The sequence below is a fragment of the Amborella trichopoda genome, chromosome 3, assembly GCF_054954075.1.
Source record: "Amborella trichopoda isolate Santa Cruz 75 chromosome 3, AtrichopodaSantaCruz75HAP2 v2.0, whole genome shotgun sequence".
Lineage (NCBI taxonomy): Eukaryota > Viridiplantae > Streptophyta > Magnoliopsida > Amborellales > Amborellaceae > Amborella > Amborella trichopoda.
In genome coordinates, this window is record NC_142338.1 from 4,251,538 (window position 1) to 4,323,626 (window position 72,089).

The window sequence follows — 72,089 nt, forward strand, 5'->3', positions numbered from 1 at the left end:
GTTCAAAATTTAGGGTTTTGATTCCTTATATTGTTGTTTATCAGAAAATGTACTCAATTGGATATAATTTATTCACTTAGAGGTGGATTTTTTAGTTAAAATGACTTATGTAAGATGGCTCTGTGAAGAACATAATTTTTTTTTTTGTAATCCATGATCGAATTATTTGTAATACATGATCGAATTTTTTGTAATCCATGATCGAATTGATTTTTTTTTTTTTTTGTAATCCATGATCGAATTTTTTGTTTTTTTTTGTAACCCATGATAGAATTTTTTGTAATCCATGATCAAATTTTTTGTAATCCATGATCGAAATGTTTGTTTTTTTTTTTTTGTAATCCATGATCGAATTTTTTGTTTTTTGTTTGTTTTGTAACCCATGATAGAGTTTTTTGTAATCCATGATCGAATTTTTTGTAATCCATGATTGAATTGTTTTTTTCTTTTTTTGTAATCCATGATCAAATTTTTTGTTTTTTTTGTTTTTGTAATACATGATCGAATTTTATGTAATCCATGATCGAATTTTTTGTAATCCATGATCGAATTTTTGTAATCCATGATCGAATTTTTTGTAATCCATGATTGAATTTTTTGAAAATTTGTGATTTTTTTTTTTTAATCCATGATCAAATTTTTTTTTTGTAATCCATGATCGAATTTTTGAAAATTTGTGATTTTTTTTTTTAAATCCATGATTGAATTTTTTGAAAATTTGTGATTTTTTTTTTTAATCCATGATCGAATTTTTTGAAAATTTGTGATTTTTTTTTTTTTAATCCATGTTCGAATTTTTTTTTGTAATCAATGATCGAATTTTTTGAAAATTTGTTAGTTTTTCTTTATAATCCATGATCGAATTTTTTGAAAATTTGCTGTTCTTTTTTTATTTTTCGAAAAGATGTGAAAATCGTGATAAGGTTTTGATTATCATGATGTATTAAACGCAATTTTTATTGTTTGTGTTTGCTGTACTTCAACCCAAAATTTTTTTATTTGACACCTGAACATCCCCATAAGATTATGGAAGGGGTCAGATACATTATTGCAATGTTGGAGAGAAGCCATCGAACCAAGTAGCAGCAATACAAGAGGTATTATTTAATGTTTGGGTAAGAACTTCATTGAGTTATTATATTTGTGAGGAATAATGCACTAAAACGTAATATATTTGTTTTAGCTTGCTATGTATAGGGATGCTATAGAATCCTTAGGAACTAGACTTGCCAAGAATTCTCGAACTATGATGGATCCAAGTTATCCCCTCGCTAATATTTTGTTCATTCATATATTTAATCTTATGAATTGTTCTTGCCCTTACAATGCTTTTTGCATTTTAATCCAGCTGAATGGTGGGAGATATATGGTACTGATGCACCTCACCTAAAAAGGATAGCAATCAAGGTGCTCTCCCAGACATGTTCTGCTACTGGCTGTGAGCGCAACTGGAGTACGTTCCAATGGTTGCACACTACTAGGAGGAATCGACTCGCTTCGGATAAGCTTCATAAATTAGTCTACGTTCATTACAACTTAAACCCCCGAAAGCGATAAATAAGAAAGAAGCTTGAAGACTATGGGCCGATAGACTTAGACACAATATTTGTCACAGACACAGCATACCAATGGGTAGTAGAAGAGGAGGAGCCAGTGTTGCACAAAAGAGCGTTCCTGAAGGCTATCGGTGAGGAAGATCTTGAAGAAGGTGATGAGCAGCATGAAAGAGGAAGCAGCCAGCCAACGTATCTACAATTCGTCGGAGATGACGGTGATATTGCTCCTAATGAGGGAGAGTGGGAAGGGGGTCTAAGAGAAAATGAGAGAGACGTTGATTCTGAGGCCACCCTATTCCAGCCATATTATTCACATATCGAGTCCCAACAGCAACAGTGTAGGGATGAGCACGACAGTGTAGGTGAGCATAAATGATGGACAAGCTTTGGGGATTTTGGATTGGGAACACAACAAAACACTAACACTCAAGGATTTTGGTATAGTCAGACGCCTGCTAATATCGATGACTCGTTTTTAGATCGAATCAATGAATTGTCAAAGGAATTCAATCAATGGCACCAGTATAACCAAGAAGAAGAATAACGTCGTCTGTCATTTTATTTTTAGATCGTATGTTACTAATTGTATGCTTTATTGTAGTTCATGTATGTTGATATAATTATTCCATGATAATTCTATGTTTATCCTTTTGTGTGAGGTAAATTAAATGCTGAATAGTAGTTCATGCAGGGAAAGAACATATCAATATTCGCATAATCATGCAAAAACATGAAAATTCTTAATGGAGTACCCTCATTTCTTATTGAATTCCCAAAAAACAATATTTATAATGAATTTTAATAATTTTTTCAGATTTTTTTGAAGCTTTACTCTGACCGATTCACTCGATTCTCGATCCGGATTGCTGATTCACCGATCCGGATCGCCGATTCGCCGATCCGAATCGATTTTTGAAGTGCCCGATCCGGGTTATCGATCTGCTTTTTAAACCATTGTAATAGTTACTATACTTAATTTCATCAATATATTTCTCGATGCATTCCAGAAAATGTCACCAAATTTTCCCCAAAAGATTCCAGGTAGTATTGAAAGTAAATGAAATCCTTAACTTAAAGAACAAATAAAAATAAAAAATGGCTTCTAGCCCCCAAAATAATTAGTAGCAGAAATTGGTAATGAGAGAAATTTAACTTTTCAGCGCGTCATAGTATGAATGAACCATATCTGATCTTAACCTTCATAGAAAAAAAGAAGAAGTGGTATTTTATATGCGAAATACTCTCAGAGCAAAAAAAACACAAGTTCATTAATAAAAGGGAAAATATACTCTAAGAGCCAGAAATGGATAGAGGGAACTTATCTCTAAACCATCCAGAGAGAGAGAGCAGAGAGAAAGAGAGAGAGATAGAGAACTGTAGAGAAAGATACCTCTGCCTTCTTCACTAAACCATGCTCATTGAAAATCTCAGAGAGCTTGGCATTGTCGACATCTCTCGGAATGTTACTAACGTTCAGTCTTTTCAGCGTCTCGGGTGACTCTGTTCAGTGGAAACAGACGCTTCTTCAGCTTGGGCCTAATCTTCACAGCATTTCTAGGGTTTCTGATGCAAATAGATTTGTAACCTCTATTAAAGCTCACAAATGAAACTCTTTCGTTCGAATTACGGGCTTCTAAGCTGAAATTGGAGAACATTGAACCAGAGGCCGTACAAATCGCTCTATTTCCGCTTAAAAAACAGCAAGTGCCCGCCATTTCCCTGATTCAGAGAGAAATTCGCATGAAAAAATAAAACGATGAGTGCTTCCTTCATGTGCGGAGAAAAGTGGAGCGAGAGAGAGGAGAGATACAATGAGAAAGGACAAAAGGATGCAGATATTATCCAGGTCCATTGTGCCTACGAGTAATACATTTGGTCAGTATCATAGTATGTTTATTGTGTTATCACCGTTTCTCTACTAGGATGGACGGCAGATTTGTGAGGTACTTTATATATTTGGTGGAGCCACTCTCCAATCATCAGAGTTAAGCTTATCGGTGATGGTCCTTATGGCCATACTGTGCTCCAATCATCACAGTTTGCATGCCCTGAATTTTTTGATGGCATGCTTCTTACAAAATGAAGAACTTAAAGTTTAGTCATAAGGAATTATCAAATAAATATGGGATCGTCTACAAAGTGATCATTTATCTTTTATACATAAGGTCACAATCATTTTTGTTCCTTTAATTTCAAAATAAATGATTCTAAAATTGTTAGTGAATAGACACAAAGTTAAAAAAATTTTAAAAAATATCTTCTTAACTCATCTCAAGCCATCCAATTTAACATCTAATAAGTGTGAATGATTGTGATATCTATGTATAAAAGATAAATGGTTTTTCTTAAACAATGTATATTGTAACAAATTATTGGAATCGTTCATTTCAACTACTTACATATCTATTAATTGTGCACTATATCAAAATCCTTCAAATTTTACAATCAAGGACCTAAATAGATTTTTAGGTCATCATAAAAAGTTTTAGTATTAGAAATTATATAGTTATAATAGAATTTTGAGGTATGACTTTACTTTTTGCCGTAAGACCTAGTTGTTACACCAATGTTTTAAATTTTAATGATTTTCGATTCGAGTCGCCGTTAGAATGCAGAATCTTTAGGACCAAACCAATTTTGGAATTATATGTGTCTTAGGTTCCACCCTAAAACACCTCTTTTTACTTTTTTTTTTTAATCTTATCTAACGCTTTTTGTGGTCCCATGAATCCCCATCCTATAAACCTTGGGGAAAGGTTTCTATACTTCCCGTACAACATAGAAGATCTATGCTTCCCTTACTATCTAGCTGTCCAATTTTGATCAAGAGAGCCACTCACCATTTGATATTAGATCCGATGTCTCAAAGTATTTTATTTTTAGTTAGTTTTTTATACAAATTGTATGAATATGAAATTTAGTATCTGTCATATTCTCACTGGGGCACACGTATAAAAAATATTAAAAATAACTTATCGATAAAATATAATGATCAAAATACCTCTTGAATTTTTTAGAGGTATTTTGGTTATTTTATTTTATTGAAAATATTTGTTTAATATTTTTTCGATAGTGTAAGTTTAATAGATGATTGAACATCCAAAATTTGGTGCCAAAATAATTTATAGAAAAACATTAAAAATAAAATAGTGTAGGGACATGACATTGTGATTGACGCAATCTTAGCCCTTCATTTAGAATGGACGGTTGGATAAGAGGAAGTATATAAGTTTTATGTTGTAGGGAAGCATAAAACGTTTGCCCTAAATCTTCATGTTAATGACATTTTGTTTTTTTTTTTTTGGTAATCGATCTAAATGATTTGAGAATGATCCAGATTGCCGATCCAAATCGGAATTGGGGGTGGACGACTGCCACTCTGATCCGGTTTTTTAAACATTGTGTCACACTAACCTCGCCTCCTCCAACAAATATGACATCTCGAAAGTGTCTTAACAAATCAAGTACAGAGGCTGTATAGAGAGATCATAAAATCAAGTCATACCTTGAGACTTTGTATATATTTTCTGCATTTGACCACTAGGGTTTGATCTTTAAAAAATCACTGTGTGTTTTGTCTACACTATTTTTACATTCTAGATTTTAGGTTTCCATCTCAACTTTTTCTCTCACTTCTGATTGATCAGCTTCTAATGGAGTCTAATGGTAGTCCAGAGCTGCAGAAGAGCTCCAAAAAGCGAAAGGGAACGAGCTCTCAAAACCCTAAAAGCTCAGTACTGAAACAGAGTGAGCCTATTATTCCTCTATTCTCTGAAAATTATAATCATGTGATTGAATTGGATCATTTGTGCGCTGGTTTTAACTCGATTCTGTACTTTTATTGTTTATTGCAGAATCTCCAGCTGAGTTCTTTGCAGAAAACAAAAACATTGCCGGATTTGACAATGTAAGCTTTATTTTACTCGAAAAGAGATGCCATAAGCTTTCTATGTGCTTTTCTCAGTTGCTTGTTACCTTGATCACGTTGGCCTGATTTTTCTCTCTACCAAGTTAGCAATAATTTTTTTAAGTTTGTGACTTTTGGCTGTTATGTTTTTTTTCCTTCTCAAATTTGGATTACTGATTAGTAGCATTAGATGGAAATTAAAGGGCCGAACTGAACTATTTTATTTGGAGCTACCCAGTAATGCCGTATATTGCTTTTAATTTGGATTGTAATCCTTTATGATGAGTTATGATGATACTTCTCCTCTACCTTATGCAAGCCATGCGTGAATATCAAAGTGCCTCATGGGAGAGTTTTTAAATGAATTAATTTCTCCTATTTTCAAATCAAAGGTTTGGAAACAAGACAAGTGAGGATTTTTTTGGCAATTCTTCTGACTGAGCTATTCTTATTGGTGAACTTGGACTGGAAATTGAATTTTATCTTAATAGTGTAGAGGCTTAGTTCTATTCTGCATTGCAGATTCTGAATATCATTGTGTATATTTTTTTGATAAGTATCCTTTTCATCTCGATAATGCGGTCAATATGTAAAAGCCATGTTTCATGAGAAGTGGAGTTTTCCAAGTTTTTATTTTAAATTGAAACAATATAATTGAGGTTCATCATAATGGGAGATTCATAATTATGAATCAACCAACCCTTCCAACAAATACTATCGGTTCATTCAAGAACTAAATTGTTTATGGCCCACAAGCATGCCCACACATATATGCATATGCGTGTGTGAATGCTTATGTACATCACGCTAGCATATTCTATTTAAAATAGAAGTGTTATCCAAATTAAGGACTTATAACTTTCTTATGGTATGGATTGCAGCCAGGGAAGTCTTTATATACAACAGTTAGAGAACTTGTAGAAAATTCTCTTGACTCAGCAGAGTCCATATCTGAGCTTCCATGGATTGAAATTACAATGTGAGTACACTGAAATTTCTATCTTTATTTGGACATAACATTTGATTTTAGATCCATAATAATTTTGTTGGGATTTTCCTATATTGTCAGAAGAATTTAGTCTTTTTAAATTTTCTCTAATTAATGTGTCATCAAGAAAATTGATTACTATCCTTTCTTGAATTCCCCTTTCCCCTCTCGTAAAATTGTATAGGGTGATTTTATCACAGGAATGGTTTTTACAGCTTATGTTGGGTGCTTTGCTTTGTTTATTATCTGAATATATTTTATGTTTTTTCTTAAAGTTTCCCTTGTCATGTTTGAATCAGTTGAAAAAGTTTATAGCTCATACTTGTACTATTACTTTCTGGATGTACAGTGTTTGGAGCATCAAGGTTAGTCTGTGATAATCTTGGGGGATGAAATGCATTGGCTGTAAATTTAAAGATATAGGTACCTCTGATATTGTTTTGTGGGGGATGAAAGGCATTGCTATAAATTTAAAGATATAGGTACCTCTTCACGGCCATGATCCACAAGAATTTTGCCAACGGGGATCATCTTTTCTATACAAAAACATTGGTGGATGCAATTTAGTTTTATCTTCTATTTGTTGATTTTTTGTTGATTTTCTTCCACAAACAAGAAAGGGTTCTTCATGTATATGACATCCTGGTATATTTTCCCCCTTTTGTGGCCAATTTGAGAGCTAATGCATGAGGGTACCTATAAAAAGAAACACTGATGCACAAGGATTTCATTATATTTCATGCTTAGTTTTTTTTGTCAAATATTACATTGTTTCATTTTATTTTACGCTCTACTCTGTTCATATGGCTAACAACTCTCAAATTATGACCTTGTTTGGCTTGATATTTCAGTGAAGAGATCAGTAAAACCAAGTTTAATGCCATGATTGGGCTTATCGACCGTGAACGTGTCGATGAAGAGCTGTATGATGATTTCGAAACTGTTAAGGCCCGAGAGGTACATTTCTGCCTCTTGTCTATATCTTAATGCTGGATGGGATGAGTTGATCATTTTTCTGTCAATATAACTGCCATAATTGAATTTAGTGCCGACTGCTGACTGAGGCACCTGATTGGACTTTTCTCATTTGGACTTGATAATTTATTTAGTTCTATACACTCTAATGTTTTGCATGCATGACCTATTGAAGGTTTGCTTTGTGCTTGTAATATTTATGCTAGAATATAGGATAAATGATTTATGCTAGAATATGGGATGCATGATTTGGTTATATAGTTTTCCTTTGCACTTATCTGATGGAACCGACTCTGGGGTTGTGGTTGAATACAGACGTCAGATACAAACCTACTCTGAATTTGTAGTTTTACTTTTCCATTTAATTAGAGGCCACTCATAAACATGTTTTAAGAGGTCATTTGTGTTTGTATGAGCATAAAACATTTTTTATCTTGGTTGTGGGATCTCTTGCAATGGCTCACATTAGGAAGCTATTCTATACCTAATTATTAATTATTTGGTTGTTTGACTTGTTTCGTCTAGATTCGTGAGAAACAAGGTTGTGTTTCCAATTTCGTCTCAGATATACTCATGACTTGCAATGGTGCAGTGAAAGCAATTTTATGCTAACTTGTGCTGTCTAGGAGGGCTTATAATGTATCTGTTTTATGGCGTTCATGTATAGAATTCAATTAATTTTCCTTATAGCAGTATGCAGTTGCCTTCTTAAAATGACATGACATGCATTTATGAAAAAACAGTGATAGCTTCGTGCTCCCTTTTTATGTTTTTTCTAGAAACGTCTTGCGAAGGAAGCTCGAGATCAGGAGATTCAAGCAAAGAATATTGCTCATGGAAAGAAGATAAAAGAAACTTCAAAGAGCACCAAAAGTCGGGGCGATGCTTCATTTTTCAGGGTGACTTGTAAAGTATGTAATACATATCTTTTTTGCTTTTGAAGCCATGGTGAGGAAAGATTCTTTTGTACTATTTTCTTGAATTTACAATCTACAGATGTGCATGCATAGTTTTATCTGTAAGGTATACGACAATCAAGTATTGGACTGTTTGTTTTGGCTACTTGTTTAGCTAAATTTTAATTTAGATGATCATGCATGGAAAGCAATGCAGTTTCTCAAAATTGTGAAATAAATATGTATGATCTTGAGTGGTCAATTTCCAGTTTTGCTGATCTCCTTCAATATATATCCTTGCCCATGAAAATTGGGGCCATCAACAATTCATTGGTCTGCAATTTTGCTGTTCTTGCCTTTTACGTGCATGCAAAATCATGCATACATGCTTAAGTGCATGTGTGTGTGTGTGTGTATATATATATATATATATATACACATATATATATATATATATATATATATGTATATAACCTAAAAAACTCCTATAGGCAAAATACAACAATGTTTTGCCACTGCCACGGACTTGTTATGTCTGTGGCGGTTTATCGAACAAACCCGCAACAGACAACGCACCCTCCGTTGCGGCTTCACATGAATTTTTGATCGCCATGGACCTTGTACCGTCACGGACATACTAGGTTCATGGCGGTCAAAAAACGCACGCCTCTCGATTTTTTCGGACGGTGATGAGCCTATGGGCAAAAATACTGTTCATTTTTTCCCATAGGCGTTGCGTAGATGCTTCCATATATATATATATACAGGGTTATGTTAGGGTGCTCACACCATAGAGTAATTTATCATTGTACTCAACAAATTTTGGACACCGTTATACCCTTGTTTAGTATATAGAGATTTTTTTTAATAGGGGTGTTTTTGGTCATTAGGAGGGGTGTGACGTCATCTACATGGGGTGTGACATCACCCGCATTGAGCATTAAATGCCACTAGTGTGCTCCCTGTGAGTGATGTCACACCTCATGTAGATGATGTCACACCCCTCTTAATGACCAAAAATATTATGAAAAAATGCTCCATGTTCAAAACAAGGGTATATAAGTGTCCAAAATTTATTTAGTACAATGATAAATTACTTTATAGTGTGAGCACCCTAACATAACCCATATATATATATATATATATATATATATATAGGAAAACTCCTATAGGCAAAAATAAACAGTGATCTTGCCTACCCTCACCACCATCCAAACATCATCGCACGGTCATAGTTGTCCGATAGTGTTTCAATTTTTATTTTGCTTCTACAAATCCAAATTACTTGAAATTTGGAGTGTGTGTACATCTTAGTAAGGCGCACCTAATAAAAATATGAAAAACAATAATTCGTAAAGTATAAATTCACCAAAATAACCCTGTAAATTTTCGGGGTATTTTGGTCAATTTATATTTTACGAATTATTTTTTTCATATTTTTATTAGGTGCGGCCCACTAAGATGTATACACACTCCATATTTCAGATCATTCCGATTAGTTAAAAAAAAAATGAAAAATGAAACACTACTCGACAATTGTGACCGTGCGATGAAGTTTGGATGGTTATGAGGGTAGGCGAAATCACTGTTTATTTTCACCTATAGGCGTTTTGTAGTATCTTCCATATATATATATATATATATATATATATACATACATATGTACAAGCATGTATATTGAGGGACACATGGACATGTGTTAAAGTTTGTTTCTCCTAATAGATGAAGTTTAAATATATGTGCCAATTTAGGTCTAGTAGGTTTTATGTATGAAAATGTTATCAGTTTATGTAGTATTTTATGCATTTATACATAAAAAGTCAGATGTCTCTACTAGTTGACATACATCCCTTTGTATGCATCTATCCACTTGCACACAACTATGGACATTTGCATTTAAGCTTTATAAATTCATTGGTAATGTGTTCTCCCTGTGAGTGATGTCACACGCCATGTAGATGATGTCACACCCCTTCTAATGACAAAAAATAACCTTATGAAAAAATACTCCATGTTCAAAACAAGGGTATATAAGTGTCCAAAATTTATTTAGTATAATGATAAATTACTCTATGGTGTGAGCACCCTAACATAACCCATATATATATATATATATATATATATATATATATATATATATATATAAAGGAGAAAGATTATGGTTTTTTGGCTTAAACTACCAGAAAAGATTTCTGATACCAAAAAATACAATCTCAGTATTTCTGATACAAAAAAATATGGTTTTTTGATAATCTTTCTGGCTTGAGATTGTATTTTTTTGGCTATAGTATCTTTTTGGCCTGAGATTGTATTTTTTTGGCTACAGTATCTTTCTGGCCTGAGATTGTATTTTTCCTGAGGTATATGGCAGCTATCTCAGTTGGATTTTTTAACTGATGATCATTTTCTATAATCATAGGAGGAATATATGCTGTCTCTAAATATATGGTTTTAGCACTAGGAGTTTGAGTGCTTATTGGTGTTTGAAGGGGAGATAAATCAATTTCTTGTATTTGCCTTCTTATTAGAGCATTTGGTGTTAATGGTGATGCCAGGGATGATCGTGGACTAGGGATTATTTCCATCATCCTCTTTTGTTGGCTCCTTCTGCCCTCCCTACAAAAACTCTCGTGTCAAAAAGTCGGGCAAATAATTGGTGCTACCATTAATATGTTAAATAGTAAATTCAAAGGCATAGAGAATACCTTGCCCTCTTGCAAAAGTTTGCTTTGAAACAAGATTTTTTACATCTTTCTGAAGGATGTCCTTGGCTGCTTTACAGTCGGTTCTTATGAGGAATGCTTGATTAAGCAGGTCACTTTGAATTTTGTGACAGCATGGACAATAGCAAGTATCTCTTTTTTCACTGTTGAATAGTTTTGTTGAGCTGGGTTCCAGGTTTTAGAGGTAAACCGGATCAGTTGCTCTTGATTATTCATTTTTTGCTTTAAAACAGCACCAAGTCCTTGTTCTAAGGCGTCTGTCTCTACTATTTTAAACGTTGTTGGACTTGATAGGGCTAAGCATAGTAATTCTTTAGCTTTTGTTTTAATTTTTTTGACTGCCTTGGTATGTTCTTGGGTTCATTCTGGAGGATTCTTTTTCAATCTCTGGAATAAAGGTTTTGCATCTACGGCCAAATCTTTATAAAAGTCCGAAATATAATTTAAACAACCAAGGAATCTCTGTAATTCAGTTTTTCCCGTAATCAGATCTGGAAATTTAGATGCGAATTCTATTGCTCTATCAATGGGAATGATTCTTCCTTGGAAAATATTGTGTCCTAAAAACCTTATTTTGTTTGGCATAGATTTATTTTTCTTGCAGAAACTACTAAGCCAACATTTTTTATTGCTTTTACAAATGTACTTAAATGTTTCCAATGTTGATTAATTGATTATGAGAAAACAAGTACATCATCAATATAAACAATCATGAATTTGGTATAAGGATTAAAAATTTCATTTATGATATTTTGAAATTCGGATGGTACATTTTTTAATCCGAAAGGCATAACGTTCCATTCAAATTATCTAAATGGAACATTAAAAGCAGTTTTATATTTATCTTTTCGGCAATCTGGATTTGCCAGTAGCCTGATTTAAGATCAAATTTTGAAAATATACAAGCGTTTGCTAGTCTATCTAAGAGATCTCTTTTGTTTGGGATTGGATATCTGATCCATCTTAAAACTTTGTTGAGTGGTTTATAATTTATAACCAATCTTGGAGCCCTCTTTCTATCTCGGTGGTCTTTTCCACATAAAAGGCTGCATAGCTCCAGGGTGATGAATTTTTTCTGATAAGCTTTTTGTCCAATAATTCTTTTATTTTTTTTTTACAGATTTCGAGTAACCTATTGTTCATTTGAATAGGTCTTGCCTTAGTCGGAATTTGTCCCTCTCGAAAATCTGGTTCATAGGGAAGTTCAACTATATCTTGCTTTATGTCCCAAAAAGCATTGGGGATATCAGCACATATATTTCTTTCCATATCTATTTTCAGAGATTTAACTTTATTTTGAATATCAGGAAGAGAATTTTTCTTCCACATTTTTGTATTTTATTTCTTCTTTCAGATAATAAAGAAATTTTTCGTTAGAAGAAATCTTATTTTTAATGTTATTGATTCCATGAATTTTAGGCTTACAATAAAGGTGAATTTAACCTTATGTCCTTCAATACTAGCTTCTATCCCTGTGTCATCAATTTTAATTGGATAGAGCATGTTTAAGAAGGGAGTCCCTAGAATAACAGCTTGACTTAAACATTTGACCATTATGAAGGGGAACATGAAACAAACATCATTATTGCATACTGCAGCATCTGATAATTTATAATTAATTAGCATTTTGCTACCATCGGCAGTATTAAGAATTTGGGTAGTCTTGCTTAAGTATTTAGTTGGTACTAATCCTTCATTAATGCAATTTAGATCAGCTCCTGAATCTATCAAGGCAGTAGTTTGGAAACTGTGTTCCTTTTGAACCACAATTTTGATTTTAGTAAACCATTTTTCAGTTATTATTTTGTCTATTAAGTTTGCATATTTACAATCCTGGTCCTTTTCTATCACATTCATACCAGCTTTGGAGGTTTCAGGTTTAGGAAGGGTATCTTCAACCTCGGGTGGTAGAGGAATATTATATTCAGTTATTAGATTATCAAATTCTCTTTCTATGTATTCTTCTTCAATTCCTTCGTTAATAGGGTTTTGGGTTAATTCCAATATTTGAACCCTTGCTTTCAGAGCTATCAACTCATTTCTAACCTCGTTGATTTCATATTTTAGCTCAGATATTGAAGGTTCTTCTTCTATCTGTGTTTTATTTTGTACCTTTTTAAGGATGTTCTGGAAACTATAATCTTCTTTTGATGGGACAAGAGAAGACTTGGTTTTTCCCAATGGGGTTTTAGACATATTGATGTATTGAACTAAGGCTTCTCTTTTAGCCTCTGAATCAGATATTTTATCGATAAGGTCTATAATCAGATCTTCTTCTTTTGTAAGGGTATTGATGTTTAATCTATGCATATCCATTATATTGGCAATTTTCTTCTTTTGGGTTATTTTCATCACCAGAGTCTGAATCAGAATTGCTGATAATGATATCCTCATCATTTATTTCTCCAATTAATATTTCATCTTCTGAATCAGAAGAATCAGAGGTTTCATCTTTTAAGAATTTTTTGGAAAATTTTTCTTTTGTTTTTAAAGAATGTTTAAATTTTTTCGTTCTAAATTTTTCATGTTTTTCTTTATGAAAGGCTTTGAAGGGGGTAGGGTATTATATCCAAACTGTTCGCATAAATCTCCTAACTCCTTTCTCCACGTTATTCTCTGTTTCTCTAACTGTCTCCGAAGTTTTAAATCTGTACATAAAGTCAAACCTTCAGCACAGATTTTGGCTGATAATTCTCCTAGTGTATACAGATTTCGGCTGAACTATTAAATAAGATTCTGAAAATCTTATTTAATAAAAGGATTTCGGCTGAATCTATTAAATGATTTCGGCTGAACTATTAAATGATTTCGGTTGAACTATTAAATGATTTAAATGATTTCGGAATAAAATGAATTCGGAAATAAATTTCGGCTGAACTATTAAATGATTTCGGTTGGTACGAATGTAAACAACATGGTACATTTAATAGTTCATTTAATTGTTGGTGACCAATCTCAGCTGATCAGGGATTTATTCAGGAACTTCCTTCCAAAAACAGTCACACATACCAATCTCAGCTGAATCATTTAATACATTCGAAATCATTTAATAGTACAGCCGAAATCATTTAATAGTTCAAAATTCGTACCATGCTCTATATATATATATATATATATATGTTGGAAAACTCTTCCCAATGCCTATAGGCAAAAATGAACAGTGATTTTGCCTACCCTCACCACCATCCTTGTCCGGTAGTGTTTCAATTTTTATTTTGTTTCTACAAATTCAAATTAGTTGAAATTTGGAGTGTGTGTATACTTAGTGCGGCTCACCTAATAAAAATATGAAAAACAATAATTTGTAAAATATAAATTTACAGGGGTATTTTGATCAATTTATATTTTGCGAATTATTTTTTTTATATTTTTATTAGGTACGCCCATCTAAGATGTACACACGCTCCAAATTTCAGATCATTCCAATTGGTAAAAAAAGAAAAAGAAAAATAAAACACTACTGGACAATTGTGACCGTGAGATGAAGTTTGGATGGTTATGAGGGTAGGCGAAATCACTGTTCATTTTCGTCTATAGGCGTTTTGTAGTATCTTCCATATATATATATATACATACATATTTACAAGCATGTATATTGAGGGACACGTGGACATGTGTTAAAGTTTGTTTCTCCTAATAGATGAAGTTTAAATATATGTGCCAATTTAGGTCTAGTAGGTATTATGTATGAAAATGTTATCAGTTTATGTAGTATTTTATGCATTTATACATAAAAAGTCAGATGCCTCTACTAGTTGACATACATCCCTTTGTATGTATCTATCCACTTGCACACAAATATGGACATTTGCATTTAAGCTTTATAAATTCATTGGTAATGATGTCAAAACTCAAAATGAATGGTAACAGGCCTTCTGTGCTCTTCTACCCAACATGGAATCAAGATCCATGCAACGCCTCCCAAGCTACTGCTCTCCCTAAACAACTAGGCCCATCACTCACTTTACTGTCTACTCTTTCACAACTTTCATTTATTTGAACTTAGGTATTATCCTAATTGTCTATCACTATCTAAGTGTTAGGCTAATAGTAGATGCTTACATTTCGAAAGGATTTGTCTTCTGTTTTTATTCTATCATTTTGTTTTGGGTTTGCTTGGTGCCTGTTATTCTATCTTTTTAATTTCCTCTTTGTTCTTTGGATAAAAATGTCAAGTCATACTTGCTCTTTTAAGTTGGGTTAATTAATAATGCAAGTTTAATCCTGTAGAAAAGAAACAAAACATGTATCTGTTGAACATAAAGGAAATATGTATCAGTGTGAAAGAAAGAATTATATCTCTGTTGAAAAGAAAGAAAAACTAATAATGCAAGTATAATCCCTATTGAAAAGATGGGAATATGTATTTGTTCAACAATTAAATATTTGGATTATATAGAATCTCGTGATTGTATGAATTATTCACATTGGTGAACTATTGTGCAGGACAATGGGAAAGGCATGCCGCATGAGGACATACCAAATATGTTTGGAAGAGGTTCGTTGTCATCATAATGTTTCCTTCAGACAATGATATACCTTCATTATGGAAAAAGAATTGCATCCCATGGTTGTTGGACTTGTTAGTCGCCACTTGCTTCAACTCGTAATAGGAATTCCTTCTGCTGGTTGACTAAAATATGGATTCTAATTGTTGTTCACCTGTACAGTACTCTCTGGGACAAAATATGGTCTAAAACAAACACGTGGAAAGTTTGGGCTTGGGGCAAAAATGGTAGGCCTGAAATTTACTTTTTATGACTTTTTCTTTTGTATTTCTAATCTTTGGTAAAAGTTTACATATTTTCCATGAAAAGATATTGTTATAAGACGCACCAGCTCTCGTGCAATCATTGTGCATCTGCTTTGGTTAATTCTATACTTGAATTATACTATTGACTTCCTAAGGAGTATATATTATTACGAGTTGGTTTTTTTTAATTGTTGCATTATTATCAAGAATATTCATGGTTACACTTGTGGGGGTATCTTCTCCCAAGGATGTAAAGAGATGGGGGCATGATGAATTAAGTCTCAGATTTACTTCACAGAAAATTGAAATTTGTATTCCAAAAGTAAAAAAATGCTGAATATCTCCAAAGAAAAACCTGGCGCCAAACTTTCCATTGTCAACCTTCGAAATGCTTAAATTATACCTTTATGGTTATTTGTAGGTGAGGGGGGTTAGGATTGGCTTTGGTACCATATGTGAATACAATGTTCTGGGTGGAAAAAAGTGATTCTTTGCATATTCCTTCGTCTCATTTGTGGTTTCTTTGTGACAATGTATCATTGAATATCTTATATTTAGGTGAGTTTTTGCAGAACTCCAGAAAAGGTCATGTCAATCTGTGACAGGTCAAATACTGTATTAGACATCTCCCTGGCTGCAGATTTGTGAGAATGATATAAAAACAAGTTTAATGTAGAGGCAATATCTATGCTAAGGTGATGTCATTTAGTTCTCATCTTTGACATTTGACTAATATGGTCTTATGCAGGCATTGATTTGGTCCAAGATGAGTACAGGGCTTCCTATTGAAATTTTGTCATCAATGAGAGGCCAGAATTATGTGTCATTCTGCAGGCTGGATATTGATATTCATAGGTGTGCCTTTGACAACACATTCAATTTTTTCCCAATTTTCTGATAAAAAACCTACTAGAAGAAACAGTAGCGTTGTCAACTCATTATTAATTTGCAAATGGGTTCTCTCTTTGAAGTCTCCTAATTCATAGAAAGCTGATCTACAGATTGTAACTTACTAACTTCTCTTAACCATTCAGGAATATTCCTCATGTTCATATACATGAGAAGCGGGAGAACAAGGAAGAATGGCATGGAGCAGAAATTCAGGTCATCATAGAAGGGAACTGGACCACATATAGAGTAAGTGGTAGTTGGACTGAAACTTAAATTTTTTCAATACTATTCAGTTCATTATAGAAGCAAACCTGACTACTTAATAAGTTATCATTTGGACTAATACTTCAATTTTCTATGACTTCTTTGGGTCTTTCCCTGACTTGTGGCATTGTGCTTTCACTTCTTTACCATGATTGAGAATTTCTAAGAAGCCTATTGTGTTGATCTATGCAATTATTGGTAACTCTTGACTATTGGTGGGGAATAAAAATGACTTCATTTTGGAATGAAATAGACCATCAAGATCCGTTATGAAGAAAAATGACAATCAAGTTTTTATATGCAAAACTCATTAGTTTGCTATTTTTGTGATTAAAAATGTTTACTTTTGAAACTTGTACGAGTACCATGTAGATCTTCATATAATCTTTTTTATTCTTTTTCCTTCGTATGTTTCAGTCAAAGATTCTACATTATATGCGTCAGATGGCTGTAATCACTCCCTATGCACAGTTTCTTTTTAAACTCATTTCAGACATGGCAGAGTGAGTTTTCTTACTTTTTTTAGATTTGCGATGGTTTTCATTCTATTCTGATTTCATAATGATTTGTCATTCTTAACCATACATGGGATCCATCCAATCCAAGGGCATTTGCTTATGGTTATAATTATACTGCAGTAAAAATGTCACTATACATTTTGCTCGAAGAACAGATGTAATGCCTCCGGTTCCTGTAGAAACAAAGCACCACCCATCTGCTGTGGATTTACTACTTATCAAACGCCTTATTGCAGAGACTTCCAAGCAAAATCTGTTGCAATTCCTCCAGCACGAATTTGTGAACATTCGTAAATCTTATGCAGAGCGTCTAATTGGTAATGATTATTACCTGGTGTTTCATTTTCATTTTACAATTTCTTGATTGTTAAATAAAGTTTCCACTGAAATGCCGTTACATAGTGCTCTTATTTCTTATGGACCAATATCTCTCTAAAATGAATATTATTAAAAAGAGTCACCCTCTTCAGAATTTCAGGCTGCTTAGAATGCTCACTTGAGAATTACTCATCATTTTGAAGCTTTCAGATTCTCTTGCTACTTTACAGGAGAAATGGGTTCAGATTTCAGCCCTAAAATGGCTGTGAAATCCCTCTCATCTCAGCAAGTAGTTCGTATTCATCAATTGTTCCGTCAGGCTAAATTTGCTGATCCCAGTGGTGATGTGAGGACTACTTGTTATGACTATTGTAACTATTTTGAATTTAATGGACTGGCATAGTACTAATAACAATCACAGTGTCTTAGTCCTGCAGGAGAGTACAATCTTCGTCTGGGGATCATCAAGGAGTTGCACCCTGACATGGTTGCAACCTATGCTGGAAGGTCGTGGTCTTTATGTTTGATCTTGATTTCCTCTAGCCTCTGAGAATCCAATTTAACATTTTAGGTATTGGAAACAGTTTGTGATAAGTTTGAAGATACTGTATTATTGTTTTCTAACTTTTGATGGTTCTTACCATTCTCTACATTTTTATAACTTGGCCCCTTTTTACAATAAGAAAACGTGGTTTATTTTGTATGGTATTTGTTTTACTAGACTGCATTATTGGCGTTTGTTGCCATGTGGTTGATTTTCATGTCCCTTCCCATGCAGCCCTCAAGTGTTTGAAGGTCATCCATTTCTTATTGAAGCAGGAGTAAGCCTGGGTGGGAAAGATGTTAAGCAAGTAGGTTCTTTGTTGCACAATATGAGTTCTTTGTTGCATAATATGATTCATTTTACTGCCCATGATTTGCATCTAAAGCACTGGTACCTTGCCTTTTGGTATTTTTATTTTTGGAAATGGTTAGCTGGGTTTGTTAGATGAAAATGTATATTATTTTTAGAGATGTCTGATGCACTCTTCTAGGTTGGCCTTCATGTTTGCAATGTTTGTTGGGTGGTTATCACATTTTCCTCACAAGTGAAAATATATATTTTTCAGTTGTCCTCACACATACATGCACACATGTATCACATTTATTCCAGCATTTCAGTCTTAGATATAGGAAATTACTTTAACTCTGCCATGGCCGATCCCAATCCTGTCATGCCGGTCCCAAGCTGGGGTAAAGGAGGAGGGTTGTATTAGGTATAGCAGCCAACGTAAAATTTTACCACATTTTTTCATGAATCCTGAACCTATGAACGGCATAACAAAATTCATATAGCCAACCCCAAATAGTTGGGATAAGGTTCGGATGATGATGATGCTGATATAGGAAATTACTTTAATATTTTCATCTATAGAGGTAAAAATATCTCTGAGAAACTTGTTATCTTGCTTTCCAAATTCACCAGACAATTTCTTTAGTCTTCTAAACAACCCTTCCTTCAGCAAGGAATGCCCACAAATCCATCCCCTGGTGAAACCAACAAGGGATTCAAGCAAAATCCAAGATATGCCAAACCAGTCAAGAGGATTCTCTGAGTATTCTAAGCGGAATATCCTGTGGATGATTAGATGATCAATTATTTCCTTATCCTTCAGATGCAACAAACATGGTGGGGAGAACAAGGCTGCGATATAAATATGGTTGATATTTCCAGGATTAAGTCCATAGTAGAACACAGGGTAGATTTGGAGCCCTTGAAACCAAAAAAGCCTAGGGAAATTTTATGATCGCTACACCACCAATAGGTGCTTGATTAAAGGACTTGATTGTCCCTTAACCTTGTGCCAAGTCTTCCTATGAGCCTCCACATTTAGGTGGAAAGTGAAAACTACGTTAGTAGATGGCACAACTCCTCTACATTGCCATCATTCAAATCCTTTCTAAACTTGAGCAATACCCTACTCCTCTGTCTCTCAAAGCAGTCCCTAACTTTATCCCCTGCCTCAACTTGTGGCACCACAATGTTTTCATACTAGAAATTTCTGCTAATACTGTATGAACAAGTTGGATGGGAACTGACGAATGATGCCTGTGGATTGAACATTTGCCATTTGCCAACCACACCAAAGCTGATAGGGTATTGATAATCTGATCTCTGTCTCTCTCTCTCTCTGCGTGCGTGCATGTGTGTGAGCACACAACATAAATACACGAGTCTTCCTCCCTCTCTTACACACACACGTACATACATGTATACATATCTGAGTTTATTTATATGTATAATATGTCAACATTTTATAGGTCAATATCCTTTTCTAAAAACTTTAAAACTTGGGTAAACTGGTGGACCACCTCATGTAGTTGTACTTGCACCCTTACTAAGGTGGACCACCTCATGTAGTTGTGAAATACAAATACTGACATATTTAAGTCTTATATGTAAATATATTAACATTTTTATAAGTCATAATCATCTTCCAAGACTATAAAACTTGGCAGTCAACATTTCTCAAAAAAAAAAAAAGACTATAAAACTTGGCTAAAACCGGTTTCTGGAGGTCTGTCCTTCGAAGCCGAGATTTCTTTCTACAATATGTGCATTTCCGTCCACGAGAAGGGACAAGGGTGAAAGTTTGGACAGGCATTTGGTGTGGCCATATGCCTCTCAGGGAACAGTATCCCAACCTCTTTCTTATTGCCCATGATGCTCTTGCCTTCGGTGGCCGACAATTTCAGTGTCTCTGAAAATATTCAATCGTGGTCACCTAATATTAGGAGATCTTTTTTCGACCATGAGCTTGAAGACTTTAGCTCTTTGGCCAGCAGAATTCAATCTGTATTCCTCTCGCCATCTGGAGCCAATAGGATTATCTGGGCCCCTAGTCCCTCAGGTTTGTTCTCGGTCTCCTCCTCCTATCACACTTTCACCACCCCCTCCAACTCCTTTGGCCATAGCTGTTATATAGCCTCAAAAGCTTGGAACCCTTTATACCTCCTAGGATCCAGGTGCTTTGTTGGAATCCACAGCACGATAGATTATTAACAGTTGATCAACTTCAAAGGAGGGGGATGCAAACCCCCAATAAATGTGTACTTTGTATGGAGGATGTCAAACAGTCATCCTCTTCTACACTCCGACTTCTCTAGAGCAGTATGGAGAGGCATCCTGAAACTGTTTGATTGGGCATGGGTCATCCTGAGATCAGTGCCCTACCTTTTTCAAGCTAACCTCCTCGCTCCTTGGCCTAAGGCGGGAAGGCTCCTGTGGAAAGCTTCGATCTCAGCCACTATCTGGGTACTGTGGATTGAAAGAAACCAAAAAATTTTTAGGGGAGTAAGATCCATGGCTGCGCAGTTGGCAGAGAAAGTCGGGAGTTTAGTGGCTTTCTGGGCCATCAATCACACACTCATCGTTCACTGATTTTCACAGTAATTGGTCGAATTTGCTGTGCCTTGGCTACCCAAGAATCTCAAGGCCCTCTATGTGGAGACCACCGGATAGGGGAGCCTTCAAGCTCAATTTTGATGGTTGCTCCCTTGGCAATCCAGGACCCTCAGGCTTCGGGGGTCTCTTCCGTGCTAGTGATGGGTGCACCTTGTTGTCCTTTTCCCGTCCTATTGGAGTTACAGACTCTACTCTTGCTGAGGCTCTTGCCCTATTGGAGCATCTTCGCACTTGTGAAATCTCTTGGAGTCACGACCTAATAGTGGAGGGAGATGTCAAGAATATTATCTCTTGGGCTTCTAATCGCTCATCTTGACCATGGCGTCTTGATGATATCTTTGAGGAAATTTTGCATTTAACCTGTGCCTTCATGATTACGTAGCGCCACATGTATAGAGAAGCCAACTCAGATACTGATCGGTTGGCTAAGGATGGGACCAGCTCCTGCTCCCCTTTGGGGACTAAGGGCCACCAATCCTTCTATGCCCCACTGAGTGCTTTTTTCCCTTTACACCTTTTGTTTATTTCGTCCCTAATTGGGATTGTATAGAGTGACCCTGCGAGGTCACCATACCTCTTGTAATTTTGGTTCTTACCTATGACATACTATACGATGAAGTTTACAAAAAAAAAAGTTCGCTAAAACTGGTGGACCACCCAAGGTTATCAAATGTGGGATTCGGCCTTGATGCGGTTGGGGTTCCGATGCTGGATATGCGATGTGGTCAAGAAATTAAAAAAATTAGAAAATTCATAAAAAATATAAGAATGCATGGAAAATACTAATTTTTTTTATTATTGCAATAGTAGAAATTCAAATATTAATTTACTATTTTTCTCTAATATGAGTCACATGATAGCCTAATAGTCTAATAAAGAGTAACAGAGTTTGTTGTGTTACATGTAACATCAAGTAATCCATTTCATCCTAAAGTAATGACAATAACAATTTAACATAACATCCAAAGACCAAAACACTTCACAATCACAAGTTCAAGACCACAACTGCACAACCACAACCTGAACATCATTTTCAAACTCCAAAGACCAAAAGTTCATAACATATAAAATGTAAAAAATAATAAATATATTGAAGTTCAATAAGTCAATTTGACAACTCTCAAGTTCTAATCAGATGAGTTTCAACTTCCAATTAACTCTCAACTCTCAAGTCCTAGCTCCAAAATTGCAAGAAATTTTGATTTCTAGGGTTTAATATCCTATGCCTTGGAATCCGGTTTAATATCCTATGCCTTGGAATCCTTCGTTTACTTGCCTTCAAAATGAGTCCCAAAACAATATCAAACAATCGACCAAACATTCAAGAGCAAGCCCCCATTATTTTTCAAAATATTTGGAAGCATAAAAATCTTTTGTTTCTTTCTTTCTTTCTTTTTTTAATTTTGATCCCCTTAAAACCATGGACATTTGGTTGTAAGGGCTTTTGAGGGGGTTATTTCCCTTTCCGGGGAGGAAATAACAATTTTTCCCCCACTTGTTGGGCAAAATTTTCGCCCACAAGCAGGGCCACATAGGCAGGCGATAGCCTTGATGCGATGTGGCTGCATTGCAAATTCCTGCATATGCTGGTGGTGGTGATGCGCCCAGGGCTGCGTTAGGCGGCCACATTTGATAACAATTAGACCGCCTAGTATAAGGTTGGGCTGAACCCTGAATGATTTAAGGCTCTATAGGATCAAATAACGAAGTAAAATATCTCCCTGTTATGAAACTTCTTGAGGTTCTATTTATCGGTATCTTTTTCTGTTTTTGTACATTGTCAAGCCAACCAATTCATTTTTGGGTTTCTATGCATATTCAAGGTTTGAAAAAAATTTCTGCATTTGTCAGGCCAGCTGATTTAGTTTGTATTTTTTTTGCAAATTCAGGGTTTGAACATATTTCGTTTTGCTAATCGTATTCCACTTCTTTTCGAGCAAGGAGCTGATGTTGTGACCAGGACTGCCGCAAAGATCAAGTGAGAAATGAGGAAAATATTAATGAAACTCTCATTTCATGAACTAATATGCAGTCACAATTCTTAATTCACTAAACCACTTTTCTTGGACAGCTGGAGTTGCTACAAGATAAACCAAAGCCAAGATAAGATCGGTGTTTTTGTTAGCATTGTTAGTACAAAAATACCCTTCAAAGGAACTGGAAAGGAATACATTGGTGCTGATATAAATGAAATTGTTTCCGCTGTAAAGGTGAAACTGCTGTGCTATAAATGGTTGCCTCTTTACATATTCCCAAAAAATTGATTGGTCATGGAATTGATTTTTCGCGACTATTGATTTTGTTGTAATCCAGACTTCCATTCAACAATGTTGTATCCAGTTGAAGACAAAGATAGTGAAAAAACTTCAAGCTCGTGAACGACTGGAAAGAAAGCGAAATTTGACCAGGTAAGTCCTCTCTCAGTATACTGCCCCATTGCAATCTCTGCTGAGAATGAGTAATCGCAATGGAGATTCCTACTGATTACTTTACGAGCTTGATGAAAGATTTTTAAATTAAGGGAAAACACAAAAGCGCACTGAAGTTTTATGGAATATCCCCATATTTTCAATCATGGCCATACAAACTTCCAGCATTTGAAACAGTTTTATGATCCTAATATTCCCTTTATTGCAATCGTGCTTCAGCCCCTCGTAGCATCTCTTTTCTCTACTTTAGCGTCATTTGACCCTTGTAGACATTTTGTGTATGTTATCATGTTTTACATTTCCTTTTCCTTCATAGGACTTTTTTGTGATCACCATGTCAATTGATCTTGTTCTTTTTGGCCCATTGATTATTTTTTATGACATTTTTGGCCTCTTTTAGATACATTCCCGATGCTTCTAGGGCAATATATGGTGTTATGAAAGAAATAGCTAAGAGTCGGGACTCAAAGCAGAGGCAATACAATGAAAAGGAGGAAGAGATCCTTAACAAGGTGTCTTGTCGGGAGATCACAGAGCCAATAATTAAGGAAAAGCTCACTCATTATGTGGAACAGGTAAACCTTTTGTCTATATATTATTTTTAATTTTTTTGTCTTGTTTTGAGTGATACATGGAATGCGTAATATTTGAAAACCAAGTTGCTTCTTTGAATAACTAATAGTAATAAAAATGTTATATATTGAAAAAAGTTTTCTTATTTGATTCAAGCAAAAATATAGCATGCGAATAGATGTCACCATTTTTTGTTCTTGCAATACTGTTAAGAAAGAGAATGTCCAAAATATCATGAGAAGCTGCCCTTTCCCTTGTTTTTTCCTTTTACCGCTTTTACAAACAAGATTATATCGACTTAAATGTAAAGAAAAAAAAAAAAAAAATATATATATATATATATATATATATATATATATATATATTATCATTAAATATAATAATCAATTGGATTTTCCTCTAGGGAAAACCATAATCTTTAAATTCCTCAGAGTAAACTACCTTGCTTCCTGAGCAAGAATTTTTATCATTTAAAACTAAGCTGCCTACAAGTACAAGGGGCTGGTTCTGTTTAGATTTATGACAGCATAACTTCGTGGACATTTTTAGAAAGAAAAATTGAAAATGGGTGGTGCTTCTCATATTTTAAAAAATAAATGAACTTGAATTTGAACATCTTTTCATAATACCCATATGGTTTAATCCAGGTTGATTATGAGATGGCACTAGAATATGCAGCACAGAGCGGTGTAAGCGAGGAGCCCCGAGAAGACATTTATATCTCAGCATTGGAAGGAGCCCCCAAGTTCTTGGACCTCCATCACCCTGTTTGTGTCTTTAGGCTCTTTCTATAGCCGAGTCTTGTTAGAGCCCTCATTGAAGAGTTTGCTGTTGCGAAGCCTCCCAATTTTTAGTTTTTCTTAAAATGCGTCTTCAGGCGCATTCTCTAGGCCTTTTTTTTTTTCCCTTGGAGGTTTAGATCTTTTATTGATGAGGTGGGCATTTTGCTCTCACTCTTTTGTGGCGTCAAATTTGCAGGATGGGTGGACGGTCCAGATCCTCTTGTGCATGAGATCTGGGTCTCTCCCTTAGTAGTGGAACCATGTTAATAGCAAAGTTGGGTGGGTGGTTCGGGTTTGCTTCACATTGTGAGTCGAAAATGAGAGGGACAAATGTTTCCCACTGAGCGGGCTGTTGATGCATACTTGCATTGTTGTATCGGTACAGTGGAAATTCATGGCTTGAGTTATATATATATATATATATATATATATATATATATATATATATATAAACTTAAGTATTTTTAACTACTGAAAGGCAAGCTTTTATAAAAGAAAAAAAAAGGGAAATATCTTTGTACCTCTTATTTTTAGTTTTTATATCTCAATAGATTCAAATATTCAAAATGTATCTCTTAATTTCTTGATTAATTTTACTCACTATTTTTTTAGCTTTAACAAATATAAAAAAGATATGCTCATTTAAATTTTTCTTCTCTCTACGTGATATATTCTCTGTAAATTTCCCTCTTTTTAACATTCATCCTCTTGGTGTCTCTAACGGGAGAGAGAGGGGGAGAGAGAGGGTGAGAGACACGGGGAAGATAGAGTGGGAAAATAGGTAGAGAGATAGATTTAAGGGAAAATCATATGAAGAGAGAGATGAAGGTGTTTAGAAATAATATATCTTTTTTATTTTTGTTTGGGGTAAAAAAATAAGTTTAAAGGGAATAAAGTTAGCGCAGAAGGTTAAAAGTAGAATTTTTATGATCCAAGATAGGTTTTGAAACTTGGGTCTATTGAGATGTAAAACTTAAAAATAAAGGGTATGGAGATGCTTTTTCAAAAAAAAAAAATACGATGAGATTATTTATCTTTAGTATAAAATAGTCACAATTAATCTTTATAAAGCACTTGTAGATTTTCTTGATGAAAACGATTAAGAGTATGGTATGTTGCACGACCAGAGCAAATCTATGATTAAGTGGTGACCTGTCACATATCATGAATGGACGGTCATGTAGAGAGATGGATCTAGGAGAGGATGACATGATATGATTAAAAGGTCCACTGCCTTTCGATCGTCGTCCATCAGTTGATTGGATGATCATTGATCATTAACCATAGATTTTCTATGCTCATGTAGAGCATGGTATAGGACAACTTTTTCCCTCCACCCGTTTAGCAAAGCAGCTATAGCCCAACTTGGTCCCCTTATGTATGGTCGCCTCTTGTCACTCTTGCTTATCAACAAAATGTAAAGAAGAAAAAAAAAAACTAATTTTCTTCACTTATAAATAATTCTCTTGTACTGTGGAGCCGTTGGATTGTCCAAATAGACCTTAGGAAGTGAGATGCGGTCATCTTATATGTTCTATATGGTCATGATAGCATCATTTAATGATTATCACCATATTCAGTCATTAGATCGGTTAGTGAAGGAATGAATTCCACCAAGCTTGTAAGTTTTTGGAAAAAGTTGATATTAAGGTGATGCCCTGAACAATCAAATAAGGCGCACCTCAAAAATTCATTATAAGAGGTTGATTGATGCTAAAAAAATCTTCAAATAGATCATTTCGACTTTAAGATATATGGATATGAGAAAAAATGAATTTTAAATATTGAAGATACTACATCTTATGAATTATCAATTTTCAAAATTTTCAAGTGTTTATAGATTTGTTCGATCTATATTATTTTTAAAGCTTTAAATTTTATAATTAGAGATGAAAATAAATTTTCAGGCCATCACAAAGATTTTCAATATTAAAATATCTTTGGACACCATTTCAAACTGCACCTTACTTTGATTGTTTAGGACCTCAACCTTGTACAAACTACACCCTAAGTTTTTTGTATGCGGTTATCCTTCCATCACCCTCCAATACTTTTTTTTTGGGACAATGATGATCCACATTGCTAACATGAGCATATATGTGTCATGTTAGTTTCTTAAAGCCCAATCATACATATCAGAATCAATCCGAATTGCATTGCCAATCCACCTGATCTAGATCACTGATCCACCCGATCGAGTTTTTAAATTGCATTGTCCCAGCCAAAACTAGTTTTAAGGCTGATCAAAAGAGAATTAGGTGTTGATTCCATCCCAAGGAGCAAGTGCTCAGGATTGGGTTTGAGTGGTTAGCTGCTGATGTTCTAGTTCGATTTCTACTAGAATTAAAAAACTCGACTCCTACAAGAAATAAAAAAAAAAAGTATTGGGCTTGGGTCGAGGACAAATGTGATAAAATATGGCGTATCATGGTGCCATCATGGTCTCAGATGCGAAAATTCAAGCATTCCGGTAGTCACTCCATAAAAAATACTGAATGTCGAGTCTCTCGTATATATGAAAATGACAAATACACCTTTATGCTAATTTGCTATGGATATGGTGAAAAGGACAAGCTTTCTATGTCTCTCCTACAACATAAAATTTATATACTTCTTTTTATCAACCGTCTATTATAAATGGAGGATTAAGATTGTTCCAAGTACAATGTCATGTCTCTACACCATTTTATTTTTAATTTTTTTTATAAACTAATTTGATACTAAATTCTGTACGTTCAATTATCAATTAAACTCGCAATAAAAAAAATATTGTCAATAAAATAAAATGATCAAAATACTTTTGAAAGTTTAACAAGTATTTTGGTTATTATTATACTTTATCAAAACATTATTTCTAACATTTGTTATAGGTGCGTTCAATGAAAAGATGGCACGTTCCAAATTTTATGCCGATACAATCTGTATATATAAAAAAACTAAAAATAAAATACTTTGACACGTCGGATTTCAAGATTGGTGAAATCAAAATTGAACGGCTGGATGACAGGGAAAGCGTGTATATATAAAAAAACTAAAAATAAAATACTTTGACCCGTCGGATTTCAAGATTGGTGAAATCAAAATTGAACGGCTGGATGACAGGGGAAGCGTAGATCTTCCGTGCTACAGGCGAAGTACAGACACCTTTCCCAGGTGAAAATACCATTCCTGCTGTTTTATTGTTTTTATCAGGTGAAAATACAATAACTTCGGTAGTGCAAAGTTAAACCAGCTTAGCTCTGTCCAGTCTCTACAAATCTCACGAAGGTAAAAGGGTGCTGGATCTCTCCTGATCTACATTGATTCAGTTTGAGTACTGTGGAAGTATATTTGTTTGAATCTGATATATCTATCTTTAGTACTAACCCATCTAATGAGCATGAAAGTTTCTCTTTATTTGTCTCTCCTCTGTTCTAGATTTAAGCTTCGGATTTAATTTTCTTGATTCTTGAACCCAATTTAGGTTTTCAGTTGCCAGTGCCCTTGAAAATGAAATACTACCCAGTTTAGGTTTCGGATCTAATGGGCTCTGGGCACGGTTTTGGCCCTTGTAATTTCAATAAAAGAAATGAAAATGAAATGCTACCACATTTTTTAAAGGAGAAACGATATTTCTCATACGTTTATACTTCGAACCACATTTTGTATGAATGTACTTGAGTGTTTTTCTTTAGCTAATATAAGTAGTTTTGCTTTCTTTTCCAAAAAATTCAAGGAATAATTTACTTTATAAACATATATTAGGAAATGGGTTACTGGTTTTCCATTGATTTCCAAGGACAAGGATTTAGCATGGAGATGAAAGAGACCCATGCCCACTTCTTAGGTGTATACATGGGCCCAGTTACTTGTTAGTCTATTCTTATTTGTTGAAAAACTACAAGCACCTCTGGGAGATTGAAAGAATCAGCATAAAAGTGATTTGGGACATGTTGAATTTACTTGTGACTTGTTATATCCAAATTCCAGAGTGTAGCATCATTTAATTACTGTGGGTGCATGTTGATCCTTATTTACCTGAATAATAACTCACAGAACTTGTGCACGAGTGAATCAGAATGAAACAGATTTTGGAATCTGAAAGCATTTAAATATGCCACCTTTTATCCCAACTTTAGCATCGGTTAAGAGAATTACCTCTATGATTAAACTTCAGATTCTACCTTGTTTATAATTATTATGGGGGAAAAGCTATAATTATTATGGGGGAAATAGATCTTTCAGATTTTTCTGCTAACAAACAGCATTTGATTTGGTGGGAAATAACTTGGAATGTGAGTGAAATTATATTGCGGTACTGATTCCCTTATGATCAGTATTGATAAACTATATTTGAGTTTTTGTAAGTTTCATTTTAATCGCAACATCTAAATCTTCATAGCAAACAAATAAAGCCTATAAAATCTCTTGTTGGCTGTGTTTAAAAATCTAGCCGAACATTTTCAATCTTTAATGGGGACCAATGTTACTCTTACTTTCATCGTTGCATATGTTTCCACTAGATCAAGGATCTATCGTGATTCCAAAAAGAGTATTGTGGCTTTATTTTTTTTAATTTTTTTTTTTGAAAACTTATTCCATAATCTATTGGTTTATGACATGTGGTACTCGAAGGGACATCCACAATCTGTTCCCAGTGATGGATGGTGGAAATTATGAATAGGACAGTCCCAGTGGCTCCCACTAAGCTTAACATTATTGCCTGTTGGTGCACATTTGAAGTAACGCACACCATACTCCATTCAATAACTGTACACTTTCTTTTCTGGTGGTGGTGGTGGATGATTTTGTCTGACATTTATTTTTCGCTTCTATGGTAACGGTACATGGCATGCAGGGGTGCAATGACATCAGTTGAAGAGAAAATGTTGCCTCATATTGCACTACTTGGTGGTGGCATATTTGTTCGTTCACAATACATTCCTAGGCTAAAAGAGATATCTCAAACTGTGGTTCTCAGAGTGATTTGGAGCCGAAGCGAGGTATGCATGTCATTTAAATATTGGATCTAAGGTTACTGTTTCACAGGTATTCGATTTTTCGCTGTCCTTGTTTTATAATGTGTCAATTGGGTCTATAGTTGGATGGAAGATATTCTTGTGTTAAGAATCTGCCTTTATTGACCAAAAAAAAGAAAAAAAAGAAGAATTCTTGTGTTAATTAATCACTTCGTACTTATCAGCTAATTATATCATGTGGGTAGCAAGTTCACTAAAAAGTTGGAAACTATAGTATGGACAATACTTCAGCAAGAAAAACAAGCAGTTAATGTTGGACCCCTTTATCTGCGACTCTTATTATTTTGTTTATTTAATCGGTAAGTCTGTTGTTTATCATGAATAGATTATAACAATGGAACAACCTTATGAAATTTCATTTCTACAGAGAAACATGCTATAGTCTGATGGAAAGATTTAAAACTATCCCACATTTATGATAATTGACACACTATTTCTGAAAAGTAGAATTCATCCACGCCATAATGGAATGCATTGTCATATGTAGAAACTTCATAGGGGGTCAAACTTATTAAGACAATGAAATTAGTGCCTTGAACAACCTTCTTAAGATAAACTGCCTTGAATTGCATTTTGTTTCTCTAGGCTTGTGACATTTATTTTGATCATAAGACTTCACTACATGAATAGTTCATGCAATGCTATTATTGGTGGATTAGTAAAAGCAGACTTTTAGATAATAGATAGTTAAACGCCCCATCTTTGAATTTGAATTTCTGGGCATCTTATGTTTGTATATCACGTGCCAATGCCAGATTTCTTCTTGGATGGATCAGTTGTAGTTTGATAGTATATGTTAGACACTGCACAATATTGGTCCACCTCCACTGTTTGTCCTCAATGATGGGTGGATGGATAAGATGATCTGTTCCTCTGCTTAAACTTTCCATTACCCGTCAAATGGAGGAACAGATCATCTCCACCATCTGTCATTGAGAATAAATGGTGGATATGGGACTACACTATATAGACTAGCATCATAGACAGTGTACAAAATACTTTACCCAACTTTTCTTTATGTAATTAACAGAAAGGAATAAATTTTTTTTTGGTTTATTCTTTTATTTTTCTATTCTAATCATATGTTTCTCTTTCATTCATCTCTGTTAGGAATCTGCAAAAGCTGCGGCAGAACTTGCCCATGAATTCTCACCAAATGTAGAATATAAATGGGGAGATGCAGGCCTCAATGATATCATTCAAGATAGTTCGATACATGGAGTTCTAATTGTTCTCACAGCTCAAGTTCAGGTTTGGACATCTGAAACTGAAGCAATTTCCTTAATACACCTTCTGCACTTAAATCATATACATACAAAATACTATGAGTATGGTGTAATTTGCTATGCTAGGACTATAGTTGGGGTTTTCTCCAAAATAGACTGTGGTGAGGAGAGAGTGGGAATGTACCAAAATAGGACATGACCTCAATGGGCTATAGTTTTGAATTATGCCCAGGATTGCATTCTAAACAAAACTATAGCGTCTGTTAATCTGGGTAGCACTCACAATTAAATTATTTATTTATCAAATATTGTATAGTTTCTTTCCGTACGTGTAGATTCTGGCTTCTACAGTTTTACCACATGAGGTAATCAACACAATAACGATAGCAATATTGTCTAAACAACATTAAGTTAAATTAAATTAAAAAACAATATTTTGTATTAAGTATGCACTATTATTATTGTCATTTATTGGAAATATATTTAAATATAAGTAGATATGAACATAAATAGATATTTTTCAATGGGGTACATCATTATGGATTGGATTGAGCTATCCTTAATTCTCTCATATCTTGAGCCTTTCCTGGATCAACAGTAAGGGTTGGTTGACTTTTACCGCCGCTACGGTGTAGCCAAAGAATCCTACGCAATCCTAGAGCATTCTATACATATCGCAAAGGGGGTCCTCACCTCTTTCTATCTTTCTATGTAGATCGTGTACAAAGTATAGGTCGTCCTTGTCCCCTTTCTTACAACAAAGGGTGTTCATTTTGATTAATGAAAAGCAGACCCTCCAAGACGCTCTAACTAGTATTGAGAAATAGAACCATCTGATTTGATTCGTTCTCACTAGCCATGGGATGATCATCTTAGGGCGATCTTTTTGTCGATGGATGCTCTTATTATATTTGTAGTCTCTGAAGGATGAGAACTAACTATGTAGCGCCTACATCGATAATTCAAGTATTGTATGCATCATTAGTCCGATCCCTTGTAGGAACTACCTATAATAACGAGCTTGCAAAATAGATCTGTTATCATAAAGAGATTCGTAATTCTTGGCCTTGCTTCACCTTAATTGTTATTTGAACAAAGTGATCAACTTTTCTTTGGTAAAAGTTATGTCTTGGTCCGAGTGGCAAATGCAAATGAATCGACGAGGGGACCAAGGACCATGAAAAAACCTAATAGATTGTCTCACTCAGGATCATGGAAGCAACAAAGTGGGTATAGAGGGATGCTGGAGTAGAGACAAATGTGTAAAAGAAACAATGTACTGAAAATGAAGATTCATTCCAAAATCAGAAGAGCGATTACGTTGCTAAAATAAAGGGAACGGTTTTTATCAGCTGTAGTAAAGAAAGAGACTTCATAGGAGCCAAGATATGAAGAAATGGATATGGCCTATATGTTGGATTGATATTATTCTGGTTACAGCAAAATCATTCTATTAGATCGAATAGGTAATCAAGTACCTTGTGTCAGAATTGAGAAAGTCTATGGCTCGAATCTTGAGTATTCTCTTGTTTATCACCACTTCCTACACGATCTTGACTCGATACCCAAGAGGAAAAAAGCCTTCCCCATATCCAAAATCTCAAACTGAGATGCAAGTCTAAGTCTTTTTTATCATGTTCTTGTTATGTTCCGGATTGTAATCCCTAATGAAGAATATAGTTCCATGAGCAAAGGACCCTGTCATGATGAAGCCTGCGATGTATTGGTGATGAGTATATAATGCGGCTGGAGTAGTAAAGTCTTATGCTATGAATGCATAAGGAGGTAAAGAATACATGTGTTGTTTACCTCTCGGTCTTTTATATAATAAGTATGAGAGGGTATCGGTAATTTAGGCACAAAAAATGACATGACATGACTTGGCACGGAGGAGGGGTCCCTAGCCTTATAATACCATATGGCAGGTGGGCTGTTCCTTTTGTTTTGCTGACCCAGGCTGCTCTGTCGTCGTCAGATTTTTTGTTGTCTCCATGCTCGATTTGATGTATCTACTTATAGTCTTTTTACCCCTACTCGGTTGTTCCATAGCAGGTGCTTTCGGACAAGGATTTGAATTAGCTCCTCCTGATCATATTTCTCTCGAGATGAAAGAAAAGATAGGTAATTTATCTTTCTAGAATTTTCGCCCCCACTAAAAAAGATATTGTTGTAATCGGTCCTGTTCCTGGTCAGAAATATAATGAAATTATCTTTCCAATCCTTTCCCCGGATCTACTTGCTTTAGGTTTGGTGCATTTCATGTGACAGGTTTATATGTTCCTAGAATATGGGTGTCTGATCCTTATGGACTAAGAAAAGTACAATCTGTAAATCTTCAGCTTGGGGTCTTGAGATGTTAGTGGGCTGGCTGCTGTGCTGGACGAGCAGCAGGAAAAAACTGTCTTCCCCTTATGTAGATTCTATCAGTCTTGTTTCATAAGGGCCCCTTCCCTGGACAAAGTCAGGGAAAACCTCTGAAATGATTTTAATATTGGACCTTGGACATATAATAGTTCTGAATCTCTTTAGAAATAATATCTTTTGTCTTATGGTAACCTGTTCCAGTCCCTTTGTAGAGACGTTGGGGTGGGCTGACACTAAGATGGAATAGACATGCTAATATACCCAATATACTGGCTGCGATATGATGAAAAGTTGTTGTGCTAAAGGGCATCCATTTTCTTGCTTGTCTTCGCTGACTCAAAAGCAAGAAGCAATGGTTAGCACGAAAGCCGTTGCTACTTTTAAATTATATTGTTAATTATTGACAAGGGACTCGTTGTGCTCTATTTTGCCACCTCAAACCTCTCCCTTCTTTTAATGTAAAAACATGATGAATACTCCTTGTTTAAATGTAATAATTTGATCTTAGTCGAAAGAAGAACATAACCACTGGATATTCTATCTTTTTTCCTGGCTCGTTTATCCGCTTCTCACTTTTGCGCTGCTTTATTATGGATTTGTGTTTTGTGATAAATTATTATGACATGATATAGACTTACTAATGTTTTCTGGGGCTTGTGAACTAAGCAGGCTTAAGTAATATTTTTTAATAAAGAAATGCACTTGCTCTGTAATGCGAGGCATTTTAGGACTATGGTGGTTTCCACATTTTACAAGCACAATGGAAGAAATATTTTCTAAAGCAAGAGTTAACTTTGTATCAACACTAGGCCTGACAAATCATATGAGGGCATGAAATGAGTGTAGGCCGCCTAATGTTGATGTCATCCCTAGCTTATGCGATATTTTTGCCATTATGCAGGATGAAAGCTACTAGTGCCCAAAAATGTTAGGGAATCTAGAGCGAAGACATTATTTCTCCAAAAAATGCATAAAGGTTTACAAGCTCTTGGTTGTGCACGTACCTAAGTACATACATGAGGATGCATGCAAGCACGTTTGCCTATGTGGACGTACCTCTATATGTGGGTGTTTGTGTGAACGCATAAATATGTCTATATGTGCAGGTACATATACATGCATATAAGCATGTTGGATGTGTGTGTGTGTGTGCATGGATGAGCGCATCATATCTGTATATCTATACTGAATATATCTATGCCTGTACACATTTGAGCAATGAACTATGATAAAATGGAAGAGACTTGAACCAATGTGACTTGGTAGAGGGGTTTGACTACTACAAGAATCTCTATCCTCCATGCAATCAAGCCACAAGCGTTATAGCTGAAACATGAAGTGCTACATCTTGAAACTGCTATCCATGCTTTCTAAACCCAAACATTAACCTACAAAGTTAATTTTCTTGTTGCAAGCATAACCATATATACTTAAAGTTTTATAGTATATGAATCATATATAGAGCATAAAATACCTACAGAATGAGGTATATCCCATTTCTTATCCTTTTCTATGCAAGAATGACTCTCTCTCTCTCTCTCTCTCTCTCTCTCTCTCTATATATATATATATATATATATATATATATATATATATATATATATATATATATATAGTATGCCCACTAGTTGACTGCTACAGTAAACGTCAATGGCCCAGATTGAATCTGGGCCGATCTGACGGTCACGACCTCTTTTCGTGTTTGAATTTTAATTTTTTTTTCTATAAATCCAAATCACTTGAAAATTTAGGTGTATATTATTCTCATCAAGGCGTATCTAATAAAAATATAAAAAAAATAATCCGTAAAAAATAGACAAAAATACCTTTGAAACTTTATAGGGGTATTTTGGTCAATATTTTTCATGTAAAATATTTTTTTTTATATTTTTTTGAAGATTCACCTATTTTTAATACACACATGCTCCAAATTTCAAATCAATCCGATTTCTAGAAAAAAAATTAAAATTCAAACACTACAGGACGTTCAGGATCGTCAGATTGGCCTAGATTCATTCTAGGCCGTTGGCATTTACTGTAGCAGTACGTATATATATATATATATATATATATATATATATATATATATATATATATATATATATATATATATATATATATATATATATATATATATATATATATTTATAACAATAGCTAGGCAGCTATAATGAATAGTAATATAGGTGGAATTCCAGCCGTCAGATCTTCATCGAGTGGTTCAAAATACATATCACTATTTTAATTTTAATTTTTTTCTATAAATCTAATTAAGATGAAATTTTGGGTGTATAGACCTAACGCTATTGCGCACCATATAAAACTATAAAAAATTATTTTCAATAATTTTTTTTGATAAATTTAACATTGAATTAAGAGGGAGAAGGGAGACAAGGGTTCAAGGAGAGAGCCCACCCGGGCCTCTGAACCAAAAAAGGGAGACAGGTCAATAATTTAAAATTACCAAATTACCTCCATCATTTTTCAGGGGAATTTCGGTCATTTTATAGTTTGGGAACTATTTTTTATATATTTTTTAATTGTGCACCTTATTTTTTAGTACACACGTCAAAAATTTCATTATGATCCGATTTCTAAAAAAAAATATTAAAATTCATATAGTGATATGCATTTTTCATTATAGCTGCCCAATTATTGTAAGGTTTACTCATATATAATATATATATATATATATATGGGTGTGATTTCTATAAGGTTGCAACCGTAAACAATCCAATTAAGATGCACCTCCAAATTTGATCATAATATGTAATTTTGGTGTAAAGCAATATTAGGATTATCTTAAAATCTATTTTAATCTCTAATTATAAAATTTGAAACTCCAAAAATGGATAAAATAAAGTAGGTTTATAAACATATGAAAATATTGAAAATGAATGGTTTAGATAATGTGTTGCAAGATGCACTATTTCTGTGACCCAAAATCTTTTTGTTTTCATATTTCCTACATCTCGATGCCGAGATGATCAATTAAAGGGTTTTTCAACATTAAAGCAACTTTTTCCGATGGATTTTTTAGGTGCATCCGTAATTCTACATTTTAAGATTGCAACCTTATATAAACTTTTTCCTATATATAGGAAAACTCTTTCCAACGCCTATACGCAAAAATGAATAGTGATTCTCCTACCCTCATCACAATCCAAGCTTCATCGTAAGGTCACAGTTATCCGGTAGTGTTTCAATTTTCATTCTTTTTCTACAAATCCAAATTACATGAAATTTGGAGCATGTGTATATCTTAGTGTAGTGCATCTAATAAAAATATGAAAAAAAAAAATCGTAAAATACAATTTGACCAAAATACCCCCAAAAATTTATGGGGTATTTTGATCAATTTATATTTTACGAATTATTTTTTTCATATTTTTATAAGATGCGCTTCACTAAGATGTACATAGGCTCCAAATTTCAGATCATTCCGACTAATAACAAAATAAAATAAAAATTGAAATACTACTGGACAACTGTGACCGTGCGATGAAGTTTGGATGGTGATGAGGGTAGGCGAAATTACTGTTCATTTTTGCCTATAGGCGTTTTGTAGTATCGTCCATATATATATATGTATGTATGTATTACAATACCAACTTAACACATGCATACTTCTAAATGTTCAGGTGGACATTTCACTAAGAATGCTGAGGGCAGGGAAGCATGTTCTACAAGGTGTGTGTTTTACTTACCTAGAATCTTCGAAAGGAAATAAGCATTGAACAACAAGAATAGGTTTGTATTACCGTCAGTAATGGATATTGCGAGATTGCTGGCTAATCTCTCTCTTCCTTGTCCTACATGTTAATGGGGTCATTCTAAAGAGAAACCAGCAGCAAGTTGTAAGTTACGCTTCTCTATTAACTTATTTTCTCAAATTTGGTTTTAGTTTTTGTCTTATTATTAATGCCGTAGTAGAATTACTTTGCAAACTCCAGAGAAGCGGCATGTGTGAAACAAAAAATTGAACTTGCAAGTTTCTTTTTCTTTTTCTAGTGTCATTTTTGTGCTGGTGGTGAATATGGTGTTATGTGTCTTAGTTGCAATTTTGTAACCATGGAATTTATATTGGATTAACTTTGACTTACCTCAGTATTCTCAAATGTTATGAATGAGTTTTTTCCCCATATCCTTTTGAAGTAATGGACACTTGTTTAATTTGTCATTCTGCAACTGTGCTACTTTAACTATCATATAGTTATCATTCAATTTGTAGAATCTTTTCGTTTCTTATTTATTCCCATCACTATTAAGAGCTTTGGATTTCTCTCATTGCGAGTCTCTTATAATTTTTAACTGTGATGAAATCTTAATTCCAGTCATATGAACTCTTGGGTATATTGTCTTACCATCCTATGCTTGTGAAATTTATTGGTTCCATTCCCATTAAGCCATATTTACTGATTACATGAATGATGATTTGTATGATTTATAAGATTATTACAATCAATTTGATCACTTTCTTGATCAGTCTAAGACATAATTTTGCAGCTCTGAGCGAAGCAGAAAATGCAATGTTGTTTTACCATTCTTTGCATGCCAATTTCCCTCATCGACCAATTTGGGCTGTTGCAGAGAATTATCGATTCGAGCCTGCTTTTGTGGAGGTTATGGCTAACTGATCCTGTTTACATTTACACTTATATTGCATACAACATTAAATGTACTCTACCGGTTCCAAACTTTTCTTGAATAACTTATAAATACTTGCAGTCACAAAGATTAGCAAAAGAAGTTGGTGACATGATGAGTGTGCAAGTCATTGTTGAGTCATCAATGAATAGCTCCAATCCCTATTTCTCAAGCTCATGGAGACGGAACTTTGCTGTAAGTTAGTAGCAAATGGTACATTAACGGTTGTTCTAAATGATTATTTTCAAGTATTAGTGCATGGTTTGTGAAAATGCTTTCATTTGCTTCGATTTATTTTCATTTTCTTCAAATTAGTCATCAAGGAATTCCTTTATTGCTCTAGTGGTGTTATGTTGCATTTGAATAGAGTTGGAAGCGAGCAGCATTAGAACTACATTTAAAGCTTCAAAGAAAACTTGGCAAAATAGAGCACAACGAGTCACTTGTGTACCAGGGTCACTGCAAATGAAAGACTGATTGTAAATATCTTTGAATCTTTCAGGGAGGTTTCATACTGGATATGGGGGTACATTTTGTTGCAGGATTGAGAATGGTAATCTCTTTTTTTTTTGGAACTGTTTACTATGACAATGGTAAATGTTTTAGTTGGTCCATTGCCATCATACAAGGCGATTTAGCACTTACTCTCAATTTTTTAAATGGGTATTACATTTTATTATGGTGAAAACAATATCGCTACAGTTTAAAGGTGGAAAGGTGTACTAAACTCAATGGACTACAAAACATTGTCTATTGGGGTCACCATAGTCAAATGATAAATGGTGTTCATCTCTGTCCACCATTTCATTGGAGAATGATGCACTGCTGGATTGGTGTATTTCTTCTCTCCTATGTTTCTTTGTACCTCTCAGTTGTGAATATACCCTCTATCATCTATACAGACCTAATGTTCTACTAGATAACATCTACACTAATTGTATTATAATTCTTGTTTCTTGAAACAGATTGTTGGATATGAGGTGACATCGATCTCTGCTATTTCTCGCCATGTTGATACCAGTCTGCCTCCGCCAGATAACGTTTGTGCGGTATTGTATGTTTCTAATTGTTAGAAGTACTTAATAAACGAAATATTTGAGGCTCTCGGATGTTCGGAGCTGATAATATTCTTTGTTATTAGTCAGCTAGAAAATGGCTGTGGCGGAGTGCTCGTGTTGTCTGTTTCCACGAGATCACCCAAGGTAATTAGTTACTTATATCTTTCATGACAATATGACGTGTCTCATAGTGGTATTCGTTGTCTTAAGCAAATCTTTGTCGAAATAAATCAATGTCATATTCTCAAATATTGTCCAGTGGGCAAACGAGACTGTAGTGACGATTACTTTTCTATATAAAGAGTTAGTAGTTCTGGGAATTTGAAGATTTCTCATCACTTACCAGTATATGGGGACACTTAATGAAATCATGTAATCAGCATCAAATTCAGAGTGGTTTAATTTGTTTAGAATTTTATCTTTTAGTGTAGGTGTGATACTAGTATATAGTATGTTAAATGGCTGCATTTATGGGGGATTCTGTGTCTTCTTCTAAACTTCAATAGAACACTCTAATTAGAATGTGTTCTTTCAGTAGGTAAACTGGATTGAAAACCATAATCTGAAGGTGGCTACAATGATCCTTCCAATTGAAATGTAGGCTAGCAACCTATATAATTAGAAACATCACAAACAAGATACCTTTTATAATTAGTCTTTGATATCATTGGCATAACATTTCTTTATGGCGCCATTATTGGTAGATCTGAAATACCTTAACAGCTACAACAATGATTAATTTCCAACAATAATGTCTTAATAGTTTTCTATTGATGAAGTTGATACTTTTTCATTTTACATTTTCTTGTAAGAAACAATATGCCGTTAGCCATGAGGCATCCAAGGAAGGACTGGGAGGGACTCGGGCCAGACCCTTTCAAATTGGAGCCCTAGACCTATTTTTAAAAACTGCTATAATCTAATGGACTGAAAAACCACAGTGCTGTTAGTCATCACTTTTCCTGAAATACTGAATGGTCATGGAAAGAGTGGGGCTGACCAGAAAAAAGAAATTGCCACAATAGTGTTCCTATGTTTCCATCGCCTTCAATGATCTACAGTTTTCCCAAAATTCATTTGATTGTAGTATACTTTCTCTGAGGTTTGGTGCCTTGCTTCTCAATTGCCATGTGATTGCAGATATCTTGGCGAGTTGTTGGCTCAAAGGGATCTGTTGAAACTGAACGTGGAATCAGAAATGGGCAGCATGGTTACACAGTAAGGCCAAATCAAATGCCACTTTGGTATATTCTCCTGTAATTATAAGCTTGAATTGAATAGAAGGGAATCCATTAAGAAATTATTGTATACTGTTCTTTTGCATGAAAAGTGGTGGGTGCTATGAAGTGTTTACTTTACTAACCATTTAATGGCAGGTAACATACAGCCCTGCCGGTGAACCGCCTCAATGTTCATTTTATCCATTTTGTGGAGTAAATGAAGAATTGAAAGCTTTTGTCCAAGACATTTCACAGGCAAACCTTAAGGTATGAAGTCTCTAATTGTATGTTAGTGATAATGGATACAATGCACATACCTTTCTCTTCTGCCCATTACATTCTTTTTCGACTTTTTCTTCTTCTGTTTAGTCATTTAATTGTAAAATTTTGTAGTGCATTTCATTTTTTCGACCTAAGTCTATTAATACTCACTTGTGGTATAGGCTGTCCATTGAACACCGCAGAGGAGAGGAAAGAACTAAAAATTGTTTTGCAAGGTCCAACAAACATAGGGTTCCAGTTGGTGCATACCATGTTTTCATGCAATCTCTGATTCTAAAGTTATAGGGCTTGTACTAGAAATCTGACCACCCTATGTGCATGTTAGAATGTCCCCTATTTAATTTATTTATGTATATAATTTTGGGGTTCTATTCCACCAAAATTGGTTTCCTTGTTTTGTACTGTGGAAGTTTTATTTGCTGAGAAATTACAAGTGAATTTTTATTTACTGCCTTGTGTAGGATGGTGAAGCATATGAACCAGACCCTCGTGGTACGTATTTAGAGGGGGCTCGGGATGTTGCACTTGTTGAGGCAATGCTTGAATCCGGTTTGAAGAATGGAGAGCTGTTCCATGTCAAAAAGCTATAAATACTGACCTTTGGCTCACCTATTTTCAAGAGGATCATATTTAGATAATAAAGAGGAAAAAGAAAGGAAAAATATGTGATATTGCCTTTATATGAGTAGCCATTGTGATTTAGGGACTGGGATTTTACCAAGGATATTGCATTGACAAATTAGAGATTTATTGAAGAAAGTCTGTTGGTTAATCCTTCTACTAGGACTCGAAATATAACACCAAGTGCAGTTTCGAACATAGAATATATCAAAATATTCACCATCATATGTTCAAAACCATCATAGAATGAAAAGAGCATGGCATTTGACCCATGTGCCAATGCTGGAGTTTTAATCGATACGCCGATGTCATATTTTTGCAATTTACTAACCCAAGTGCAGTTTCAAACACACCGAGATAGGGTTATTTGGAGGAAGCTAAATATAGAATGTCAAAATATTTTACTATCATATGTTCAAAACCACCATAAAGATGAAAAGAGCATGGCATTTGACCCATGTGCCAATGCCGGAGTTTTAATCAATATGCCAATGTCATATTTTTGCAATCTATCTTAAGAAGGGTTTGCAACTCTGAATCATTTCACGTTTTGGGTAAAATCAGGTTTTTATGGCTCTTCACATAACAGTTTAGCTACACTTCACCGTGCAGTTCTTTCACGAAAACTCTGGTCTCATATCTCACGTGCTTGCTCCTCAGCACCTAGGCACGTACCGCATAATATGTATAGAGAGAGAGAGGGGGAGGGGGAAATGGGAGAAATGTTCTTCACATTTGTAATTCAAATGTAAAATAGAGCCGTTCTCAATTAGTTGGAAAAAAGTTTCTCAATTAGTTGGAAAAAAGTTGACTACGATGATAATTTGTAATTCAAAAATAAAAGAAGTGTTTTTGAAATTTACTAATCCATCTTAAGAAGTGTTTGCAACTATATGACTCATTTCACGTTTTGGCAAAATCAGGTTTGGCTCTTCACATAACGGTTTAGCTATACTCCATCGTGCAGTCCTTTCAGGAAAACTAGTCTTACACCTCACGTGCTTGTTCCTCGGCACCTAGGCACATACCACGTACCACATAATGTGTAGAGGGAGGCAGGGAGGGAGAGAAAAAAGGGAAAGAGATGGGGATGGGGACGGGGACGGGGACGGGGGCGGGGAGGGGGAGGGGGAGGGGGTGGGAGACATGTTTGTGACATTTGTAATTCAAAATAAAGCCGACTTCAATTAGTTGGAAAAAAGCTTCAATTAGTTGGAAAAAAGTTTTGACAATGTTGATTTGTAATTCAAAAATAAAAGAACTGCATTTACCGGTATTCTAACAGTCGAGCTCCTTTTGATTGTGCATCCAAATGGATTGACATTCCATATTTTAAATTTATAACATACTCCAGTCACCAAGACAGCATCGGGAAGAACAATACTCTAATATGGTTTCACCAGCCTTTGTAGCATTCGTTATAAATATCTGGAGAAAACAATTTTGGAGAAAACAATTTTAACTTTTGACTTGCCCAATGAAAATATGGAGATACATCTAAGCAATCAAAAGCAATTACAGTCATAACTTGATTACAACAGTTCTAAAAAACAGCAACAGTATTCTATGCTTTTCTATTGTATACAGAGAGAGAGAGAGGTCATCCACATTCATAGTGATACTAAGGTTTGAGGCAATTAAATACTTAAATACACATCAAACATGAAATGAATCATTCTCAGACTACACAGTTTTTACACGAAAGCCTGAAAGTAAATCAGCGAGGCATCGAAAAAGAAAAAGGATTAAGAAGAGACGGTAAAACTGGCCATTGTCATTTATATGCTCTCGAAATGGCAGTATATCAGGATACAAAAATTTCCTGCAAATCAGTCTCCCTGAAGGCAATAAAGCTGGCGGATGTTTCCTGATGCTGTAAAATTAAAAAAAGGGCAATATTAATGTAAGTTCTTCAAAGTTGACTACCACCACTTTTAACTTTTCACGTGAAAGATTGGTTTTCAGAAGTGGAAGAAGTCAAGACTATAAGAATCTGAAAAAAACAAAAAAAAATAGAAGAAGAGCACCACCATATAACCATTCCTTGAAGTATACATGAAGTGCGCTATTCAATTCTCGCTTTCTATTCTCCTCGAGCTGGGCCTCAATCAGGGCTTGTTTGATTTCATTCAGCACCATGGACTGTAAAAAGGAAGAACGCATTCAGACAGGGAGAGAGAGAGAAGGAAGAAAACATTCAAGGGGAGGAAAGAGAGAGAGAGAAGAGAGAGCAGCAGCCGCAGCATTTTAAGTGAAAGAGCAGCATGATCAAGCCATAGCCAGCCCACACAATGAGCAGCAGCAGCATTTTAAGTGAAAGAGCAGCATGATAGAGCCATAGCCAGCCCACACAATGAGAAATTGCAAGGTACAACTTAAGTACTAATATGCCTTTCACCCATCAAGAAAAAGGGAAATATTATGGTGAATAGTTAACAAAAGAGGCATTGAAAATGGAGCATGACTAGTCCGACTGACCTTTTTCTTTTGTGATGCCTCATAAGCCACCGGCAAACGGAAAGGGTTGTGTTCAAGACGTTTTTCAGTCTCTGGCATATTGTCTCCAAGCGACCTGGGAATCTGAAAGCCAGTAAAGTATAACCAAGTGGGTAGAAGAAAAGATAAACTAACAAATTGGGCACAAAAAAATACAATTAAATAGGTAGAAAAGCTGCAATCTTGCATGATGAAAACGCTTATTTAATGTATCAAATACACTCGTTAACACTTAGATTAAAAACTGGCGAGCTATTCACAGCAGATATTTATAGAGTGGCATAGGAAGATAAATTCATGCAACCCATCCACTGGGTCCTACTTGGAATGGAGAGAGAGAGAGAGAGAGAGAGACCACAAATGTCATGAAATTATCTGGTTCAAGGCATGAGGCAGACTCGGCCTGAACATCAGACACCCCTGCTGGATGAGAGAGAGAATCATGGGGATCAATCATTCCCAAGGCCAAAGGTTCATCCCATCTGTTGATATTTGGGTCCACACCAATTTGAGTCATGTGCTGGCCCAGCTGTGTATAGTAAGTATTGTATGGTGCCACCTGATGGGAAAATAGAGAAACTACAATAGTACAAAATGTAGGACACCAAACAAATATATCCATAATTTTCCATAAAAAACAAAATTTAATTACTATCCATAACAAGATAGATCAACAAAAAATTAGTCGCATCCATTTATGTTTCAGTAGGTTACAGGTATAAAATGCCGTATTCCTTTTTCATTTATATATATATATATATATATATATATATGAGTAATGATCCTATAGGTCCCTCCCCCACCCATGTGTGTAAGACCTCAAAAGATCACCATTAAAGTTGGCACAGATCTCTAGAAAAATTATCACATGGGTGTGGGACTCGACTTTTCTAGAGATTCATACCAACTTTAATGGTGATCTTTTGAGGATCCTACACACATGGGTGGGCAAGGGTCCCATAGGATCATTTCTCATATATATATATATATATATATATGGACATCCTGCAGGTTGAATAGGACATATTATGGAATCCTAAAGACTCCAAATAAAAGGTTAATTCCCCATGTGGCCAGAAACTTGAATCCCCAAAACCTTGAAAAAGGAGGTACCCGAGAAACAATTATTCATTGTAAGCTTTCGAAATATAGATTACAGACAATGTTTTAATCAGAGAAGGTCCAAGATTATGAAGCAGAGCGCTAACCCACTATTTTTTTGTTCATTAAGATTTCTGCATTACAACAGAAGAACCTAGTCATAGTTACATAAAAACTAGAAATATCTTGTAGTTTCCACAAATAATATTTGTCAATTATTCGTCAACCTTCACTCAAGAAAAAAATTAATATTGTCAGTAATTTTTTTCTCATTTGTTAGACAATCAAACAAGAAATGGAAATGGATAAACCAGATTGAGAAAATGGGATTAAAGTTGTTTTTCACCTGCAGTTTGTGGTTGTCCCCGAGAATGAGTGGTCGTTGATTGACACCCAAGAAGAATGTACATTCACGGCAATTGGCAATATAGATACGCTTTGCAGCTGTAATAACATGAACCCTTTCACAGTGTTCCACCCTCAAAGCCTGCAAGAAGGATTAATCTTATATGTGAAATTTTACATATTCAGATATATAATTCCTAAAGTAAAAGGCTCTCCATATACTAAGAATCTAGATTCTCAATCTCTTAAAAAAAGAAATGAAAGCAAATTATATTGCAAAGGACCATGGAAACACAGACATCCATAATTTTTAGTGGACGATGATGACTCAATGGACTTGGCTTGAGACTAACTAGGGTTCTGAACCCTAGTCAGGTAACTTGACTCAAAATGCATGCGGCAGAGTCTTGGCAGAGTTAAAACCTTTGGAACTCACAAGACTAGGCCAGTTCCCAAGGTTTTTGCTCCTGATTAAGGACTCAGCAGGCTGTTGAGACCGAGTAACTTGGGCACGGCACATCCAATCAAACTCATTGAGTTTTAATCATTGATGGACAGTAATGCAGAGATGAGATTGCACAATAGGGTCATTCATAGTTCTTGCAAAATCCAAGTTCTGCTTGTCATCATCAATCATTTTTCAATGAATAGTGATGACCACATGGACTCTGGTTTCTCCAGAATCCATTAAAATGTAGTAGAGTTTTCCAAACAGAACTTGAAGTGGGAGGAAATTGCGCAAAGGCATGGGTAGTTGTTATAAATATCAAAGATCGTACAGTAGTTGGAAACTTTTAGAAGAAATTATTCCCCTCCTTTACTTGTACTCCAAAATTGTATATAAACCACACCCTACCATAGGAGCTAGGTTGCTATTATCACATATGCCAAACAAAAACTGATGAGTGATTAAGTATGGTTTGACTAAATCCCACTAGCAAATATAAAGAGTAGCTTCAAGATTTCAAGCTTTTAACATTTTTTCTTCATTTTTTTTGATAATTTGCAAACATTTTGACATTGTCAGTAACATAAGTTATGCTCAATAATAACTAATTTATATAGTTAAAACGAAACAAAAAAGAATGAAGAAGTATTTATATTCAACGATTCTTTTATCAATTGAAATCCATTTATTCAGTTATTTTCACTGAAGTTATCTACTACAAAAAGTGTAACTTAATCAATCACCAGTTTCAAAATGTTGTCAAATGATGGCAGCTTTAAAATACTGCAACTACATCCAAATTCCAGCCCTCCCTCCCTCATATGTATGTGTGTGGGTAGAGCACTAAGAAGGTGGCCCCTACTGTTAATGTTTAGGCCACCAGCAGTGATCCTACATATTTTGTGCTGATCCAGGTCTCAGAGGATCATTCCTCTAATAAATAGTAACTATTCATACACAAACAATTTCATTATGGAAGATACAGTTACTGGATAATAAAGCATCTGGATTCCATTGATTTTTCAAGTTCTCTGATTAGCAAATGTCCAATTTGCATCAAATCCATTGACATATATGAAGGTCAGAGTCTGATTGATCCATTAAATGGCTGTTGCATAAGTGGACCCACAACTTTGGGCTACAGACGCCCTCACACTACAACATGGATGCACAAAAGGAGTTTGTGAGTCCTTGGGGACCACTTGTTGAACACTTTGGGAGCAATATCCCTTGAACCATGAAATAAACAATAAAGGCTTATGTGTGTGTGTGCGCGCGCGAAGAAGTGGGAATTACAAACAACCACAAAAGTAAAGAAACAAGCACCGAACACACAAATTTAATATGTATCAAGCTTATGGGCTACATCCACAGAGAGACAATTAAATCCACTATGTAAATGAAGGTTACAAGGCTTGATGGAAACACATATCTAACCTCCCAAACACCCCCTTTCTTCTCCTTATTTCTCTCTAAACCGAGGATATAAGACTGATAAGACATATGGCTGATTTGAGGATTTCTCTCCCACAAACCTTCCCGTCCTTTCTCTCCAAGAAGTTATTTTTCTCTCTTAGGACTCACTCAAGAGGATTTTACTCTCTCTTGGTTTCCCTCTTTCTCACTCTCTCCCTCGAGGCTCCCTACACTCTTGGTTTTTCAATTGGTTTCCAGATGACCTGCCCATCAAGTCATTTCACAGTAGGGTTACTAACCCTTAGGTGTGAAATTCCTTTTAATGCTTCCATCGAGTAAACAATGCCAATGGGCTGGCATTCTTTTACTCAATACACTAGGGTCCCATCTCATGTAGGGTCCTTCTCCCCATGAGATGGGATACCCTTACAATTTCCCCCTCTAGTTTCATGAGGAGGGTAATACTATGCAGATAAACTTGGTGCTCATATAGCAACCAATCCAGCCTGCTTATCCTTGGATAGGGTCTTTGACATCACATCCGATGCATCCTTGTTGGAATGGATCTTGTCAAGTAACAACATTTTTTCTAGGACCTCCCCAAATGTACATCAACATGCTTTGTCCTTTAATGGAAGTTTGTGTTCTTGTTCAAGTGGATTGCACTTTGATTGTCACATTGGACAACATATTTTATCCTGTTTCAAGTGTAACTTTGGCAGAAACCGTTTCATCCACAGGATCTCCTGGCAGGCGTCTGTGACCACGATGCATTCGGGCTTTGTAGTTGACAGAATCACATATTTCTGCAACCTCAACTATCATGATATGGCTCCCCTTGCAACAATGAACGGGTATCCAAGGTTGACTTTCCAGAATCAATATCTCGGGGAAGCACAGGTTTACCCCCTCCAAAAGCTCAAACATGCTTTTGATGACTCATTGAGATACCTTAAATATCCACTTGACTGCTTCCCAATACTCCTTGTAAGGATTGGCAATGTATTTGTTCACTACAACAACTGCGTGGACAATACCTGGCCTCACGCACACTATGATACACACTAAACTTACTACAAGTAATAGATAGGGAACTTCCTCCATATATTCTTTTTCCTTCTCATTGAACGATTTTGCTTGGCACTTGACTAGAAGCGTCCAGCAAGTGGAGAACAAATAGGTTTTCCCTTATTTAAATTCAACCTGTCAATTTTGTCAATATCTTAGCCACCAATTAGCATGTCAGCAACATAGACTAAAAGGATGATAAAACCACTGTTGATATATTTCCTGATGAACACACAATGACCTAAGGCTGTTCTCTTTATCCATGATCCTATATAAAGTAATCAAACTGCCTTAACCATTGCGTGGGGCCTGTTTCAACCCATATAGGCTCTTAGTTTATGAACCATGTGCTCTTTGCTGTACCTTGAATCCTTCTAGCGGCTCCATATACATCTCCCAAAAACGTTGTTTTGACATCTACTTAATTTCTAGATTCATACTTTCTCTCCTGTGGCATTTGGGCCCTTACTATGATTCTAGATCGAGCCTTGTTCCACAGCCAGGCCCAATACCACGGACATCGATGACATTTTGACCATGGAAGGGAAGATCTCATCAAAATTAAATACCATTTTTTTGCTCGAAACCAACCATGCCATATATCTTGGTTGCAAGCTTTTCTCTTCCGTAGTCAACTCGAATGCCCACTTGTTCTTAAGTGCCTTCTTGCCTCTTGGAAGCTTTACTAGGTCATATGTGTGGTTCTTATGCAAGGAATCCATCTCCTCTTACATAGCTTTTGTCCACTATGTTTATTGGTCTGAGTTTCTTGGTAGCTTTCTCGTGCACCTCCATCAATAATCAAGGTATTCTTTAATGTTGCGTACTTGGTTGAGGGCTATGTTGCTTAGAGGATTCTCAATTCAACAATGTGGAACTTCTTGAACATGTTGCTCCCTTGTTCCACATCACCCAACACAGGGAAATCAGTATCATGAGATTCACCCCCTTCATCTTCTTGCACTTTTGCCCTGTCATCATCATGTACAGGATAGGAGGAATTGTATATTGAAGTTCATAATTGAAGTACTCTGCCTTTTATGGCTTCTTCAATTCTTCAATGATATCATGTGACATGCGATGAGGAAACTTTCACGTTGATATGGCATAGTGGGTGCCAACATTAGCTCTACATGCTCATGACTCTCTGCATAATGGGGTGGTTCATTCTTTCTATTACAATACTGTGCTGGGGGGTGTCAGTCCCATCTTCTCGAGCCTTTTGTCATGTTTGGTACAATAGTATCTTAAAGTATTTGATATGTACTATCCTCCATTGTCTGACCATAAAAGCTTGATTGTCTCTTTTTCCACTTTCGTGTGGAAATTATAAAAGATCTTACCCACTTGACATTTCGATTTCATAAGATACACCTACACTTTTCTGGAAGTATCATCTATGAAGGTGGCAGATTAATAGCACTACCATGAGACTTCACATCTATGGGACCACATACATCCTGAATACACTAAATCTAAGACCTTGTATCAAAATTTAGAGTCCTTAATAGCAAATGAAACTCTATGTTTGCCAAATAAACAATGGTCACACGGGGTCAAAGATTATTCTTGATACCTGGGAAGAGTTTGCTTCTTTGCTAAGATATGCATTCCTTTTCTCACCCATGTGCTGAAGTCGTTTGTGCCACATGCCTGATGATCATTCATCAATGGCTGCATTAACCTTCTGTTAGAGACATGTACCTATGTTTTATAAAGAGAACATCACTTATTGCCTTTATCCACTATAAGAGATCCATTTGTTAACGTCTTTTACCAAACACCAAGTGGTACCTTTCATCATATAAGCATCATCTAGGTTTAGACCAAGATCTACTACGTGTATCACATCATTGGAGCTAGCTTCATCCTGATGTCAATCTTGATGCGCACATGCCCTCTTTCGACAACCTTGGATGAATCATCATTACCCATCTTCACAAAGCCAAAGTCTCATGCCCTGTAAGAAGAAAAATAATGTTTATGTAGGGTAATATGAAAGATACCCAGTCAGAGTGCACGAAGCCGATACAATACTGATGTAATCGTCACCATAGTTTCGGAACACACCCAGTTCAACTGTAGATGTTTTTTTGTCGTTGTTCTTGGCACTGTCCTCTTGTTCTCTTTTGAATTTTCGACACACTTTCTTCATGTGCTCATTCTTGCCACCATGATAACAAGTGATCCCCATTCTAGACTTCAATCTACCTTTCACCTTGGATCGGTTATTTTGGTCTTGACCCCTAGACTTTCCTCGATTTGTGACCAGCTTGCAAGGACGATGTTGATGGTTTTTTTTCTTCTCTCTTCTTGTAAGAGGCTAATTGTGCCCTTGCTCAGCAGTGAGCTAAGCAATAGCAATGCTTGCAGCTCGTTTCCAGTACCATCTTCATCATTGCAAGCTGATTAACTATACTCTGCATCTCATTTAGATGCTCTCAACAGAACCTTCATCTCTGAATTCACGTTTACCAACTCTTGGGTCAGAAACGCTGCATTTCAGGCAGCTTCTCTCCTGTACAAGTTTTGTAGCTTCTTCCATACTGCCTTGAAGGATGTCTCACACAACACATGGTGGAAAACAACAACATACAACCATTGTTGAATAGTCCAAGTGTTTTCTGTCAGCTTCTTCCACTCTTTATTTGACATATCTGCAAACTTGTGTTCTACCTCCTCAATGAGTGTATACAAGTCCAAGTAGTAAAGAAGATCTTCCATCTTTGACTTCCACTTTCTAGATTATCCAGTTGTTCTTGTTGAGAGAACTCATTTTACTCCTGGTACTGCAATCCATCTTTGAATGCACACAGGACCCAAAACTAGCAGTCAAAATGGTCCAATACACAACTCACTGGCAGTCCAAATCCACAAACGCTTCACACTCACCAATGGTTCAAACTTAACCTTACAGACAATTCACACTGACTAAGCAAAGGTATGTCCAAAATAAGTCCTCTACAAGTAATGGCAGTCTAGAAAAATGATCTACAGTTTGGAGGACCCGCACAATCTTTGAGTTTACCAGTGATAAAAAATGATCAGCAGTGTTCCAATGACCACTGATGTGACAATGCAAGAGAAGCTGGCTTTGATAACATTTGGTTGGGCTATACATGCCCTCTTACTACAATGGGGATACACACATGGAATTTGTGTGGCCTTTAGGACCAAGTGTCAAACACTTCGTGAGCACTCGTGCCATGGGCCTAAGATATCACCAACAAGGGTGTAGGTGTCTGTGGGGATGGGAACTATAAACAACCACAGAAGGAAACAAACAAGCACCAAACCCACAAATCTAATGTGGTTCACCCTTATGGGCTACATATATGGCGAGGAGACATCTAAATCCACTCTGCAGATGAAAGTTACAAGATTTGATGGACACAAATACCGAACCTCTCAAAACACACTCTTTCTTTTCTTTTTTCACTCTAGACTAAGGATCTAAGACCAACAAGAGATATAACTGATTAGGAGCTTTCTCACACAAAACCTGCTATGCATTCTCTCCAAGAGGCGATTTCTCTCTCTTAGTTTTCTTTTTTTTAGAGCGTTTCACTCTCTCTCTCTCTCTCTCTCTCTCTCTCTCTCTCAAGAGGCTCTCTACTCTCTTGGTTTCTCAATTGGAATTACTAATCACTTGCTTATCCAGTCATTGTATATTACGGTCACAGATCCTAAGGTGTGTAATTCCCTTTAATGCTGATATCTCGAAAAAAAAAAAGAAAAAAAAGAGAACATTAATGCCCCCATCCATTAGAAAATGCCAATGAGGTCCCATTCTTTTATTAAATGATGCTGGGTTTCCTCTCCACATGAGACAGGATACCCAACAAACTTATCTTCCATCCAAAAAACCAAAAGCAAAAGCAAATGGTCCATCCAAAATTCTCAATTGCAAATGTGGTTATCAGAAATCTAAACCATTCATTCTGACGACTAACAAACAAGGGGACCGGTTTTTCAGTCAATATCAAACATCCAAAATAATGGGAATGACCCAAGCCACAAATAAGATAAATAAATAAATGCAATTACACATAAGATACAAAAAGGCATTGCACAAAGACCAGAAACAGGTAAAGTCGCTTAAGAAGTTGATCTACAATCTTAAAAGTTTATGCATACCTTACCAATGGCTCCAAGAATAATAGTTGCATCAGAACACCCATAAACAACTGCATATCTTAAAGGTGCAAGTATGTAAATCACAGATTCATGACAATTCCAAACCTGCAGATGAATCCAGTTTATGTTAACTCAAGACACCAGCAGTCAATAAGGTTGAAATGAAAATCAAAATTGTTTAGCAAGTTGGAGCACAAAATTTGAAAATCGAGGAGGTATATGAACAGTTAATGAAAGCACATCATAACAATTTCCAAATGACCACATATTTCACCTCTTGCAAAGGGTATATTTCACTTTCTCCTTAGGCATATTTTATTGTTTTTTTCGAAAATGATAACTGTTTAGCCATATTGCAGAAAGTTAATCACCACTTTGTTAAAGTTTTCAGGAATGTTATTCCTCAATTTGAATTGCATACAATATAAAAATAAGTTAAAAGTTTATGGAATATGAAAGGAATCTCTAAAAATATTTTAAGCCTATCTACAGAATGTGTAGCCTAAACAAATTGGAAGAGAAAGTGCAGGTCAAGCAAGAATGAGAATATTTCTCTGTTAACCAAGATGGGTCAGGTGCTTGCACAGGCTTATGCATGTGGGGTAAGAATTCACAAAGGACATTAAAAATTACTACAACAAAAAGAAAGAGAGAAAAAAAAAAGTGAAATTTATGATGGTAAGATCCTAAAGCTCCAGATCTCCTCAAGAACTTCCACCAAACAAAGGGACTCCCAATAACATTCATTTCAGGCGCACTGTTTCCCCAATGAGAGCTCATACTGAAACGTGGACTTACATAACCTAGTACTATTACCTTGCTACAGGTCATTTGTTCAACTCATAAAACCTCCAAGTAAGGATTACCATAAAAGGCAATAGCGAAATCAAGAACTAACTCATATGGATGAGCGAAGTGCAACTCTGGTTTCCTCAAATCCAATTTTCCATGAGCATGCACCTTTAATATAAACTGTCATGTTGTTCATGTGCTATTACATCCTTCAGATTCTGCTTTCATTGTCATTTCCGTTTTGTCATTGTTGTAGTCTTATAAATTTTGATCTGTGAAGATAGTTGGGTCATTTCCTTTTAAGTCATTGATCTGTAGTTTGTACTTGTATCCCTGAAGTAGCAACTTACATACAAAATATACAAATAACCGCAAAAATTAAATAATAAAAGAGTACCAGCATGAACATACGTCATATCTTGCATTCCAACGAGTAAACCCTACATTTTTTTTTTTTAAAGGCTAATAAACCTGACATTCACCAAGCCAAAAGCTCCATATGTCAAACCTTACCTTCACTGAGCAACCTCGGATGTCGGCCGCTTGTTTTATGACTGAAGCCTTGGAGATACCCTCTACAAAAGTCTGATCCCTAGAATATGCAGCATTGCCACAAGGGGTAGTTCCACTCTTAGAGATACCTGTGCAAGCATCAGCCATGGTAACATCTGGATCTGACGCACTCGGTGGACCATTTTCTTTGGCCGAAACTTTCTCAGGAGAAAATTCAGATGCTGGAGATAGACTTTGCAGAAGCCAGTCATGTATCAGTGAAGCAAGAACTGGTACTGCAGGCATGTCTGGGTCAGAATTTGCAAAAAATGGAACTGCCTGACTTAATGGCATCGTTGCTGATCCAATTTCACCATAGTGAAAGAGAAAGCCAAGGTGCTCAAACCTATCCACGCTCAAAACCTGTAATAAACCACCATGTAATGGTGTCATAAATGCAAATATCCAGAAAATAATCAAGTAAGCATGCTGCTTAATATCTGAAATAAATATTCCTAGGACTTGTAGTCCAAGCGTTCACGTTTCAAAAGTCAGGCAGAATCAAGCGACTACATGGTGTCAAATCAACTGAGGTGCCCACATCAAATGAATCGAAAAACTCATTTCTGGGGTCCTCTGGGAAAAGACTCAGGAGAGTCATAATCTGAATGGAACAAGCTACATGTGCTTTCCCAGTAATATACCTTTTCCAGGGTTGACCCAAAACTTCATTCTTCCATCCCCAAAATATTAGATGTCTACACCTATCACAAATTTAAGTGCATGCCTGTGTTTGTGTGTGCAGGGGGTGTGGAGAGAGAGGGAGTGTGTATTTGTACAAAGGGAAGCTCTTGTTCATTGGGGCAAGTCTTTATAAGAGACATATTAAGAAACCAATTCACTGGAAATCTCAAGTCAGATTACACCAAAGCCCTTGCATCAGAAAAAAGGTACGCACGAAGGTAAGCTACTAAAATGGCAGTCTCCTTTCTTGAAGAGTAGTATCAACCATAGCTCCAACTACATAGGGTTATTCTCTTTATTGTAATATCATGCTCAGCCATGTATTGTGCCAATTCTACCACCTTTATTTAGTTGTTAATCATAAAAAAAAATAGTGGACTGATGAAATAAGGAATCAAACTAATCTTTTCAAGGCCATAATGCTAAAAAAATACTAGCTCAAAATTTTCAAAAGACAGCTCTACAAAACCAGATTATTTGCCTACTAACTACTAAGAAATAGACTTGGAAATCAAATTGTTGTCTCCTAATAAAGAAATATATCAAAAAATCTACGCTTATTTGTTATAATAAAATAGATGGTTAAATGCCAACAACATTCAAATGTTTGAAGACACATTTCATTCCCTGCAATTTTTCATTTGTACCTTTAAATAAACAAATAATTTCTATAGATACTTGAACACATAACTTATCTGAACCAAAAGAGGAAAGAACTAATGAAATAACAATATATTCACCCACCATCGCTTCGTCATCCTCTGCTTCAGCAGGTTGAGCCAAAAGTGCAAGCATATTAGGCAGATGTTTCTGCAAATAGGATAACTGGTGAGCCTCCTCATCTGCTTGTGAAGGCATAAATCGACGATTGGTGCGCACAAACTACAAACCATGCCAGATGAAACCTGAATTAGTCCCTGCTCAGGCGAAATCCTATTTACCCCAGAAATTCAAATCTGCATTTTTCTAGTCCTTAGATCTTTACAGATTAATAACCATTTTTTATTGGTATTTTATAGCCATATTTAATCATCAATATCAAAGTAACCATAGAAAATTGTACTGTGAGAAGAAAAAAATACTTCTAAAAATTTAACCTACATTTTAAAGCTCTCCATCTTAAAATTCAATAACTTGTGCTGCTAACTTCCATCATGAAACTTGAGAAAATGTTAAAGGACTTCAAATAATATACATATAGATGACAAATTTGAACGAAACCACAGTTTACCCCAAAACTGAATCTTACATATCTATAAACAAACACATTCAGGTAAGCTCCTCTTTCTAGCAAAATACATATTCCTATTCTTCAATACCTGGTGAGCTCACAACATACATTTGTTGAGTATCCCTTGAAATCAACAGTTTTGACTATTTGTAGAAATCCCCAACCCCGTTATACTGACACAACGACAAAATGTTCAATTTTCTAACATAACCAACCGTGATCCATCAAGTCTCATGCTGGAAGTTTGTTATACTAGTTCCAATGCACAGCATTTATGTTCAGACGTGTATCTTCATTGTGATATTTTATTACTTCTTCCTTAATCATGAGATTATGCAGTGCAGCCTAGCTTTACCAATTGTGTCTTATGGATATTATGACTCTTTGGAAGTCTCTTTTCTGTAATTACCTGTGTGTCTGGTAGTTATGGACAAATCACGTGCAGTAAAAAAAAAAGGTTAATAATAAAGGATGGATATTGTGACTCACGAAACAGTAAAGTAAAACAAACAAGAGCCGATAATTGAGTCTCACTCATAGAACAAGCGACAATAAACAAAAGCATAGTCACTGACTTACAAGGTAGAAAGACACATGTCAACCGCCAAAGCACCATTTGAGGATTTATTTATTTAAAATCAGAGAAAATCTCATTTTATCCCAAAATATGAAACAATAGTTACCCCTACACTCAGTCCTCATGGGTTAAACTCATCTTTAGTAGTATGTACTAGAAACCCGTTTCAACTTGACATTATTTATGTGAATCACATGGATTTTCCTGCACTCACACTAAGATACATGTGCATAATTTCACAACTGCGATGTACCAACTAAAACATACCTGACACATTTTTCACCAAACTTATTCGTACTAGTACAGTACCCCAAATGTTGGCAGCTATGACTATATTCAAAGCTCGATACCTCAGTACACTGACAAGTTTCAACAAGGCAAAGATTCTATAACAGGAACAAAAATTTCAGCCTGAATCCTGGATGAATCAAGATTCTCTTTCAGTCAATATTCATCATATCAAGATTCCAAATAATATAAATCAGAAAAAGTAAAGAAAAGAGACAAGAAAATAAAAAGAAGAAGAAAGCAACGTATCGTGTCAAACTGAATCCAAGGCTAAATTGTTACATATCCATTAACATCAATGCCATCTCTATGACACCTTTTTATACCCTAAAAGTTCAACCTATTGAAGTGAACATATTAGCTGGTTAATGGACCACCGAACCAACCTTCTAACCTATAAGTCATATCCAATCACAACTAGTCCCAACAGCCAAAGCCAAATACAATTCATCCCAAATCTTAGTGCCAACCATAACTCAACAATATCAAGTTCAACAAATTCCCAATCAAAACATCAAATAAAATGCATTACTCAGAAAATAAATATAAAAGAAACATCAGATATCCGGACACAACTTTCAGAATTTTGAAATAGCACTGGAATTCCAGCAACCCCAAGTAGAAAATGTCCATGGTGACAAAATTTAATTTGGAGAAACATGAAAAGGTTTCAATTATTTTCTCCTTTTGTAGATCAAGGAAAGGGTTCAAGTCCCTAATGCTACAAATATCAAAAAACCATTCCTGTTCAATTTTTTATTTTTTTTTAATAATTTACAACATTAGAACAAGAAATTGCTCAACATAGAACAATGGTGACAAAGGAGAAAGTGAAGGAAAATAACATAAAAAAAGCTAGAAGAACAATAGGAGCCCCATTGACACAATTGCACTTTCAGTCACTCGCAGTAGCAAGTTGCTTAATATTCAAAGAGGATAGTAAGATTTATCAGAGAATAAATCAAGCAATAACTGATGGGGCAATGCACACGGTGACAGAGCTAATCAAAAGTTTCACAAAGTTTTTAGTTCTAAGGATCACAACTCCCATAAATAGGTAATATTAAACACGAGGTTTATTGTCGATAATTCCTATATAAAATGCCTAATGGAAACATAAAACTCATACCCAAGCTGGGTCCTGCAAGATTTATCAGTGAGAAATAGAAAGCAACAGAATTATCTACCTAACTATTGATTCAATTCAGATGATTAATCGCATAGAAATGCAAGATGGGTCGAATAAAATTTATTGTAGAACATAATGAGATAGAGAAAGAGAGATTGGTCCAAAGATCTATAAGTGAGAAAAAGGAACACCAGAAAGATCTTTTCATAGATGAACTCCATTTCAATTAATTTCCCCCGTTACAGCACTGTAAATTCAATATGGGCCTCATAGTATTACAAAAGCACATGAGAAGCACGGAGAGGAACTACCCAAAGTAAACACACACGGATAGAGATGGATCAATAGGCGCACCTGAAGGGGTGAAAGCGCACAGAGATAGCCATCAAAAACCGAAGTCGAAGGCCACACATCGGCTATAGATGCAGAGTCCTTATGGGGTCGAGGTAAAAGCTTCTTATACGACTGAATATAGAGAAACAATATCAAATCACACACATTTGCACCAATCTTATCGATCTCATCAGGCTTCGCATAAACCAGAGGATCTGATAAACCCACATCTCCATAATCAGGCAGAACAGTGGCCAAAGTATCGAGAACGAGGTGAGCATTTTCAATGGAGATCTCAAGGGCCTGAGAAATACCAGACGCGTCGATTCTCAAAGAAGAAGAGGAGAGAGAGAACGAGTCTTTGTTGAAAGAAAGTTGGAAGAATTTATCTCTGAGAGGTGCTAAGGTGGAGGTGCCATCAGTGAAGATGAGCTTCGAGATGGGGAGGAGACCGTACTCAAAGGGCTCTCTCCTGATGTGGAGAGAGAAAGTGGGTGGTGCAGTGGGTGGGGAGGAGGTGGAGGGCTCGACGCATTCGTCCATTGAAGAGGGCGAGAGAGAGCCAGACCATTACAAGATGGGTCTGGGATGGGTCGAGGGAGACGGTGGATCTTTATGAGTGAGAGAGAGGAAGATAACAGAATCGACACGATGAGAGAGAGAGAGAGAGAGAAAGGAACATGTGATTTGTTAGGACTTAAGAGAGAGAAGGGAACATGTGACTTGTGAAGAGTAAGGAGGCCCCCCGTTGGAAATTTGATCGCTCTTTCTCTCTCTACCAAACCAAAGTTGGATTTTTATCTTAAATCAAATGAAACAAACCAAAGTTGGATCTTTATGTTCCACTATCTTCATCCTTCTCCATCTTAATGTTCCACCAAGGTTGTAAAAAAGGGATCTGGTTCGGATCGTTCATTTGGATTTTCAATTTGGTTAGGTAGTCGACGATCTAGACTGCTGATCTGTATCAACAAACTCATCTTTAAAAATAAAAAACAAGGTTTTTCTTATAAGTTTTCTCATGTTCGAGAACCGGTTGTTTCGTAACATTGAGGTTCCCAATATTTAGAGGAACCGGTTCAAGCATGATGATTCTCGGTTCAAATCTAAAATTGACATTTATTTTTGTTGAGAAAATATTGTTGTTTTGATAATATATCAGAATTTCCATGTTTGGGTGATTCCTATTTTGACTTGATTGTTTACTTCGACTCAATTTAGAGAGAGATTTTTTAGGAATTGGATGGGTCATCATCATCGTACCTTTTTTCCAATTATTTGGGATCGGTTATACGAATCCTGGTCTGTCATTCTGTCATATTAAATATCATATCTCCAATCAGGTCGTAAATCCTCATATCTTTTCTCACTACTTTCAACCATGATCTTTTGTGCCTACATCTTGTTTTGTTTTAGCCTTCTACTTGAACTACCTCACACATATTCATAGGTGTTATACTGGGCATACACCACACATGGTCAGCTCACATAAGTTTACCCTCTCTCATTTTATTGCCTATTGGTGTCACACTTAAATTTTTTAAAATATATTCATTTTGAATTCTATCCATTCCTGTCTTGTTACTCATCGATTTCGATATCCTCATTTCCAATAAATTTAGTATAAAATGGAGGAAAAAGAAGTGGGCGAAAGAATTCAAAACTCAAAACTCCTATGTGTGAATTTTTCTCTTTTTCTCAAAGACTAGATGTATAAATTTCCACTACGCCCAATTGCTAGTTGATATAAGAGATGCATTTTAAGAAACCTCGCCAAATTTTTTGGCAAATTATAGGAATTCAAAAAGCTTCTCTAATTGAGAGAAGAATTTTTTATAAAAAGGTGTAAGATTTTTTAGAAAAGGGTGCAGTTTGTATAGAGCCTAGGCTCTAAACAATCAAAGTAGAGCCTACTTTCAAATAGTATCGAGAAATGTGGTTTCAACATTGGAAATCTTTGTGATTGCCTTAAAATATATTTTCAACATTAGAAATCTTTGTGATTGCCTTAAAATATATTTCATCTTTATTTATAAAGTTTAAAGCTTTAAAAATAGTGTAGATCGACAGATCTATCAAAATTTGAAAATCTTGAAAATTGATGGTCCAAAAATGCATTACAAAATACACTATTTCCAAAACTTGAAATCTATTTTTTTCTCATGTCCATGTATCTTGATGTCGAGATGATCAATTTAAAGATATTTGGGTATCAAAATAATCTCCTCTAGTGAAATTTTTGATGTAGGCTCTAATTTGATGGTTTAGAGCTTCGACTCTATATAAACTTTTCCCTTTAGAAAAACCCATAATTCTTACATCCTATTAATAATTTACAAACTCCACTAGTGAAACACTCTTGTGTAACAATCCAGTGCTTACAACAATCATCATCATCACCAGAGTTTGATCCCAACTATTTGGGGGCAGCTACGCGAATTTTGTTATGTTATTTTGAACTATCAAGGGTTATATCCTCAGTAAGACTATTTAAGATTCATAAAAAATTGAGGTAAAATTTAAAGTGGCTGCCCACCTAATGCAATCCTCCTCCTTTACTAGGGCTTGGGACTGGCATTGACCGGTAGGAGCCCAGCGAGTTAGAGCCCAATGCTTACAGCAATAAAAGAAAAGAAAAGGTCTAATAAATAAAAACAAAGAGATTTACCTATATTTAACTTTACAAGTGTCCACAAAACTAGGTAAAATTATAAGCATTACTTATAATTATGTTGCGTTTCCAATTGCCCACCAGTTTACTGTTAAACTTATAATTTTACTTGTTTTGTGGACATTGTGTAATGTTAAATGTTGGTAGTCTCTTTGTTCTATTTTATTTGTTAAACCTTTTCTTACTTTTATTGTTGTAAGCACTGGATTGTTATACAGCGTGTTTCATTGTTGGAGTTTGTAAACTGTTAAAAAGATGTAAGAATTCTAATGGGATTTCCTGTTGTTAAGAATCTTTATCTCAAATTACAGGAGTTCAGTGAAAAATCTGGTGAGGTTTCATAGAATGCATCTCTCATGTTGATAATTGAGTTCATATATCCAGTCTTTGAAAGAAAGAGAAAAAATGTGTATCTAGGGCCGTTAGGTATTCTGCATAACATCCATGTAACCTAGGGAAAATATACAGGAGTGAGTCTTGAGCTCTGTGAGTTCTTTTTTCATACATTTTTAATAAAATTAAGAGTAATTTACATACGGACCCTAAAAGTTTTTTTAAAAAATGAAATAGGCAGAAATTACAATAAAGGTCGCTCAACTTGTCATTTTTATATTTTCAAAATTCCCCTTCGGTCTGAGGATGGTATCCTCAATCTGAATTTTTGATTTTTTTTTTTAAGTTTTATTCGTTAGTAGGGCAGTGCCCCAAGCTTTAGGGTAGTGCCCTACTAATGGAAAAAACTAAGACTGAGTACTAAGTGCACTTATGTAGTGCTTCATGTGCATGTGTTTTGGGGAATGTAGTGTACATCGCATAATGCGAGGGTGCACAACACTCGTCATAATTGTGCGCAACATTACTACACTTTGCACATGAATAGTGCACATTAAGTGATTTGTGTTGTGTGCACAGTACACAAGACGGAATACTAAATGCACTTATGTAGTAATTCGTGTGCATGTGTTTTGGGGAATATAGTACAAATCGCACGGTATGCTGGTGCACAACGATCTTCATGTGTGGACAATTTTAGAAAAAAAAAAAAGAAAAAAAAAAGGTGGATTGACTTACCTTCTTTGTAATTTTCACCTACAAATGGAGCAGTTTATGTTTTCGAACAAATTTTAGGGTCCCTACATAAATCAGTCTAAAATTTATGTTTCTCTCCCGAAACTGAAATATTGCTTGAATATATGACTTCAGTGGTCAGAGTTAATAAAGAAAAAATACGTTTGTAGATATAATATATGGACATATAAGCGATAAGACCCTCCCATTTATAACGGGACATTGTCGTTTGGCTTTAGGCCACGATAAAGTTGATGATAGACTTACTTGGGTTCTCAATAATAATGGAGGTATCACCTCCACTAGTGCGTACATTACAAAATAATAAGAAAACATGGACCGAAAAAATAAGACTCTCATGGCCATTTTTAAAATAAAAAAAAAATAACAAAAATAAAAGAAAAGAAAAGAGACGAAAAAACGATTCATCCTAGGCCACACGGTTCTCATGGCTAGCCTAGCAAAAGAGGCTAATAAACAACGATGAAGTGCAAAGACGAGGTTTTTTTTGCTTGAGTGAGTGGGGAGAAAGCCCTACCTTTGGTAGAAATTGACTCTAGGACGTAGCATTGCAAATCATCAAGCACTAATCAACTAAGCTTGGGCTCTTTTTCCAAAAAAGAGGTTTTCAATTGAGTAACATACACAACTTGTGCAATAATGAGAATCATGATCACTTTTTTATTCCATGCACATTTGTGGAGGACATAAAAATAAACCTTATGATACACATCAATGTTATAGCTGGTTCAAGTATCTCTAGTCTCACAACAAAGTGCTTTAAAAGATAATTCATAAACAAATACTAAAGGAAGTAATTTGGAAGATCAAGAATAGCATTACCAGAAAGTATGCTAGTCCCACCAAAGGATGACTAAAAGAACAATATAGAGAAGATAGGGAATCGCCCTCTTGAGTAATCCATGGATCATGTAGAGAGGTCATTATATTAAGGGTGTGGTTTGTATAAGGCCCTAAACAATCAAAGTAAGGTGCACCTTCAAATAGTGGAGAAAGATGTTGTTTGAGTATTGAAAATCTTGGTGACGTCCTTAAAATTCATTTCAATATCTAATTATAAAATTATAGCTTCAAAATTAGTGTAGATCAAGCAGATATATGAACACATGAAAATCTAAAAAATTGACGGTCCAGAAAATGCTTTACAATATGTATTATTTTCAAGACTTGAAATCCATTTTTTCTTGTGTCCATATCTTAAGATCGAGATGATCAATTTGAGGATTTTTATGTGTCGAAACAACCTCTTCTACAATGGTACAACATATATGTCACTCTATAAATATTGAAAGACAATATATATACAGGCTGATGTAAGTCTCCTCTATTATAGATTCTTCTTTGACCTATTAATCCAATGGTGGGGACCCGCTCAAATCCCTCGTGAATTTGTTTACTATTCACCACCTAATTCATCTCAATCTCTCTTTATAAACTACATTGACAATCAAATTAGAACATAAATTCTCTCAAGATAGAAATTCCAGATATTATCTTTTTTTTGACAAAGATTCAAAGATTTTACTGTTGAGCAGGGAAAGATATTACATCATTCGAAACAACAAGAGAAGATAGAAGAGCCCCAGTATTCGCCAAAGAATCTGCCAGGGCATTAGCTTCCCTAAAAACATGGACAAATGAAACATAGAATGTTTCAACTAAATCCATGACTTGCAGCCAATGGCCACAAAGTTCCCAGGGTAAGTGTTGTTCCTTTTTACACTATTTAACAACATTTAAGGAGTCCCCTTCACAGATACAAGAACAACCCGTAAATTCATCAACTAAAATTTTAACCCCACACAGCAAGGCACTACGCTCAACATAGATGGTTGTTCTAACTCCAATCGGGCAAGCAAAGGAAAAAATAATGTTAGTTGGTTGTTCTAACTCCAATCGGGCCAACGAAGGAAAAAATAATGTTGGCAGCAGAGTCACGCATTACCCACCAATACCTGCAACACCTGGATTCCCGAATGAACTTCCATCAAAATTTAACTTTAAGCAATCACCTGGAGGCGCCATCCAAAGTCTTCTTCACTTTGTACTTGGTCTCCCCAACAGGAAAAGGCTACCAAGATTAGCCATTATATCTACCTTGCCAATATTCTTTCCCTCCTTGTGTACCGAAATTGAATTCCAAATAGAGAGTTTGATATTATTTAATAAAACAGAAAAAGGCAAAGAATTCCCCTCAAAAGTCCCCTTATTTCTCTCTTTCCAAACTTCTCAAAGGATGACTCCCTTAGCAATATGCCAAATAAATTTTCCCATCTTAGGCAGATGAGGAATGGAAAATTGAGAAACAACACCAGCCACAGACGAAGGGAGTACCAGGGAAACCCCAACTAAATTAAAGAGCCAAAACCAAATTCTTATTGTGAAGGAGCAATGAATAAACAGATTAGCACCAGTTTCCTCATCCGCTTTATAGAGGAGGAAAACATTAGGTAAAAATTTCCCCTTTTTGATAAGATTATCAGTAGTGAGAACCTTATTCAAAGCCGTCAACCAAATAAAGACTTGAACTTTATGAGGAACATGCCACTTCCAAACTTTAGCAAGCGAGGGGCAAGAGGCTCTCCATCGATCATAAAAGAGAAGTCTGTAGCAGGACTTTACTGTGAAAATACCATCATGTTCAACATCTCAAATCACCTCATACTTAGCATTATAAGAGACATAAACCCCATTCAACAATTCCATAAGAGCATACCACTGCGAAAGAATTAGCTCACTTTCCCGATTGTATGCAAATGTAATATTCCAAGCAATTAATTCTCCCCTACGATTAATGGTCTCCCCAATAGTCACCTCTGATTGAGTAGCAATCCTAAATAAGTCGGGATAGGCCACTTTTAAGGGGTACTCGCCCAACCATTTGTGATGCCAAAATGAGACATTCCTTCCATTCCCCACACTGCATTTGAAATAACCAGACACAATTGGTCTACAATTATACACAGCCTTCCATATATGGGAGGTTTGAGAACCTCTATGACCCCCAATCCACATATTTTCTCTCTCAACCCTATATTTTGAAGCAAACACTCTATACCGCAGCTGATCTTTAAAAATAAGGTTACGCCACCACCGCTTATGTAACAGTGCCTGATTCACCAATTTTATTTTTCGTATGCCCAAACCACCTTTCATTTTTGGAGAACAAACTCTATCCCACTTTAATAAATGACACTTCATATTCACATCAGTTGATCCCCACAGGAAATCCTGCATCATTTTTTCCACTCTTTTGGCAACAGAAGCAGGCAAGTAGATTAGAGATATTTGGTACACCGGGAGGTTAGGAAGGCAAGATCTCAGCAAGGTAACCGTACCGCCTAAAGACAAATACTTGTGCTTTTAGAGTGCCAATCTACCTTGTCCTCTTTCAAGCACAATATCCCACACAACAATGGTAAATCTCGAGTCAGAAATAGGGAGCCCCAAATATAAAATAGGGAAGGAGCCAACCTTACATCCAAACAAAGTAGCCAAATCACCAGCCACCCCTTCCAATAGTTAATCCCAACCAGTGACGATTTGTGAAAGTTAACTTTAAGACTCAAAGTCACCACAAATCTCCAAAATTCGAGCAATATTAGAAACCTGAGCAGCCTCTGCATCACAAAATATCAAAGTATCATCCGATACTAAAGGTAGGAAATAACAATTTCAGAATTAGGAATCAAAAACCCCGAAAAATACTTCAAATTTTCCATCATGCTTAGCATAAGACTAAAGTACTCAACATAAATTGTAAACAAGAAAGGAGACAATGATCACCATGTCTCAATCCTCTAGAAAATCCTATCGAGCTTCCTTTAAATAACACGGAGAAGTGTGCCGAGGACAAACATCCCTTGATCCAAGATCGCCATTTATCACCAAAGCCCATAACTCTCATGATTTCAAGTAAAATACCCCATTCGACCAGATCGTATGCTTTATCCATATTCAGTATTAACAGAATATCTTGCTTCTTGCTAAAAACTCTAGAGTGAATACATTCCTGCGCTACCAGCACGCTATCTGTGATTTATCGATCTTGAATAAAGGCAGATTGGGTACAGGAAATAAGAGAAGGGACAACAGCCTTTAGTCTTTCAGCCAAGACTTTTGCAATAATTTTATAAAGACTAATTAACCGACTGATCGGTCTAATATCAGAGAGGCTTGAAATTGTAGCTTTTTTTGGGATCAAGGCCAAAAAAGTGGAATATATCCGTTTAAAAAAAATTTCGGTTACCATAAATTTTTCCACGAAAACCAATAAAATCTCCCTTAATAACATTCCAAAAACGATCAAAAAACAATGGGGAAAACCATCAAGGCCAAGGGCCTTGTCTTCAGGAAATGCAAAAATAGCCTTATGCAACTCTTCCATGGTAATCTCCCTTTCCAACTGTAATTTCCCATCCACAGAAAGAACTTTGAAGGTAACTCAACGAAGGTGTCACCTTAACCTCTGAAGAAAAGGCCTTTCTGAAATGACCAATCACTGCCTCGTTCAATGCATTATCATTTTCAAAATTCACCCCTAGAATGGAGAGGTCAGAAAAGTCATTTTGTCTTCTACAAGCACTGGCAATAGCATGGAAATACTTTGTATTCAAGTCATCCTCTTTAATCCATTTGGATCTAGACCTTTGCCTCCAGTAGATCTCTTCCACCCTACGAAGCTCCCCTAACTCATTACATTTTGAAGTACGATCACTGATAACTTGTTGGGAAATACAACCACTCTCTTGAATAGAGCAATCAATCGCTTGTAAATCTCCCAAACCTTATAAATTTGCGCCTTAACATCAAACTGATTCTCACGCTTCTATAAAATCAACTTATGTTTGATATTAACCAATTTTTTGTGCAAATAAAAATCCAGGGAGCCTACCACAATCGTGTTGACCCAAGTGGTTCTAATAATTTTCATCACCTCGTTTTCCTCTAGCCACCCAGCTTCAAACCTAAAAAGTTTTGGGCCACCCTTTACCATTCCAGAATTGAGCATAATGGGCCAATGGTCCAAAGAAAGCTTAGTCAAAGCCCTTACTGTAGCAAGAGGAAAATAGTCCAACCACTCCATTGAAAGAAGGAATATGTCTATTTTACATATAGACAGTCTGACCAAACTATTATTTGTCTAAGTGAATGTCGCACCCACAATTGGAGGGTCCAAAAGAGAATTACTCTCATTGAAACTATTGAATAACCTCATAGAGGTATTAATAGAGGTACCAGACAAACATTCACGCAGCTATTGAATGAGATTAAAATCCCCCCCAATCACAACAAGATAACCGAAGGAGCGAATAATAGAATTTAACTCATATAAAAAGACTTCTTTCAAAGCCAAAACGGATTGGTCATAAACATTCACAATACCCCATTTGAAATCAGAGTTGGGACCACGAAAACCTAATAACAAGAAATTGTCTCTAAAAATAACTTCAAAATTCTGAAGAACTATGAGGTCCCAAAGGACCCACAGTCCTCCAGAAGCACCAGTAGCATTAATCCCCTTAAAACCAACTACACCCGACCCCCAAATCTCCCGAACCCCTGAAACAGTGGGGGCTTGGGAGCTTAATTTCTTGCAAAAACAACACCACAGGTTTTGTACTAAACTATCAAAAACCTAACATCTTGCTTCCTACTGGGGAGGCCTAGCCCCCTTACATTCCATGAAATAAAATTCATTAAAATTCGGGAGGAAAAGGGTTAGAGGAAGAACCTGGTCCATCAGGACCAAAATCGAAGTGCAAGTCCTCCATGCACGAAGCCACTTCCTCATCCGCATCACTCAGAGAAGAATCAGAGGAGGTGTCAAGGTGTACCATTTCTGGTTCACAAAAAACCACACCCTTGCTACGAGGGGTAGATTTGATGATCCCTCTAGCTTGGAGCCTAGCATAGGAGTGGGAACCCCATTCAACCATATTCTTCTTTTTTTGGGGTGGTTTCTCAGCCACTCCATCATCAGCACCACCTTCAGGCCACGAGACAGCATTAGGCACCTCCTTCTCCCACTAAGCCACCAAACGCTCCCTGCGTCGAACCCTGATCTCCTCCATAATCACACTTAGGGGCACCTCATTCATGCCCAGATCCTGCACCATCTGGCCCACTATCGGTGTATCATCCCCAACACCACCTACATTTTGAACCTGTTCAACAGGCGGGCCAGCTATCAATAAAGGAGACTGCTCATCTTGAAACATACTAATCGGTAATGGCGAGTCTGAATCAACCACAACCATCGAACTGCCATCATACACTACTTCCATTGAAGCTTCATCCTCAAGCATAACAGTATTAGGCTGGTAATCCGACAACTCCTCATCAACTAGGACAAAAGCTTCCTGATCAATAAGAAGTGGGTCAAACCGAGACCTGGACTTCTTTTCAACCCCGTTTGCCATAGCCACTCGGAAGAATAATGGATACATGCTAAACTAAACCAAAACATCCCAAACCCTTTGTTTAAACTCCCACCAGGAAAGTTCCTTCAAGAAAACAAGACAAAAGAGAAGCACCAGAGAAGAGAGGTGAATACCCACAAACCTTTTCAACTCAATCCCTTTCCAAAAGGAGGAGAGAGTCGATTTATCTTGTAAATTGAAAGGGAAAGAAAAGACGCGTGTACCCTACTATCTTTATCCAACAAGCAACCTCCTGATTTGGGAGGATCTACCGCCGCCATCTCTCCTTTTTCCAGAACTTTATCCTAACACACAAAAGGTGGTCCTACCAGCTCACCGTGATGGACTATAGAAGGGCCCGTAATAGGCTTATGAACTCCCGAGCCATGATGAGAGACAGTCAACGCGCACTTAGCCACCCCAATCTGCGAGAATACATCAGAGAAACCTTGTGAAGATTCTGGAAACCATCCAACATGTATCCACCATTTCCTAATTTTTTGGGTAACATATTTCTTATTTTTTAATTTGAAATTCTTTGCATCCCTGTAAATTTTTCGGGAAAGATTTCGGCCAGAATTTTCTAGAGGAGCATCATGAGCACTACCAGAAGGCTTACCATCATACTTAGGATTATCGGATACGAACTTTGTCTCTGCCTTACTCCTCTCCACAAAAAATAGTTTGGAGGGGCGAATACCATCATCATCCGAGATGAAATTTTTAAAAAGAACATCAGTAACACACAAAAAAACCGAACCAAGGATGACCATTCCAGAACAAAATCCAATCTTAACACGAACAAAATGACATGTCGGGCTAAGAAAGGAATCCCAATCTACATCCAAATAGACCTCACATTGTCCTGCGATCCTTTTCATAATGGACAGGTTCCAAGCCGATAAAGGTATACCCCACATTTTGATCCAAACATGATCCATACAATAGATGGAGGTATGATCCGATACCTTCTACAAATCCAGAGACAAAAGACTACCTCAAACTCTATAAAATCTATTAAACAACGCCTTTGATACTTCCTCCTTTGAGCGTAATTTGAAAAATACTTTGTTGGAACCAATTATCTTAACATCAGGACGGTAAGACAGATTCCATCCTCTTTGAGCCCAATCAGCAAAGCCAAAAAAGTCCTTCACAGGAGGTGGAAAGGAACCTGATACAAAAAGCTCAGTTTTAAGATTGAAAAGTTCCAGCTCTTTACGATCAACCATTACCAAAGACGATGAGAGCTTCGAAGTCTCCTCTTTCACTCCATCAGCAGCAGTCCTTATCAAAACCTTCCTCCAATCCATGCTCCCATTGACTTACCTGAAACCTGCCTACTTTTCTCAATATTCCAGATATTATCAACATAATGATACTTATCTCACCAAAATAAATGAGAATTTCAGAAAGAAACTAGAAAAAAATGAAGTTTAAAAGGTAAAAATAAATATATATAACGAATTACAACCAACCAACCAAATTAGTAAATGATTGAAAAATATTCCTAGAAAATAAATCGGCTGACTTAAGAACTAAACAAAAGAGTTCAAAATATTAAGTTGTCACACCCCAAGAATTTACAATACTATTATTCCTGAGATGTGACGGACAAAACATATATACATCTATTGATAGGACAAATTTTTTTTTACAGTGACGAGGTCTTACATAGTAAATAAAGAAAGCTAGCACAACAACAGTATCTTCCAAGGTTGATCTTGACTAGCACTCAAAATGAATCCGTAGTTATCCTAAAAAAAGTTTACCATAGTTTGATGAGTTTGGCTACTCAGTAAGTGATTATCATAATCCTAAAAATAATCATGATTGAAAGATATCAATATTTTCCAAAATGAGATCTATTAACAGAAATGCATCAACAGTTTCATTTTCAATAAATGCATAATTAAGTATAATCCGAGTAATTGAAATGCTTATAACACTTTTAACGGCAGTACATAATTCAAAGGATTTCACAAAATACCCTACTGGCATCCCAAGTAGGTCACCTATATACCCCATCAGCGTCCTGATGGGTCCACTTAATCCCTATCGGCGTCCCAGATAGGTCCACTTAATCCCTGCAGGTCCACTTATACCTCACCGGCGTACCGGATGAGTCCACTTAATCCCTACCGACGTCCAAGATAGGTCCACTTATACCTCACCGGCGAACCGGATGAGTCCACTTGCATACTTAAATTATTTCTAAATCTCTTTAAACATTCGAAAGCAGCAATATCATGTACTCAACATATCACTGAAACCATTAATATGAATTTCACTTAAACCATTAATAACAGTCACTCTCTATAATATTTCAAAAATAACCAATCAAATATTTTGGGCTCAAATTTAGAAAGGTAGCAGTTTGTAAAGGCATTCTAGCATAATTGCCAATTTAATATGTATAGAAAAAAAAAACTCATATAAAAATTCAAGAATACGGAATTATCACAATTTATGGAATATCAATTCACAAATAAATATTTCACAACAATACTATAATCAATTGCAAAAAAATGCCAATTTTTAAATAATAAGGCAGTCATTTGCACATGAATTTTACAATGTCTAAATATTCAAAACAGTAGAAAGAAATATCACAATTTTACTAAAAGCAAAAATATCACATTTATTTCTAACAATAGACAAGAAAAATAAATAAATTTATTTTTCTAATTTACAGCATTCAAAATTTCTAACATAGATAAAATATCATAATTTTTATTAAAAAGATTATTTTTCAAGATAATGAGGTCACGTGCGCATAAAATTCATCGCGCCTAAAATTCATGATAATAAGCAGAAATAATTATTTCATTTTATTTTTAAAAAGAATGGATTATTTTTCGAGACAATGAGGTCACTTACACACAAAACTGATAAAATAAAGATCCTACACGGAAATATCACTATTTATTAAAAATAGACTATTTTTCAGAAAGACGATGTCACTTACCTACAATTATTTGAGAGGGAGCTTCCGATAAAAAAATTCGGTTCGAGAGAGAAGTTCACTGTGTTTCGACCAGAGAGAGAGATCTCAAAATTTTGTTTTAGGGTGGGAGTGCTCACATCCCCTATTTAAATTCTTATAACGTATTATTATATTGTTTTATTACGCTCTACCTCATACCTGAGGTGTCGCGTTAAAAGCAGACTTTTATCGTACGAAAACTACGTCCGCTAAAGGACGTTGCCAGTTGCAAGCAGCAGGAGGCAAAAGCAGGCAAAAGAAAAAAAGTAAAGGCAAAGGCAAATCTTTTGAAAATAGTGATGGTCCTCAAGGACCATCATATTCAAACAGAACATCACGTATTTAAAAGCATATTTTCTCCTTTTTTTTTTTTTTTTTTTTTTATTTATAACTTTTAGGATTGTTAAATTCTTCCCTCCTTAAAGAAATTTAGTCCTCTAAATTTGTGTACCTGATTACTGAAAAAGATAGGGGTATTTTTCTCTGATTTCGTCTTCTCGTTCCCAAGTCGACTCTTCTCTTGAGTGGTACTGCCATAATACACGGACTAAAGGAATCTCCTTGTTACGCAACACTTGCACCCTTCTATCCAGTATCAAAATTGGCTGCTCAATGAAGGATAGGTCTTTCCTGATCGATAAAGGTTCATATTTTAAGATTTGGGACGGGTCGAGCTGATATTTTCGTAGTGAAGATACATGAAAGACATTATGGACATTTGCCAATTCGGGTGGTAAAGCAAGTCTATAAGCGACACCTCCGATTCTTTCCAGGATTTCAAATGGTCTGATGTAACGTGGGCTCAACTTTCCTTTCTTGCCGAATCTCATAATGCCCTTTATTGGTGAGATTTTTAGGAAAACTCGATCA

At 35.7% G+C, this 72,089-nt stretch overlaps 3 protein-coding genes across 37 annotated transcripts; 2 read left to right on the plus strand and 1 right to left on the minus strand.

Moving 5' to 3' along the window:
* Positions 1–4,976: 4,976 nt before the first annotated feature.
* On the plus strand, positions 4,977–25,362 carry TOP6B (topoisomerase 6 subunit B). Of its 13 annotated transcripts, none has more exons than XR_016052754.1 (20): positions 4,977–5,072; positions 5,204–5,303; positions 5,411–5,463; positions 6,345–6,442; positions 7,303–7,408; positions 8,206–8,337; positions 15,492–15,543; positions 15,716–15,780; positions 16,547–16,653; positions 16,833–16,935; positions 17,371–17,456; positions 17,592–17,788; positions 18,020–18,135; positions 18,211–18,360; positions 18,568–18,640; positions 23,124–23,212; positions 23,306–23,444; positions 23,548–23,642; positions 24,064–24,238; positions 24,884–25,362. XR_016052754.1 is itself a non-coding variant. In XM_020670806.2 (20 exons), the coding sequence occupies exons 2-20, from the start codon at positions 5,210–5,212 to the stop codon at positions 25,028–25,030; spliced, it is 2,040 nt and encodes a 679-aa protein (XP_020526465.1). In that variant the 5' UTR covers positions 4,977–5,072; positions 5,204–5,209; the 3' UTR covers positions 25,031–25,362. The 13 variants fall into 13 exon arrangements, 7 of the variants coding, with proteins under 7 accessions (XP_020526465.1, XP_088719042.1, XP_088719043.1 ...); XM_020670806.2 differs by having other exon boundaries at positions 17,993–18,135; positions 18,211–18,296; XM_088862916.1 differs by having other exon boundaries at positions 18,211–18,296.
* Positions 25,363–27,972: 2,610 nt separating this feature from the next.
* Positions 27,973–41,611, plus strand: LOC18439853 (NAD(P)-binding Rossmann-fold superfamily protein). 21 transcript variants are annotated; one of them, XM_088862925.1, is made up of 15 exons: positions 28,172–28,285; positions 29,633–29,739; positions 29,856–30,000; positions 31,147–31,287; positions 34,528–34,732; positions 37,268–37,316; positions 37,466–37,483; positions 38,133–38,248; positions 38,355–38,468; positions 38,776–38,826; positions 39,239–39,327; positions 39,415–39,475; positions 40,472–40,549; positions 40,708–40,818; positions 41,295–41,611. In XM_088862925.1, the coding sequence occupies exons 6-15, from the start codon at positions 37,286–37,288 to the stop codon at positions 41,421–41,423; spliced, it is 798 nt and encodes a 265-aa protein (XP_088719051.1). In that variant the 5' UTR covers positions 28,172–28,285; positions 29,633–29,739; positions 29,856–30,000; positions 31,147–31,287; positions 34,528–34,732; positions 37,268–37,285; the 3' UTR covers positions 41,424–41,611. The 21 variants fall into 21 exon arrangements, 15 of the variants coding, with proteins under 15 accessions (XP_088719046.1, XP_088719049.1, XP_020526460.1 ...); XM_088862926.1 differs by having other exon boundaries at positions 28,230–28,342; XM_020670801.2 differs by lacking the exon at positions 34,528–34,732 and having other exon boundaries at positions 28,068–28,285.
* Positions 41,612–43,081: 1,470 nt separating this feature from the next.
* LOC18439854 (uncharacterized) lies at positions 43,082–58,711 on the minus strand. Of its 3 annotated transcripts, none has more exons than XR_016052767.1 (9): positions 58,073–58,711; positions 55,238–55,375; positions 53,771–54,172; positions 52,471–52,570; positions 45,398–45,538; positions 44,306–44,509; positions 43,933–44,034; positions 43,485–43,596; positions 43,082–43,327 (listed from the first exon to the last, which is right to left on the minus strand). XR_016052767.1 is itself a non-coding variant. In XM_006850010.4 (9 exons), the coding sequence occupies exons 1-9, from the start codon at positions 58,592–58,594 to the stop codon at positions 43,284–43,286; spliced, it is 1,770 nt and encodes a 589-aa protein (XP_006850073.1). In that variant the 5' UTR covers positions 58,595–58,711; the 3' UTR covers positions 43,082–43,283. The 3 variants fall into 3 exon arrangements, 2 of the variants coding, with proteins under 2 accessions (XP_006850073.1, XP_088719056.1); XM_006850010.4 differs by having other exon boundaries at positions 52,466–52,570; XM_088862930.1 differs by lacking the exon at positions 58,073–58,711 and adding an exon at positions 56,569–56,719 and having other exon boundaries at positions 52,466–52,570.
* Between the last annotated feature and the right edge of the window lie 13,378 nt (positions 58,712–72,089).

Coding starts and splice junctions, on each gene's coding strand:
- TOP6B (XM_020670806.2), top strand. CDS start 5,210: ATGGAGTCTAATGGTAGTCCAGAGCTGCAGAAGAGCTCCAAAAAGCGA. Junction 15,781..16,546: donor TTGGGCTTGGGGCAAAAATG/GTAGGCCTGAAA, acceptor GGTCTTATGCAG/GCATTGATTTGGTCCAAGAT. Junction 23,445..23,547: donor AAATTGTTTCCGCTGTAAAG/GTGAAACTGCTG, acceptor GTTGTAATCCAG/ACTTCCATTCAACAATGTTG.
- LOC18439854 (XM_006850010.4), bottom strand. CDS start 58,594: ATGGACGAATGCGTCGAGCCCTCCACCTCCTCCCCACCCACTGCACCA. Junction 54,173..55,237: donor CAGAGGATGACGAAGCGATG/GTGGGTGAATAT, acceptor GGTTTATTACAG/GTTTTGAGCGTGGATAGGTT. Junction 43,597..43,932: donor AGGCATCACAAAAGAAAAAG/GTCAGTCGGACT, acceptor TCCTTTTTACAG/TCCATGGTGCTGAATGAAAT.
- LOC18439853 (XM_088862920.1), top strand. CDS start 29,863: ATGACATCAGTTGAAGAGAAAATGTTGCCTCATATTGCACTACTTGGT. Junction 39,328..39,414: donor GATAACGTTTGTGCGGTATT/GTATGTTTCTAA, acceptor CTTTGTTATTAG/TCAGCTAGAAAATGGCTGTG. Junction 40,550..40,707: donor ATGGGCAGCATGGTTACACA/GTAAGGCCAAAT, acceptor ATTTAATGGCAG/GTAACATACAGCCCTGCCGG.